Raw genomic sequence first — 62199 nt, 5'->3', positions numbered from 1 at the left:
AAATAAAACCTCAGATTTTTTAACTTATGTTATAAAGAAATAAAAGTTAAAAATCTCATTGCATCATTAATTTGACATTACATTATACAATATTACACAATCATTCACAAAGCTTAAAAAATCAAAAATTTTTAAATTAAATTTGTTTTTTGAAATAATACTGAGTCAGTTCTCTGAATTGCATATATGTAAACAAAATAGTTTTTAACCTGGCTTCCACTTACCTAGAGCCGGCAAAATAGCATATTTTCTATTTTGCTGGTGCCGGCAAAATAGCCACTGCCTATAAATAAAACACATGCATATTATAATAAATAAGCAACATGCATAAATCAAAGCAAACAAGCTAAACACATATTTAACTGTAGCTGGCAAAGAGACAAAAGCACTATTAAATAAATTAAAATAAGAGCAAACAATAAAAAGAACCGACTGAAGGCTAGAAGACTTCAGCTTTGGGACAGCAAAGTTATAGTCTACATCAGCTACAGAAGCACGGTGGTTATCTGAGGATTTATATGTTGAAATAAAATGTTTGAAATGTCCAAAAAGTGAGAGGGTCCGTGCATGGTTATAGACAGGGAGTTCCACAACTTTGCTGCCTCAAAGCTAAAGCTCTTTTTGCCATACCTTGTAGTTCTCGGTCGTTGTAAATCAACTGTTTGTGAGCCTAATTTAAGTCGTGTTTATTTGTACAAACACAGGTGTCAACTTTTCAAGAACTATAAGTATTTTGTTTGAAAATCTGAACTTTTACCAGTTATGCAACATTGAGATGACAATAAATAATATTTAAAAACAATTTGAGAAATTTGACCTAAAATATTGTGTTGAAAAAAAATGATCTCAAAATATATCAGAATTGCGAGTAACAAAAAAGTGAAAGAAAGAACATATGTTTTTTTTTACCTTAAAGATTGGAGGCCAACAAAATAAGTCTATGAAACAATTGGCACAAGTAGAATTTTTATTAAAAACAGGATAAAACATCATAATCTTACGGTGGTGGTGTTTATAGAGCCCGTAAATTTAGATACGATCCATGTAAACTCTTTGATCCTTTAATTAAACTTGTTTTTAAAGGTTATCGATTTAACACCGTAGTTAAATCATTGTTTAATTGGTACTAACATTGATTGTGTTTTTGAAAAATTAAAACATAAATAAATATATGAAATTGCTATATATTTACAGCTATGAGTACTATATCCTATAGATATTGTTTACTTATATTTTGGCATTGCACAAGACCATGCGTTTCTTATACTGTTTATGACGTCTTTACGTTTAATCCGTTGGATGTGTGCTGATTGATAATTTAGTCAGAGAAAACATGATTTATTAATTATTTGAAATTGGCTCTGAACTGCGAGTTCTCTTATATTGGTGCTTTGTTTCTATTGTTTTTATGTTAGTTGTTTTTGTGTGCTTCCTACCGATCTGTTGAGTTAAGCCATTTGGAACTGTTTTTTAACAGTTTGTTCTTATGGTGTTCTGTTACACCACTGTCACAAGTTAAGGGAGGACTGAGCGCTTACAAACATGCTCAACATACTTTATGCATGTGTCTGTCCCAAGTGAAGAGCCTGTAATTCAGTGGTTGTCGTTGTTCATGTCTATCATATTTGTTTTTGTTTTTTTGGTACATTATACTGTAATTAAGTAGGTCGTTAGTTTTCTCGTCTGAATTGTCTCACAATTTTAATGTAGGGACCTTGTAACCGAGTACGGCAGAAAGTGATTTTCCCCCGATAACAGTACTGATTTTCCCCGATTGATTACTGATTTTTCCCGATTTTCCTATGTAAATAACATCAAAAGGGGAATTATATATGAATTAAAGAAAATCTGTGTCAATAATTATGCAACCTTCCTTTTCATTCATACATTTTTAACATTGACCTCCCATGGGCAATATGGATTTTGATGACCAATCCTAAAAATAGAAACTTTTCCGAAGCAAGGAAGTCATGGGAAGTGATTTTCTTATATTATTCAAATATCTAAATGTTATTTCTCTAATTGTAGAATACTTATTCAAATGTGCAAATTAAGTAAACTTAGCCTGCTGGGAGTACTTTTTTAAGGGGATTAGGTAAATACTAAAAAAATATGATTTCAATTTCTGATGCAGTGTACTGATTGTCCACTATCAGTGTACAGAATGTCCCAGAGAAGATGAAGTTAATTACAGATTTCCCCCGATTTTCTCTTATAGTATCGTAAGGAAAAAGGTTCATTCTGAGTTTAATTTTTAACTGTTACTTGCAAAAACATATCAACATAGCTTTAATAGCTTTCTAAAAATGTCATCTTTGAAGAAATAGTAGCTCACCATCAGAAGACACATTCATCTGAAAAACTTGTCATTTGGAGAAGACTTGAAGAGTGTGGTGAAAGATAACATACCATGCATTCATTCCAGAACTTCTAGACAAGATGAAAAAATTATAATTTGTAACTTATCAACAAATACACAACAAAAGATTATCAAAAAAGGCAAATCATCACAATCTCCAACCTTTTCAGACAATTTATCAAATTCACCAAACTATGAATCCAGAAATATACAAACAGTATGTTATGAACCCCAAGCAAGCAGAAACCTGTTTAAAGTTTCTGAACCAACCAATGAAATATCAATGAACAAAAAAATCTCTAATTCAATTTTATATATAAAATTGTAGAATTACAAGTTTACAGGAAAAATTTTCATATATTCCACTATTTTTATTAGCACATGCCTATGTGTACTGAAGATCCACATATTAGCTTTATTTTTGAAGAATTAGCTTTTTCAAAATCGGGGACAATATGTATAGGTATCAGGGAAAATCTGTAATCAACACAAGCTGATCGGGGACAATCTGTACACCAAAGCTCAAGTTTAATTGCTAGTTTTTTGTCCAAATTTCTACTTGCATTTTTCAGATTATTATATTTGAAAAAAATTTCATGAAAAAAAATCTAATTTATACTACCAGTTTTCTAAATGCAGACTAAAACAGATTTTTTTTACTCAAATCAGCTGCAACAGCATCAATACAAAGAATAAGGAAGGTCATGATGTAACTTCAAAGCAATCCCACCTCAGGATATCACTTACTAATGACTGCTGACCAGACAGAATAAATGATCTTTAACCAATTGATTAGTTTAAGCTACTTAAATTAAATAATAGAACTATAGTGTAAAATCGAGGAAAATCAGTACTATAATCGGGGGAAAATCACTTTCTGCGGTACTCGGCTATAGGTAGTGCTTTTACAGCTGACTATACTGTGTGGGTTTTTTCATTGATAAAGGCTGTACGGTGACCCATAATTGCTAATATCCACGTCCTTTTAACTCTGGTGGATCATGAGTTGTCTCATTGGCAATCATACCACAACTCCTTGTATATATATATATATATATATATATAGTACCAGTTTTTTACAACGTCATCATGTGTTTCAGACTTTAAATATACCGGAGGTAATTTTTTGCCGGGTTAGACGAAGGGGAAAAAAAGACCGAGAGGTTATAAACTTTCGAAAAAAAGGACCTAAATATCATCCTCTTTCGAAAATAAACTGTCACCAGATAATTAAAGGCACTCTTTAATCCTATTGTAAAAATATTGGCGTAAACGGAATAAACCTTCACTTGGTTTTGATCTCAATTAATGAAGAAAATTGTTGATATTCGGATATCACATTTCAAAATAATTTAACAATTAATAGACGAGTTATTAATAGTACGTCCAGTCCACTTCTAGGGTAAGATAAAAGTTAAAAATACTCGGAATGCGTTTTGTGTTCGTACCACCCGAGTCAAATAAATGAAAAGCATACCATTGCCAAATCTCAGCTCAAGGTCTCCTCTAAACATTTAAAGGCTCTATATATCAATACTATGTATTGGCTACACAAAAAAAGAACCGTCATCGTTTCATCTCAGCATTAGTAAATTTTCTGCAACTTATATATCTGTCCTTTAAAATGTATCAAAATAAGCAGATGTGATATTATTGCCAATGAGAAAAATATCCACCCGAGAGACCAAAGGACGTGGACGTAAGCAACCATGGGTCACCATACGACCTTCAATAATGAGCAAACACATACCATATAATTCAACAATGAGCAAACACATACCATATAATAATCTATAAAAAGCCCCTAAATGACAAAAAGTGAAACAGTTCAAACGAAAAAGCCAACGACCTCATTTATGCTCAAACAACAATACTATAATTAAGGAACTTATTATAAACTTTTGTAATAAAGAATATGAAAATAACGGAATTAACTTTTTTTGGATTCTAACCATTTAAATACAGTTGTATATATTTCACTCATGCTGATGCTGTTTCTTTAGTTAGAAATTTTTGGTATATATTCAAACAACAAACCAACAATACATGGTAACCAAAGTAAGTATATTATGGTATCACCAATGCATAGGCACCACAGTATAAGAAAGCCTCAAATTTGACCCGAGTTTAAGAAGATTTTTGATTTTAAATCGAAAGGGACGACAACTTATCTAACACCAATATCAAACTCTATCGGTCGTCCGACTGTCTGCATCACTCTGTCAGCTCTTGATAAAATTGCATATCACGTAAAATACGTTGACCCGACCTTAATAACTTTGACCCGGACATATCACTGACGTCATAATGAATGAACCGACGTTGAAATGTTAGTTTGACTCGAACTTATCTTCCGGTTTGATGGTAAACAAAGAAAACGCTTGTTTCTATTATGAAAAATACGTAAATACAACCCGATAAATCGATTATCTGGTTGTCTGCGTATTGATATTGAATATATCAGCTGCTCGATACAATATGAAGCCTTTTTGAACTCGTTTGCTGCGCTCATTCAACAAAAAGCTTAATATTGTGACTCGAAGCTGATATTTTACAATATCAATATGCAGACAACCTGACAATCGGTACATCAATAGTCTACACATATAGTGAAAGTTCTCCCCAAACGTCAAAAGACTGCGATACGAGATATTGAGCGACTGAGCAGGTTATATAGACACAGGGAAGTACGATAAGACAGCTTATCTGACACCAATATCAAAGTACCAATAGTATACGTATAGTATTACCAGGAAAGACAAGCTGTCATGATTAAAAGAAGATGTAAATTGCTTTTGATAAACGGAAGCGATCATAACAGCCCTATAAAAGAAACTTGAATCTCCGGAAATGAAAAGATTTTGTATAAAGTTTCAATGAAAATAAGGCAGGCTAATTTTATTTGCTTTCCTGTATGAATTATCTCACAGGACAGTCATACATAAAATTTTTATATAAACACATGATACCGATTTTATTCTGCAAGGTAAGTGTTTCTGCAATAACCTTCGCCTGGTATGCCCAAATGCCAGATGCATGGGTAGCCATAGTATAAAAAACATCAAAACAGAATTGATGACAACCTTGCCTTTGCAACCTTAGTTCCAGAAGAAATGCGTGCTTTTGAAATAATCTGAAAGTTTAAAACTTAAATCAACGCTAAATCATTTTAATAACCGCTGAGTGGTTACAGGTGTGGACTGACAGTTCATCGGCAATAACACCGATTAAGAAGTAGTAATATAATCATATATACATGTATATTTAAACCCGCTGCAATTGTTTGCACCTGTCCTAAGTCAGGAATCTGATGTTCAGTAGTTGTCGTTTGTTGATGTGGTTCATAAGTGTTTCTCGTTTCTCGTTTTTTATATAGATTAGACCGTTGGTTTTCCCGTTTGAATGGTTTTACACTAGTAATTTTTGGGGCCCTTTATAGCTTGCTGTTCGGTGTGAGCCAAGGCTCCGTGTTGAAGACCGTACTTTGACCTATAATGGTTTACTTTTATAAATTTTGACTTGGATGGAGAGTTGTCTCATTGGCACTTATACCACATCTTCTTATATCTATATACATTTTCAGTGATTCCAAAGCTTAAAAGGTGTAAAAATATATGTCATCAGGACTTCTTAGTATCATCTTTGGTAATTCAAGATGTATAGATATGCAGCAACGTCTGGTAAGCATAGAGACATGAACTCCATTACATTGTGAAGAGAGAATGCTAAGCTGTATGTACGTAGTTCTTTAAGGGATTCGAAGGCAATCTATAGATAACAAGGCAAACAATCTACTCAGTCCAATTTTCCCAGCCTTCATCCCTATTAACTTACTTTGCACACTTCCTAAATGATTTTTTGTTTAATGTGTTAAATATTCATGAAATACTTGCCACTGGATGATAAGTAAACTAATTTTGGTTAGATTTACAAAAGAAGCTTAATCTTGGGAAATGAAAAATATTTGAAGAATACATTTTTAATACCTTTTCAAAATCACTATTTCTTAATAACATCCTTGCACATTATGTATTTATTGACACACAAAGATAATGGAGATCCAAAAAAAAAAAATCTCTCACAGGTGAATTATTTGGAATCTGATGAATAAATTTTTTTTTTTCTAAAATAAATTATTTCTATTTTTTTTTATTACACGATGCAAGATACTGCAAAAGAATATAGACTTAAAAGAAAAGATAGATGACAGATGGACATTCCAAACAAAAGACCCAATTGTAAAATCATAGTGTTAACTTTAAATAACGTTACTTGAATTTTTACGGATTTTCAAGACATTGTTGAAGGTCGTTGGGTGACATTCACGCCATTTAAACTCTGGTGGATAGTTGCATCATTGTCAATCATATCACATCTCCTTATTAAAAAAAAATATATATATGTTTTCTAGTACACCATCCATTTCACATTACAATTACAAAGTGTTAGGTATCGAAACGTTAGAGTATTCCAGGATGTTATATAAAATTCATCATTTATAGAAAATGCAACCGACAATATTGATGATCTTTTTCTTTAACGTTTTCCTTTTCTTGCTTCGTGATCAGTCTACACACTCCTGTTTGTTTCTTTATACATTAACTTAACAAATTTGAAAGTGTGTTTTTCTCATGGGTTATCCCGTCGCCAGTTACTACGGACGCATGAAATTTATAACGTGTTGTTTTCATTTTTTTTTTTAACTTTTAACAGTATAAAAAACGGAGATTTGGTATTATTGCCAATGACATAAATATCACCAGAGACCAATGGACCAAGATGATGTCTTTTCCGTCAACTTTTTTACAACTCCATACATCTAGATATGTATTGCTCTTTTCATTGTCCTATATGAGTGATTTATTCCATTTTTATTGATACATGTTTCAGTTTGTTTACGAACTTCGTACACAGCATTTCATAATGTGTTATTTTCATTTTCCAGAATTATGCAGGGTGTAAATAATGCTATATATAGTTGGAACACACTATGCAATTAAATTTTACAATTCGCTTCCATGTCTTCTATTTCAATTTGTCCGTTGTCTTGCATAGAAATAATATTGTTTTTCTTTGTACATATTGGACCAAGACTTAGTTTATCTTCTTTCTATCAACATATCGACGCTAGCAATTCTAGGAAATGGAAATGTGACTTCCCAGGTCCAATTCCGGGATGACTAACAAGGAAAACATAGCATAATTGGCGGGAATGTCAAATCCACAATAAAACTTAGAAATATTTATACGGAAAAGACTAACTATCAAAATTTATGTAGAAAAATCCAGTGTCTATGCTGGGAATCGAACTCAAGACCTTTAGCATATAGACCCACGATTCATACCCCATACGAAAGATTTGATTCTACGCCCCCTCTTTCAAATATCCTAGAAAAGCCCCTGGAAGCAGGGGTATCCAGAAAACCCCGCTCGTCACACCCTGTGGTCAAAATCCATTGTTATTCGTAACAATAGATCTATTCAATTTACACTTGTTTCAGAAATAGAAACTATGAAGTATAACAATAGAACTGGGGTGTAAAATAACACTATTGACTATCATAAAGTTTTTAAATGAATTGGAAAGGAAATTAACTGTCCCAAAAGGAAGGAGATAAATACAATAAAACGGATTTCAGAATTTCAGCCAAACAATAAAAGAAAATTCAGCTCAGAAAAAAGCACCAAAGCACTGCGCAGGATATACAATTCCCGTACTACCATATGCATGACTATAAATGTCAAGGATAAAAAAGACAAAGACATTCTGACGGCCTCAAGTTTCTAACATATTTTGACAATGTATTGACATTTCAAACTTATTAAAAACAGTATCGCACACACATTTTCCATAGAAAAAAATAATTTAAACAACCATGTAAGCTATCATGAATGACACTTGTTGTTTTTGTGTACTTCTACTTTTACTGTTATACTTTGTTGTATACTACTTCCTTAAATAATATGTTGATAGATATAAGAAGATGTGGTATGAGTGCCAATGAGACAACTATCCATCCAAGTCAAAATTTATAAAAGTAAACCATTACAGGTCACAGTACGGTCTTCAACACGGAGCCTTGGCTCACGCCGAACAGTAAGCTATAAAGGACCCCAAAAATTACTAGTGTAAAACCATTCAAACGGGAAAACCAACGGTCTAATCTATATAAAAAACGAGAAACGAGAAACACTTATGAACCACATCAACAAACGACAACTACTGAACATCAGATTCCTGACTTAGGACAGGTGCAAACAAATGCAGCGGGTTTAAACGTTTTAATGGTACCAAACCTTCACCCTTTTTATGAAACAATAGTGTAACATCACAACATAGAAAGACACACTATAAAATATCAACTGAAATAGCTTAACTCAATCAAAGGACATATGAGTATACATCTTTTCGCTCGAAACTATAATCATTTCCCTTTAGAAACTTGATTAGCTATACAGAAGAAAGGCGGAAAATAGCAAAGGGAATTCCATTCAACTTATAAGTCCAAGAAAAACTGAAAACGTCTGTACACATTATGTTGGAAATCCCTGTTACAAATCCCCAAAATCAATGCAAATTTACAGTTATCTTCTAAGATATTGTCAATCACAAACTTTTCCAACCAATTTGTATGAAAAGATGACTAGAAGAATCGCTATTTTCTAAAATTTATTTAACTTGCTAACAAAGGTCTTATTGCAGTGTTTAGCCTTTATCATAATTAGATCGATTCTAAACAACCTCCCTAATGTAAAGACGAATATGTTCCAATCATCTTTGATACCTATAATTGTTAACACTCCATTTGCGACTAAATTTTTTTAGTTGCAAACACGTGTTGCAGAATCTCAATATTGTGCGTAGACTAACAATTCATATATTATCCGGTTGGACTAGTTATAACTGATAACATAAACACTATAACAATAACACCTTTCTAAAAGAGAGGCGAAAGATATACCAAAGGGACGTTCAAACTCATAAGTCTAAACATACTGACAACGTCATGGCAACGGAAAAAACGAGAAACGACCAAAAGACAAACAATACCATACAAAACACAACATAGAAAACTAAAGACAGAGCAACACAAACTCCACCAAAAACTGGTGGTGATCGCAGGTGTCTCAGAAGGGTAAGCAGATCCTACTAAAAATAGTGTGTAAGCTAAAATTTTAAAGAAAAAAAAAACGAAAATAATGATGATAAATAAATAATGTGATAAAAAATCGTTAGACATACTGATTTTATAGATTGTCAAGGTTTATGTCAGACAATGAACAAAACGTAAAATAAATATTGCATATACTCTTTCGAATGTATTAAAGTGTGAGGTTGTCGATAGGAATCAGAAATAAACACCTTAATGTCTCTATGAATATCCATCCTCGATCTTTCTTCAGATACTTAATTTTGCTTAATACATGTCTTACCACCAAGAAAAATATGGTATTGTCCCTACAGATGGCCAAAACGATACTTTTTTTGTGTAAATAACATTATATAAACTGCTTGATAAGGGAATTAGGCATTGACAAACCTGCATTAACTTCAACGACACATAATATATAGATATAAGAAGATGTGGTATAAGTGCCAACAAGAAATCTCTCCATCCAAGTCACAATTTGTCAAAGTAAACCATTATAGGTCAAAGTACGGCCTTCAACATGGAGCCTTGGCTCACACCGAACAGCAAGCTATAAAGGGCCCCCAAAATGACTAGTGTAAAACCAAACAGGAAAACCAACGGTCTAATCTATATAAAAAACGAGAAACGAGGTATGTTTATGTTCCTTTAAAATTCCAATCATAAGAAAATGAACTGGATCTTTCTTCACTCTTATTGATACTCAAAACTAATATCTAACTCTGTCAAATGTTCTACGAAACCTCTTTTCAAATTATTAACATCGTTTTACCAGCGATCAAACCCCAACTTCAGAGTAACTTTCAAATTTACTACACCAGGATAGGTGTGAATCCAATATGCACATAAACAACAACTCCAAAGAAAAGTTCGAGTACTTTCTACTACTTGGCGCCAAAACGTTTAAGCCTGATATCTATGATGAGTTTATCTATCTATCTATATCTATATATCTATATTCCTCTCCTCTTGCAAAGAATAGAAATATAATGCTTCTCTATACTTGATACAAGATTTCCATCTGTGTTACTCTTCTAGTCGACTTGTTCTTTTATTCATACGGTGCTAAACTTCATAAGTTGTATTGCATTTGACTAAAATGCTTTTATCATTATCATACATGGGGCGTCTAAAGAAAAACCCCAAAAAGTTATCATTTTCATTAACTTCACGATCCGTTATTTAATTGATGTCCTCTCTCTGAATAATGATAATTTATAAGTTTGGTGACTACATTGATCGCATATATCACATCAACTTGAAATAAAGGATACCACCGATACATATCTTGACTTAGGTCGTCTGCTCCATACCTTTACTTACGTCGCCTGTCTCGTATCTTTCTTACACCATCTGCTTCATATCGAAATTAAAAACTTACTCTTTAGAACAAAGATTTTCCCATTGTTAATTTATCATTTGTGTGTAACAAAACTCCAATAGTACCTGCATATGGAGTATATATCTCCTAGCTGATAGGATATTCCTGGGCTTGCGTTTCCTATTATGATTTCCTTGATACAGGGTTTGCTACGTACAACGAAACTTTTAATACAAGGATTCGTAAGGATAAAGGTTTAACTCATCCTTTCAAGTACGGAATATTACAGTTGTTTTTATTCGTTTCATTAGTTGATATAGTCGAGTGTTTGATTGTGTCCGGTCTTATGGACTCCCCTCTTTTTGAATTTACCTTGTAGCTCGGTATTTTTATAATACTTTTTTCAAATGTTTTACAGACAAAATTGATTTGCTTGAACGTTATTCAATTTCTGTGCCAAACTTGACAACGGATATGTTTCAGTTCTACCTGTCGTAGCCACAATCCAGTCTATTTTCTTCATTTATAACATAACCATTCTCCCGCCGGATGTTTTATGATCAAAACGACGGCTATTACTGGTTGAGCAGAAACTGCGAACCCTTTCAGATCACCTGAGTTGCTCAATATTTACTTTTCTGTGCAATGCATTGTTAACTGTTGTTTGTTTGTTTGTTTGGTTTTGTTTTTCTTTAGATTATGGTGTTGTCTGTGTATCTTTGACATCTGTTTTTTTTATATCTTCTCCTTATCTTATACGTTACTGAAAATTACTTTTTTCCAGCAGATACCCTTTTGACATAAATCCTTTTCTCCCATGTAAAAAAAAAGACGTTCCGATGTCCATTTTAAGTTAAAATTCGAATTTTCATTTAAAAAGTAATAAAGATGTCGACAGCTTATTAATAATTAAAGTTATATCTAAAGAAAAGTTTTTAAACTTATTTTTCGTTTACGGAAATGGATATTTGTTTCTGAATTAAACATTGTTGAAATGGCAAAAGTCAATACAATGACGAGTCATACTCTGTCAGGAACGTTAGAAACATTTGATTAAGAATTTCATACAAGAATATTTCAATGGGCTATAAAAAAGTCAAAGAATCGAAGATTGACAAAACACCATGACTAAATGGAAAATAACGAAAAGGAAAACAATGCAAATGATAGTTATAAAACCTTGCATAGTAAATTTACTCAAACTTGAGGAACATGAACCTCACTAAAAACTGCAGATGAAATCAGATGCACCGGAAGATATATCAGATGTTTGGGTGTAGTTGGGTAGTTTGTTGTATAAAATGATAAATATTTTTATTTGTTTGTTGTCGTCAAGAAAGGCTGAATGTATATTTAGTGTGAAAAACTATCATAGTAAATTTTAATTGCCTGGTTTTGTAACTTATTTGAATATAAAAAACGTTTCATTAATTGCATCGGTGTTAGATAAGTGGCTAGATCAAAATCAGATATATTTAAATACTATATGCGTACATATATCTGTAAATAGCTTTTAAGGATTTTGAACGTTGAATACGATTAATCTCTATAAAATAATTTTGGTATTTATCTTAACGTCTGAATTTTAAATCTGACTAAAGGTCATCATATTCAAAGTTGACCGGACATGTGTGCATTGAACTAAATGTTACTCGTCCGGATGTAGTACATTACAGTAATTTATTGTTTTTTTAATATTTAACATTATCTAGATGGTCGTGATATTTAAGTGACGGCAATTACGCTCTTCCAACCACCATTCAAACGATATACGATATAATGTGAAATTGGATTCAAGCCAGGACAAGAAGTTTCCTGTTAGATAGATGTTTTGTATTCGGATTTCATTTTTAAAAGAAAATTCTTCGGAGAGACACGTATCAATATACGAATGTCGACAAGACAATTTTTCTTATAATTGGAATTTAAAGGTAGGATATTATTATTTTGAAATATGTACATGTATATATGTACAAACTATAACGTAATTTTTACCTGTATGTAAAGGTATACAGGAAGTTATTTAATCTAAATACCTTCTTATTATTTATCTCCGTTTACATGGACTTTAACCACAATATAAGGTGATTTTCCATGCGTGATAATACAAACAAACAGAAGGAGCTATTGTTTTCAATATTTGCTAATAATGCTTATGTTAACAATAAGTTCTATCTTTAATTACATATTTTAAAGCTGTTTACGTATTTATTTCAACGATGTGTATTTCTCATAGGATAAACATAAGGGGACGACCATTTGATATTCTGGGGGGGGGGGGGGGGGGGGGGGGGGGCAGGAGGATTTGTTTTTGATCGGTTATTTATTTTTGTAAACTAAGAGGACAGATTATCTATTTTCTGCACTGTTGAAGCAAGATTTTTCATTTTCATTAAAGCAAGGGACTGATTATTTATTTTCACAACTATATTTATAATATTTGAAAACATACAATTTTTAAATTCATTTTTTATTATAAATAATACATGAATAGTCCAATCATTATGTACCATTTAATCAGAATTAATCATTCTGAAAAAAATTTGAAGGGTTTTGGAGCCGCTGAAGGCCCCATGTTGCTATAGAACTAATGATGCAAAATGTGTTTCCCATACCCTTTCTTAATCTGAAAATGAAAGTTCTGTTTTAATCATTTTTTGACAATATTTTGGTCTCAAAGCAACATGTATAGATTCAGTGTAAGACTTAAGTTTTTAGGAACAACATCAAAAGACAAATATAAAGCAAAAATTTAATTCACATAGTTAAGTATGTGGCTGCTGTTTTTTTTTAAACTCTTGATCAAGTTAATAACAAAATTACTAAATTACAAAAGGAATGCAACACTAACAGAATACAGAAGGGCAATCAATGAACAAAAGACAAATAAATAAGAAACATTGATCCCCAAAAAACAGGAGCTACGTCTGAGGGAGAACAGAACTTGCTTCTTACAAGACACTTGCCGTGAAAACAATTTGATATGAAGACAAGCTTTTGGTTTTGAAATTTCCTACATGAGGCATTTGCCTGAATGTAGTTACTGCCATATGTAATAAAAGTGAGTTAAGTGTTCCTGAGACAATATACCTCAAGTTAAATGAAACCCATTTTTCAGACATTTCAAGTTTTTTAAATAATATTTATACTTTTATTAATCAAAGATTTGGGAAGTGATTCCCGATTTTTTTTGAAAAAAAAGTTGAATTTTATGAAGAATCTGGTGCAATCTCATGCTCTCAAATAGACCTGCCGAGTTATTTATTTTTAATACATTGCAAGTCAGGTTATTTATTTTCAAACTACCACAGAACAAACCATTTATTTTTGTGATTATCAAGGCTGAGTTATTTATTTTCAAAATCCTCCTGCCCCCCCCCCCCCCCCCCCCCTCCAGAATATCAAATGGTCGTCCCCTAAGCGCCCCGGTAAAAAGTGTATTGAATCTTTAGCACATTTTAATGTATAATTAAAACAACAATACCCAACAGAGACCTTATCTTCAATCACCAAAGGTAAATATACATAGAAGGATATATTGTTGTTGTTTTGTATTGTTTCATAGCACGAAATAAATAAGAAATGATGATGCTCCTTCTTAATTTTCCGATTAAAAAGGTAAATGGACTCGAAAAGTGTCAGTTTTAATAATTTTTTGTGGACTACTAATTTTTAGTACTTTAATTAAAAACTATTAAATTCTTAGATAATGTGTCACATTTTTCATGAATATTGTTTCATTTCAAGTATAAAGAATTTATCCAAATCAATTTATTAACACTGGAGAAATTCGGATAATTGTTCATTTTGGAACCTATTCCCTATTTGACGTGTCGTGCTCAAATTAACCTGTTAAATGATTAAAAGCAAAAAAATCATTTTTGTTTGTTTTTGTTCTATTTAATTTGAAATGACTTATTTGACATGATCAATGTAGAGCAATATTCTGTCCTCTGTAAGTTTGTGGCTAACATTGAATTTATTATACATGTTACTAGTCTAATCATATATAAAAATCTAACAAAAATCTTTTTTAAAAGCTTTGTCTAAAGACGAAGGCCGACACACAATTAGTTTTCACATTGTCCTTCAGTACTGCCTTGAGAGGGATTAAGTTTACAGGGGTATATCAACTTTTATCATATAATTGCATGATATAGCAAAATTACGAGGACAAGACATAGAAACCATTTACTTATTCTGAAACCGAACAATTGAAAACATTCTCACAATGAAAACGTGTTCAGTCAGCCTTATGAAATAACAATAAAATAGTTTTATATGCGATGTATTAAAAAAGGGGGTATGGAAATTAACCCATCTCAATTGACAATTCTATGGGAATATATACATGTAGTTAAACTGGTACATCGCCCACCTATATGTGACCTTTATCATGTCAATTTTCATAAATTTCTACTTGTTTAACTGTTTAAGATATTGTCATGTCTTATGACACGATGGGACACTTGTATAAGTGGTTATTAAGATGTTACATCTGATATAGACGACCCAGATCATTAAATGAAATATTATTAATACTTGACCGGTAATTTTCTTTGAATCATAATTGAGTGTTAAGTAATATTTTAACTAATATTTGATCACAATTGTAAGTTCTAAAGCCTAAATCTTGTTAAAGGATTTAACGGTTTAAATGTTAATGAATACAAGGACAGAATAATTATTTAAAGAAGACTAACATTTTCGGATTAGTTGATTGCGGATTTGAGACTAAGGACAGGTTCCATTATATTTCACCAACACGTGGTCTGGAAAGTTAAAACACATTCAAACATGGACTCTGTATTATTACCAAGTTAATGACATAGGTAAGAAATCATTTTGAAATTTTAGAAAGTTATCTAGCATTTAAAAAAGTTGCCATGATTTAAGGTGTTAATTGATATGCAAAGATTTAATTCATTGAATCAATAAGAACAGCCAAACATTAAATAAACGCATTAATCAAAGTTTGGTGACTATGTATAGCAGGATTTGCTTACCATGTCGACGATCCCAGTCTCGCTGCTTTTGGAGTTCATGCGATTCCCTCAGGTTTTTTTTAACTCGATTTGTCTCTTCCTATTTGATATACGAGATATAAACATAGATAAACTACTGTCGCCTTAATTGATCCCATCTATCCAATTGAATGGGGAATAAAGGATATCGCAGACATAGTTTATCTGCTTCATTTCTTGACTTACATCTACAAAATTGACAATGATATTCGGTTGAGAGATTAACTTTAGAACGAAAGATATGATTGAAAGATTCGCATTTTGAATTTTTTTTTTACTTGACATTTAAGCAGCCACTGCGTGTGATGTGTTTTTCGCCACGTTTTCACGATATTCCAGGTCTTTAGTTTGCTATCATAGCTTCCTTGATAGAGGATTGCAGATTACACGGAGGATATACACGTAGAAACAAGGGTTTCAAATGGTACAGATGAAGTCTTCCCTTAAAGCGTTTACGGACGCCATTTATGGAATATCTATGTCACATATGTGTTGCAGTTGTCGTAGCCACAATTCCATTCTATTTTGTTCAATTGTGACATTTTTGAAATTCAATCGATCAGATAAAACTTGACATGAACAAAACGACGGGTGCATAGAACTAGTTGAACAGGAACTGATTATCCTTTAGAAGCACATGATTTTAACCCCGTTTTTTGTTGGTGTGGACTGATTTATCCATGAACTACAACAATATTTAAAAAATAACTAAAAATGTTCATTTTTTTCCCACTTTTTAAAATAAAGCGTACAACTGTGACGTCTAAATAAAGGCAACAGTAGTATACCGCTGTTCAATAGTCATATTTCGATTAAGCAAAAACAAATCCGGGTAACAAACTAAAACCGATGTCTGAACAACCAGGAGGTTCACAAAAAAATCATATAATTTGTGAAGCTTTAAATATATATTACAGACATTTTTCTTAGCTTGTTGTCTGTATTTTAAGAATACAAAATTTTGCTTTACTATGGGCTTTTTACTTTTAAAAAAATGTTTTCAAGACTTCTAAAATCTTCAATACTACTATCGTTAATGAAATGGGTTAAACTAAGTTATTTTACAATACAAAATCGTATACAGTAGTTTGACAAACGAACGGTTTAATGATTTTATGGATATACAATTTTGTAGTTTGTTTTGAAATATGTACTGAATGAAAATTAGAAAACTTTCAATTGAGTTAGCATTTTAAATGAATATATTTTTATTAGATTTAATATTAATATTATTTATTTCTTTTTGGTACCCATGTCGATATGCGAACAGTGGTCAAGCAGATATATATCTTCACCTTTTATTTATCTGTTGACATTAGTAATCTGCTATGACGTTGCTATTTGACGTTTGAGAAAACATTTAACACATGAGAGAATAATAGAAGATTCATGCAATCGATTAAAAATCAATATTGATTTAGAATTCAAAATCAAACACTGACTTATATATACAGGGCATCCAAACAGTTTAGTGGATTTTAAACCGGTGATTGCACTTGAAAAATTTCTGACGTGCGCTATTTAACGTTTTACAATTTACTCAGAAAACTTATTGTAGCAAAAGGTGAAATGTTATCACTATATCATCATTTTCTTGTAAATTTAAGGAACTGGATACTCGGTCATATTATATCAGTATATCTTTGTTAAGAAAACACGACTCTCTTACCGTGTTAAATGAATATAGGAAGTTAAACTGTTTGTACTAATCTTAAGAATGATAAATATGTCACTTTGTCACGGGACGTGTATCTAAAACTTCCCTCTTTTGCAGGTCTTGCTTGTTAAAGGAAATATAACATGAATAGAATCAATAGAAACAGAGGAATATAGAAAAATGAATTACAGTTTTACTCAAAATAGGACTATAACAGTCATGCCTTACAACAGCAATCACAGTGAAAACTATTCCAATTTGGACACAACGGACTTGCTGCGTCGACTGAACGATGGAAAAGTTGTTGTGTTGCTTCCGGTTATTATTCTAGTCTTTTTAATGATGATAATAGGAATTATTGGAAATACTATAGTTTGCATTGTTTATATATTCAAAATCAAGCGAGCTCCGTCTCATTATTTCATACTATATTTGGCTATACTCGATCTAGTGTCATGTTCCATTGGGATGCCATCGGAACTGGCCGATCTGTTTCAACCATTTGTGTTCCCATCTGCAGCTGCATGCAAATTTTTGAGATTTGTTTTAAGCTTTACGATAATCTCATCTTGCATCATACTCATTTGCGTAGCTTTTGACAGATACTATAAAGTGTGTAAGCCTTTAAAAAGTTTTCCAATGGCTAAAGTTCAGAAACTATGTCTATTTTCATTTTTCATTGGAGCAGTTTTTTCGTGGCCAGCACTAGTTATATACGGTTTAAGAAATGCCTTGACCTCTGTGCCAAATTTGTATGGACAAGAGTGTTCAACTTCAGACACAATGAAAGGAAAGCCATGGCCCCTTATTTATTACGGCACATTAATTGGAGCATTTACTATAACGTTTGCCATTTTCGTGACGTTGTACGTGCTGATAGGGCGTGAGATTAACCGACGGCGGACTATGTTTGTCGGCAGCAGAATAAACAATGATAGAATAAAATCTTTAGTCAGCGAGGAAGAATCTACAACATTTTCTGATGACGACAGTAAATTTCACAAAAATAAAGTACGTAAATCTAGTAGTTTCAGTCAGTTAAAGGAACATATAGTATACTACTTCCGGGCAGAGAGCGAACCAGGAAAAGGAGATGATAGTAACAACGTATCAAGCAATGGCGGTACAGTAAAGCGAAGACGGAAATCTTCAAGGAGATATCTGAGAACTACATATATATTTTTGGCAGTTTTTATAGCTTTTTTGGTTAGCTTTGTTCCATATCTTGTTGTAAATATTTTACGTTTTTCTAAAGTTGCATTTGTAGACATGAATTCAGGACCCGATGAAATTATTTACAATTTGTGTGTAAGGTCTTATTTTATCAGCAATTTTATCAATCCGATCATATATAGCCTGATGAACAACACATTTAGAAAAGAAAGTAAAAAACTATTAAGAAAGTGTAGATTGAATTGATGCAATCTGAATTTGTAGTTATGGAAAAGTTTTGTCATGAAATGTACAAAAAGGTTAGCATTTAGCAGTATTTCTTTATGGTGCTTTTAAACAAAAATCTTTTCTTAATAAAATAAAATTGTAAAATATAGAGTTATTTTATTTACCAACCAAAAAATCGTTCGAAATCAAATTTTACCAGCAAACAACAGCGAATTGGAATACGTCGTAAATAATACATCATATTTAAAATAAACAGTTGAAAGAAAAATATATACCTTTCTTTGCCCACGAATTTGCGAAAAAAAGATATTGAGACCTTCTAAAACCCATAAAGTATTTCCACAAAAGAGACCCGGAAAATACCAAAGGAATATTCAAGCTCATAATGTGGAAACACACTGACAATTAACGCACTGGCAAAAAACGAAAAACAACAAAAACAAACAATTCATTCACAAAATAAAGCATGAAAAACTAAAGAATTCCATAACGGTCAACCAACAAGTGATGGCGTCTGTAAAGTTTCGAAGGGATGACTTCAACTTCACCACTTTGAACCCTTGGTTTAATAGCTTCCTGGTAAGCAGCAATCTTCTATAAAGGAAATCATTTTAGGAAATGCATGTTTAGTCTACAGAAAACTCACCAGTGACGCTCGAATAAAAAAAAAAAAATAAACCAGATAAAATTCGAAGTCGAAGTTGATGACCAAAATATCCAAAGGGTTTTGTCAAATACAGCTAATGTAATCTATTCCTGGGATATAAAACATTAGTATTTCGAAAAATTAAAAGTTTTGTAAACAATTACTTAATAGTTTTGACCATTCATGTGAACACAAAGGTGCTGACTAAGTTTTTAAAAATTTACGTTACGGGGCTTTCAAATCATTGATTTGGTTGAAAACATTATAATTGAAAGGGAAAATTAACACAATTACCATTCCTGCAAAATGCTGCATTTCAATTATGAAGGACAACTTCCTTCAATCAATTATAACAAAAGTTTGGATGTAATTATCTAACTGACATAATAAAATTCAGTCAGGAACTATATTGTTTTTTTTTCTATTCATGCTATTGTTAATATCTCAAATCAAAGGAAATGCACAAAAATCCTCATGAAAACACTTTATATATCAATATAGGGAAATTGTTCGAATTAAAAATGATCAGTTGTATCAATCGGGAAAATTTTAGATATAGAAAGTCAAGTTTGTTATTAGTTACTCAATGATTTACTATTGTTCCGATGCCTTGCTTGCAGTCAGTTTCAGTCGGTATAGACCGTTTTCAAATAGTCCACCATGCATTGTAATATCATAACTATCGAACTTTAACCATCATTATTTCAGTTTTTGTATAATTGAATTATTTGGACCGTCTGAATATATTGAAGATAAAATGTACGAAACCTTGAATTGAGACTACCATTTTGATCACCATTTTCAACATAAACCTTCCAGTTTTGTTATTTGTTTTTTTTTTAAACACAATGATTCCCTTTTGTTCAGTCCATTTCAACATGTTCAATCCCTTTTCAAAATATGTAGTGTTTTGCTGGTATTAAAAAAGTAAAATAACAAAAATACCGAACTGCAAGGAAAATTCAAAACGGAAAGTCTGTTCTCAAATGGCAAAATCAAAAGCTCAAACACATCAAACGAATGGAAAAAAGAACTATCATATTTTCTGTTGAAACTACAAAACTGAGTATAATCTAGGTATTTGAATGTAAAGCAGAAAAAATGTATGAAACTTTGAACTGCAAAGACAGGTTGATTAGAACATGCACAAAACTCAACAGGAAAAATGAAACTGCCTCATTTCTATTTGAAGACTTTAATTACAGCCAAAACTAGAATTAAAATTGTTTGATGTTGCTTACCTACCCACCTAAATTAGTAAAGAGCAGCCTACCGAAAAAAATTTATGACACAAACTGTCTTAAATTTTTTTTAAAGATTTTTTCCTGTTCTTCCGTTGTTTTTTTGTCTCAAACGGGTAACTGATGCTGTAGGCCAAATAAAAAAATAAAAAAAAAAAAACCTACCTTCCTACCCAACCTTAAAAAGCATGGGTAGGCAACATCAAACAAATACTTTCTTAAGGGTGTCTTAGGTAGTTTTTTTTCTTTTAACATGCTTTGAATACTCTATAAGTTAACGTGCAAAATTAAAAAAAAGTATAGAATAAAAACAGGAGGACAATTCTGTTTGTGTTATTTACTCACCACACAAAAAGAGTATGTCTGCAAATGCACAGCTATAGTTTTGGTTTATGTCACCGCATCGTTAATAGTCGTTTATAACATGCATGTAAATTTTGTATTTTATTAAACTAACGTTTTAAAAACACCTTTATAAAAATGACATATCATCGCTTCTGTTCATTAGAGACGCGGAAGCTACCAAGGGATAGTCAAACTCCTAAGTCGAAAACAAAGCGAAAATACCATTGCAAAAAACGAATAACGACCAAAAGACAAACAAAAGTTTACAAAATACAACATAGAAAATTTGAAGATTGAGAAACGCGAACCCTACAAAAAACTGAGGTACTCAGGGTTACCAGATCCTTGACTACATGTGGCACCCGTCGTGTTACTCATATAAGTATAAACCCGGTGATAAGTCTAATTCGGTAGTCATATTCGAGGAAAAGAAGACGAGAATGTGATAAAGACAGTTGGAACTCTGGATCGGTGTTGCTCTTAGTCTTACTTTGCTCTTGTTTTCCATACAAATGTCTCTGAGCGTTAAGACTTAAAATATATCTAGAAAAGCATATCGAAGGAAATTCATTCTGAGCGTGTCTATGAATATGGATCACTGGGAAAACCTTATTACTAGTATAACCCTTTCATGGTCTGGTGTATGAAAGTAAATATTGATCCAGACGCCAGTTTGTCCATGTTAGCTTACGGTTTCTAGGTGGAGATTTTAGAAGGAAATATATCACAAAAACTATAAACCAATTTCCAACATTATTTTGCTTATTCAGTTCAAACAAGACATATTGATTTCTGATTAGTTAGAGGAAGTATTTTGCTGATATGTATTTTTGGTACTTTCCCGTAAAGATATTTCATTTTACGCTTGTTTACCTGTGCGTCCTTCATACTTTGAGTGATTACAGTCAAATTTGACCTTTACTGGAAATTTGTGGAAATTGTTTCGGATTATTTATATAACCTCATTAATTCTTCCGAGAGTTTTTAAGAATTCTGTGATTTTTTTATGGGACACGTCATATATGTGAAATAAAAAAAACCTTGCACGTCCGGAGTTTTCATCGGTTTTAACTGGTGTTTAAACGCGTCTTAATTTAAGTATATTTGCTGTAATTTGAAATTTGAGGTTAATTCTTTACGATATAATATTTAAAAAAAAAAGAGGATTTTTTCAACTTAAATAATTAAAAAAAAATGCAGAAAAGTTGACAAATGTCAATGGGGGAAGGCATTGAATATCTTTTTGCCGACAGCAAACAGAGCATCAGCGAGAAAATTACTCGATTCACACAAAATGATTTTCATTATCATTGTTATCCTTGATATTTCAATCCCTGATATTTTACTTAATAGGATGATTACAATAATGATAAAATTCGACGTAAATTGCTGAGAATAAGTATCCGTTTGACACGCATCATTTTTTGATAATGTGTACTAGTATACAAAACATCAAAACATTTAATAAGTAAATCAACTATCTTGATGAGCCCCTTTGTTGTCTAAATTTTGTACTGCTTTTTAAAAATTTTGTAATGATATTATTTAAAAAATTATGCCAATATTTGTAAAGTTTCATTTCCGATAAAAGACTATAATTTGTTGACTAAGATCTGCCGCTTTTCCAAAGGAAATTTGTCTCAATCTTTCCATTTTAGACACCCTAAAGTTTCACAACATCATATAAAGGATCTTCAATTTAATGGAACATTTTCTTTACCCTTACATTACAGTGTCAAAATTGGAAAAAAAAAATAATACACGTCTCAATTTCATGAATAATGCTGAGGAAAAAACAATGTCTCTGCAATTCTTATTGATTACATTTGATTGTGTTTTATACCCCATTGTGTTATTTTGACTGAGTGTGGATCGCATCGCAGGTGGGTGATGCAAACATGGCGATAGACGCCTTTCCTGTTGGAGTTCAAATCATTCCATTGGTTGTTGTATTTATGGTTACTTTTTAATCGACAGGATATTAGTTAAGTTTTTGGATTCAGTTTTCGAGATAGACGGTATTTGAATGGCTATAAATTGCTCATACCTACTGACCGACTTGTTTCTGTACTCATATGAAACCATATTTATATAAAACCTTCTGAAAGAAAATCAAAAAGTATTATCTCGCGAAGTCCTTTAATTTCACTTTTAGATATATTGATGATATTCTGTCATAATAAACAAACATTTCATTGAGTGCTTTCATCTCATATAATATCATAGTGAACTTGAGATTAAAGAAAATATAACCGAAATTATAAGTGCAGAATCATATCTTGATCTTTTCCTTTATATGGTCACAGATGAACGACTTCAAACTAGAATCTATTAAAAACGTGATGAGTTCATCCTTTCAATTGTGAACTTGCTATTTATCAGCAGTAAAATATCCTCTGTCCTAATGTATGGTGTTAACATATCTCCTTTAATACGCTATGCTAATGTATTTGCACACTATATGGACTTCATGAACAGGTGGTGTACTCCTAATACGGAGACTTTTCTAACAGACTTATGAGGATGAACGACGGAAATCGACACGCCATACGTTTTACAGTTGCCATCACGAATTAGGTGATCGATACAGTATATATTTGTATTGACACACTAGCGACTTGCTTTGATGTCTTAGGTCTTAAGATACCAGGTAAGCCGTTCGATTTGTTAATTTTCCTTTTCGTGGTTGTTACATTTTGACTTAGCGTTGAATCGAATGCCGGTTGATACATACATAAGGAGACGTTTAAAAACTTTTACGGACACCATCACAAGTTGGTTGACTGTTATGGAATACTAGTATCTGTTTCAGAGATGACGATGGATATGTTCCAAATATCACTGAATTAGACTTATCAAAGAGTTCGTACTTACATGAGAAAAACGTCGGTTGCCGCATGTAAAGCAAAATATGCTAACCCTTCCGGAGCACATGATATTATCCCCGGTTTTTGGTGAGGTTGGTGCTACTCAGTCTTTAGTTTACTATGTTGTATACTATTGTTTGGCTTTAGGTCGGTTTTTCGTTTGGTGTTGTCCGTTTGTCATCGACTTATGATGAGTTTGAGTATCCCTATGGTATCTTTCGCCTCTCTTTTAGCATCTCGACACACTTGGTCCTCGCTCCGTTTGGATTTGATGTGTTTGTTCAGCTTTCTTTTTACCTTGATTTATATCTGTAAATGGATTTTTGATATTTGAACATCGGTAAACGTTTGTTACCTCTAATTGTCTTTGATGTATATGTTTTGAATGGATTTATGAAATTCAAACAACGAGAAACTACTATTGCTAGGTTATGGGGAGGGTTGAGCGCTCACAAACATGTTTAACCCCGGCACATTCTATATGTGCCTGTCCCAAGTCAGGAGCCTGTAGTACAGTGGTTGTCGTTGGTTCATGTCTGTCATATTTGTTTTTCGTTAATTGTTTTGTTGTAAATTAGGCCGTTAGTTTTCTTAATTGAATTGTTTCCATATTTTTCATGTCGGGGCCTTTGATAGCCAACTATATATACGGTATGGGTTTTTCTCATTGTTGAAGGCCGTACGGTCGCCTATAATTGCTAACATCCACTTTCTTTGAACTTTGGCGGATAGTTTCCATTGGAAATCATACCTCATCTCCTTATTTTTATATTATAACATTTGCAATTATTCTATTTATACTTTTGGAAACAAAATTACTCGATGATATTTTGTTTGTGCGAAAACTTGGGTTCTATCTCCATCCACCAATACAGGCTTCATACCAATTTTGCTAGTCTTCATGCCACTGTTGTGTATAGATCACTGATATTCAAATATATATTGCCTTCAATACTTCTGGTTCTGACGGTTCCAGAACAAATTTAGAAAATTGCTATAAATACGTCAAAAAGATTAAAATTGATATCGATTCCGATCATTAGAGTGATGGTCTCCAAAGGGAATACTATTAGTATATTTTGGTAGTCGGTGTTTCTGCATTGACATTATTTATACATTTCCATACATTGAAATTTATTCCCAGTTGGGTTTTGAGTCTAAAGTTATTTTCATCTTTAATAATAGCTGTGAAAAATAAACCTTGTAATGAATATTTTTCAGTAGTATGTCGACTTATTAGAGCCCGTTTTTTTTCAAAAGGAATCTTTACACAGTAACTTTTCACATCTTTGTTTTATCATAAAAAAGTCATCAAAGATCCATCCGGTCTACGTTTCATAAAAAATCTTCCAACTAAAAGTGATTGTATGATATATTAAGAATACTTACAATCAATTTTAGTCAAAAGATTTTTTTCTGAAACACAGGCCAGGCTAGTAATTTTACACACCAGATGAGCGTTTCCTCTAGGTAAGAATGATAGTAATCAGTGGCGTTGGAATCGAACAGCTGGCAAATCCAAATGAATAATTAAATTGAAGAGCCTTGAAAACCAAACATTACAAAAAGACCATCTAGGATTTAAGGGGTAGAAAAACCCAAGTGATTGGACGTATTTTATTTTGCCTTATTACGAGTTTTATTAACAGTAGATGTACAGAAATTTATAGAATTAATGATATACCATGTCAACACTGAACTTTTTTAAAATTATCAGTCGGTTTTCAATGATCTTCTGTTTTATCAATTTTTTTCAGATGTTTTGATTCGCATGGTACCGATGGGTCTTATGTTGTCGAAACACATTTCTGGCATAACCAATACTAAGCCTAATATTTTTGATGAGTTTTAAAACTACTCGGCCTCAAACTCCCCGGCAGTTCCAGCTCCGATCCGCATACTACTCTACGCTAAAGTTCCGTCAAATATGGCTATGGCCATCAGGGATAGAAAAATCAGGGATAGGAAAAATCCTAGTGTTTCAATTGCATTAAAATTTAATATTTTTGGAACAGTAAGAATTTACAGAAGATGGCCGTATCATTTATATTATTTAATACCACAATATTTTATCAACTGAAGAGTGGTTCCAGAAAAATGGTATAGACAACAAAACTGACTTGATGAGACAGTTTGATCATTTTCTAGAATATTGTTATTAATGTCCTATTTTAACCTTTTGATAGCTCAGGGTTCAAAACATGACGGTTTAGTACAATCAAATATAAAACTTTCCACCAAATACCATAAGCAATCCATGTGATCTAATATGAATTATTAGAACAAAAAACCATACGGTTGTCTATGATTGCTTTCATCCACTTCATTTGAACTTTGGTGGGTACTTGTCTCATTGGCAATCATACCATATCTCCTTATTTTCATAATGACATATTTCAAATATGTAAAAAAAATAACAACTGTATGCACACAATCATGCCAAACTTTTGAATTTAAGCAAAAAAGTCCGTTCATCATTATCCATACTTTTGAACAAACCTTACTGATATATTTCCTTAACTGCATACTAGTGAGGTTAAAGACATCCAAAATAAACCATTTGTCACTAACTATACAAAGCGTCGGGTGTTCTAATAATTGTTTTTGTTTACACTGGAGTATACACTATTTGTCAAAAAAACATGTCACTATCATAAATAATTGAGTTGGTTAGTTAGTTAGTTAAAGAGATTTTAGTCGAGAGATTTTTTTTTAAAGTACTTCAATGTACCCATCTTACTGCTATATGATATAACATTCGACGACTTTTTTTCTGGTTTTTTTCCGGTCTGACAAGTTGTACAGTACATTTTCTTTTATATAAAAGTCAAAGTTCAAGAGAAGTTAACCACAAGAGCGATAGGCACTGCTTACCATACTATAACAACTGAGTTTATCAACAGTTTTTGGCGGAGTTTGTGTTGCTCAATCTCTTTATTGTGATGCTGTAGTTTTTTTAATTGACTTATTTCCCTCAGTTTCTCACTTTATTAATTCGTAGGTACAGAATGATCAATTTGTTCTAAGTATTTACTAATGATAAGGTTTCTGAAAATGTTTCAGATGCAGTTTCTATCATTACATACATGTATGAACCATTTGTCATCGTCTTAACGCCCTGGTGTCTTTTTTCGTTCCATCTATTTGTCAATAAACCTTGTAAGGACAACTCCTTACATCACTTCAAAGCTTTTACTGAAAGTTCAATTTAGTGTACTATATGAAGATATACATGATAGAGTAGTATAAAAAATTGCGAAAATTTAAGTGTAGTTAAGTACATGTAGTCATATTTTATAAGTGTTTTCTTCGTATTAAATTGTATATATATCATAAACGTTTGGAATCGATTTCACAGAGTACAAGGGTTCAGTTTCTCTAAGATGATCTAATGCATTTGAATGAAATACAATACGGATTTTTAAGATGCACCTTAGCAAATATAATTTTGTCAAATCAGCTTTTTCTGTAAAGAAATTCCATATTTCCATCATGGATAGCTTTCCATGTTAAAATTCAAAAGTACACATAACTGCCCTGTTAAAAGGAAGTTAAAAACACTGATTCAAAAGATAATACGTTCTTTTGTAATATTAACAAACAAAACTGAGATTGAAATTTACTGATAAAAAGTACAAATGACTGCAATCAGTGCATATATATAAACCGCGTGAAGGACATTTTGTTGTCTTCATATATACGAACCCAATATTTTCCCCATATCAGATCAAATCTGAGATTTATTGTTCAGTATTCAAAATTGTTCGATCCATAAGTTTAAACAAATCATCACGTAATACATTATAATTAGATAAAAAACTTACAGGGCAATTCAACAGATGCCTGGCAAAAGTTTTCGGGAGGGAAGAACCAGTTTAAGGGCCAAAATTCCTATTGGTTTTGCCAAAAATTTCTGAGGTTATCTATTCCTGTAGTAGAAAATCCTTAGGATTTCGAAAAAAATAAAGTTTTGTAAACAGCAACAAGAAAGCTATTGAACAAATTGTTCTTAATAAATACGTTGAAGCCATGTCTTCGTATGTTTGTCATCATCTGGGGGCCAAAATGTTTTTTGACTGTTATGTATTATATGTTTCACAGACGTCAACGGATACGTTCAATTTGTCGTCGACAACAATCCCGTCCTCCTTTCCTCGAATATAAAATTACCAATTGAGACTTATAGATTTTTTTATCAACACAACAGATGCTAGTGAAATAGATTCTGCTTACCCTTCCGGAGCACCTGAGTCCACCTAGGTTTTGGTCGGTTTAGTCAATGTCTTAGTTATTTGTTGGTCTTTTCGTCTTTTTTATATTGTGGATAAGCACGACTTGTTGAATGCATGGAGGACGCTTACCCAGTTGATGCAACCGGTATCGCTCCTTCTTGGGCTCATGTGATTTCCTCAGTTTTTATTTTTCCTTAACGTCTATCTTTTAAATGGATTTTTTATTTAAACATCGGTAAAAGAGGGACGAAAGATACCAGAGCGACAGTCAAACTCACAGATCGAAAACAAACAGACAACGCCATGCCCAAAAATAAAAAGACAACGCCATGCCCAAAAATAAAAAGACAAACAGACAAATAATAGTACAGATGACACAACATAGAAAAATAAAGACTAAGCAACACGAACCATAAACTACTGTTGCTTCCATTTTGGCCATGGTGTTGTCTGAATTTCCTTCGACCGGCGGTTTTTGATTGCACCTTCGGTATCTTCTTATATTTGTATTTTCATCCGTGATTGTTGAAGGTCGGGATGGAGGTCCTAATTTCTGTATTCTTTATTTTTTTAAGACATATTTCCCAACTCAATATATTTTTGCCCATTATTTTTTATTTTTTATTTTAACCCAATGATATTCTCTAGTCCTCATCTTTTTACCCTTTTCCTAATCTTTATTTCATTTACCCATCACCTGAGTGAATTTTTTAATCATCGAGTTTGTACATCTATGACAAACACGACTGGTAACACATATAGAACAGGAACTGTTACCCTTCTGGAGCACCTGAGGTCAACCCCGGTTTGTGGTGAGGTCCGTGTTGCTCAATCTATTTTTGAATTGTTCGTCTTTTCGTATATCTTGGTATCTTCCGCCTATTTTATCTCTATTCTGTCAACTCTATCCAGACCATCATGAATATGATTGCTACTGGATATGACATTAGTATCATATATGACGTGTAATGAAGATAAAGCAAAAAATATCGACCCTCTCTATACCCATCTGATCTCACACTGTTTGGAAGCTACGCGATTCTGTCTGTTTTCACACTAACGGTTGTTGGTTTATACCTTCACTTTTGTTACTTCTACTGAGATCGATAAAAAAAACTCCATATTATCAGCTAACTAACACAGAGGTAGGTATATTGTGATCAGGCAAATTCAAAATTATTACGATTTTGACTTTTCTTTATAAGCCTTTTCATATAGTCCCACTGTCTTTATACGTCTTTTGCATTCCGGTCTTTTGACTTTGAACCTTCCTAATGAGTATTATCCCGACGAGAGCTTCCAATACAGCAGATTTTTTTAAATTTAGATTTACCCTTACTGGGTCCATAAATTAACTCATCATAGATACCAAGATTGAAATTTTGTACGCCAGACGCGCGTTTCGTCTACAAAAGATTCATCAGAAACGCTCGAATTAAAAAAAAGTTTAAAAGGCCAAATAGAGTACGAAGTTTAAGAACATTGAGGACCCAAAATTCCTAAAAGTTTTGCCAAATACTGCGAAAGTAATCTATTTCTGGGGTAGAAAATCCTTAGTATTTCGAATGATTCAAAGTTTTGTAAACAGATAATTCACACCACTGTTGATGTACTGTTGGTCTGTTGGCTATCATCTGACGTTTTTTTTTACTTTGGCTTTTCAAACTTTTGGACTGGGTGTACATGATGAAGTTTATTCCAGAAAAACGTATTGTCCGCAAAATTATTCGTGTTATGCATATATATTAAATTGTTGTAGTTTCTGTTCATTCAAACAAAATTTTCAAATCTTTCGATTGAAACTGACTTAAGGTAAACGAACTTTTTATGTTCAATGTCATTTTCATCAATTTCGGCATTATCAGGACGGCCAGGTTTTATTGGTGGAAGAAGCCGGGGTGCCTTGAGAGAACCACTGACCTTCGGCAGGAAAACTGGTAATCTATGTCATTGGCTAGAGGTAAAGGGGGAGGGTTGAGATCTCACAAAACATGTTTAACCTCGCCGCATTTTTGCGCCTGTCCCAAGTCAGGAGCCTCTGGCTTTTGTTAGTCTTGTATGTTTTTTTAAATTTTAGTTCATTCATATGTTTTGGAGTTTAGTGTGACATCCATTTTCATTAAACTAGTACACATTTTTGTTTAGGGGCCAGCTGAAGCCCGACTCCGGGTGCGGGATTTTCTCGCTGTGTTGAAGATCCATTGGTGGCCTTCGGCTGTTTTCTGCTCTTTGGTAGGGTTGTTGTCTCTTTGACACATTCCTCATTTCCATTCTCAATTTTAAGAGTGGAGTTAAATGCAATTGCCAGGGTTAATAATACAGGAACAGTAAGTGGGTTATGTCAGAGATTGTGTGTGAGATTTTACATACAACTTGAACATGTTTAACCCTTACTGAATATAAAAAAGATAATAAAGCAATTCTTTGACAGTTATACTTACTATGGTATTATATATTATAAAATAAAAACTCTCAAATTAGGTAAACATTTGTTTTAAAAGACGGTAAATCAATGGAAAACTTTCTTTAAAACATAATTTCTCGACACCAAGTCCAAATATTTTTCTTAAAAGATAGATAATTATTACCAGGCAATTTTTCATCAGTCAATGTACCTTTAACTGCATGGTGGGAAAAAAAAACTCGACAAAACGTCGAAACCATAAACCGTCGTTCTTCTACGTTTTTCACTACCAGTACATTATGATTTATATTGTGAATTAAAAGCGAAATTGATAACCCATCGCTTTTACGTGTATTCTATACAAATGCGTATTTCAATCAATCATATTCAAAAGTAAAAGACATAAATCATTTTTGTTCGATTTTTTGTTCAAGTTGAACATTACGAAGTTTGTATGCAAAATCTATATAAGTTACTCATTTACTGTTACTCGACCTTAATATAGTGCTAAATATTCCTACTGTTCGGAGATAAATCATTGATATTGTAAAGACACAAATGAACTGATTTTAAAGAAAAACGTATTGTTTATCACTATAGTTTATGAAATAATGTATCAAAACCGAAATACAAAAAAAAACTAAACAAGGTCACAGGAAAACATTGTGGACAACCGAAAAAAATATACATTCACAGAAAAACGACACCTACAGGGAGTACTTCCATAGTCTTTAAGATATATATTTTCAGTACAATTTAGGAGTTGTAAGTGATTTGCAACGCAGGGGCAAGAAAATATTCGTGTCGTGCATGCGACAAGATGATTCACTGCTAACAATGATTATGTAAATACTAAGTATTTTCAATTTTCGGATTCTCTTCATAATAAACAAGTGGTTGATGAACTTAGAGTGTGGTTTCCCGAATTTGAAGTGTCCACTCATTTATTATCTTTATCTCGGATGCGTCATATTGAAATTATCACTAAATGAATCTGAAACAGTTTTCTGTCTTCCCTCCCTTTCTAAAAATAGGTTTCTTGTTTCTTGAAAATAGGGGAAACAAAACAAAATACAGAAGGAAAAATTAAAATGCCGAAAATTCATACGCAATACCACACACACAAATCCCATAATGTCAAATAATAATAAGGAATACGGAAAACAAAATAAAACTAAACAATTGATTAATTGATTGATTGTCTTTTGCTTATTGTCCAGTGGCAAATATTTCTTGCATATTTCGAACGAACAAAAAGTAACAAGAGATCTTACAGAGTGGGTCGACCGGGATAAAGGTTGGAACTTTGGACAGCAAAATTGAAAATGAGGGCATTTTGGACTGAAGCAAACATTTTGACTTGCAACAGGCTCATAAGGACAGATGTAAGTTGTACCACAAAATGCAGAGAGCATAGCACTTTGCCTATAAGAGGCATCGTAATAAACCACCAAATTCCAGCCCGACGTGGTTAAGTACACTTCAGACGGAGGAACTAGAGCTGCACCAGAGTACACTGTAAAAACGGCGTTTAGAATTGAAACACATCTACAACATGTTTAGATCTAAACGTGTTTAGGAAAGCGTTTAGGATCTAAACGGATATTCACGTAAACACATTGAAACCTAAACATGTTTAGAATTTAAACGTGTTGCAGTTTTATTATCTGTGAATGTTATCAGTAAGCTAAACATTAAATAGCATCTAAACACTTCTGAAACACTTTCTTAAACACCTAAACACATTATACCACTTCATTACTGATTTCACCTTTTTACTCTATGTTCCTACATATTCCAACGTATTCTGTGACACTATCTCGGTTTTATTGAAATGAAAATTATGGAACAGATAATTATATTTACAAATCAGTCCCAAGTATGAGTCAAATTTGAATATATATGTTCCTGGTATGAGCTACTTATGAGAACAATTCATATCATCTTCCCCAAATGAGTTCCGCGGCCCTTTTTTGTGTTGTAAGATTATAGATTTACTATCAATTAAAATTTCTTTATGTTAAGCAATTACTTTCTTTTACTGAATCTTGATAGTATTTATAAGGAAGATATGAGTGAATATTTTCTCTAATTTCCGGAGTCGTTGTCCGACTATGATCTGATTTTATTTAACGAACAGAGTTATCATCCTTGGTAATTTGATACAGACGCCTTCAGACCCGCCAAAGACAAACAAAATTTAAAACAATGGATCCCATCGACCAAGCAAATATATCTATGGACGATGCAACAGATACAGAAGATCTTGTTAGACTATTGACGGAATCAAAAGCCAGCTTAACAATTATTACAGCAGCGGAAGGTAAGCAAATCCAGATTTCGTAAAAAGGGGGTGGGGCACAAAACAGGCTTAGTTAGGAATATGTGCATTAAACTGTTAACCTATATGTATCTCTTTAAGGTGTCCGGACCCCCTTCCCCTCATTGTTCTGACTCTGATATTGTTGAAAGGAGCAAACATTTAATTCGGGGAAAGGGGGGGGGGGGTCTTGACTCTTGTATCCTCGTCTCGTGGGTTTTCGTGCTATTAAGAATGCATTGTGACGTCGCTGTAAGACTTCAAAGCAAAAAAATAAAATAGCCTTTCAAGACGTCATAATTATTTGGACTAGACAAAACTAGTACCGTTGTAGTTCACTGAATTTTCAGAAGTAACAGTCAGTCTATTATGTCTATGCACACATTTTAATGTATGTATCTTTGATTTTGTTAGTGAAACATCATTGAGTTTTTATTTACATACTGTATAGGTAACAGTATTCGTCCCTGTACATAAAATCATAGTTTCATGTATTTTAACTTTGCAAGAAATAAGATCCCAATGGCCCATAGTGCAACATCTTTTACACATATAAACACTGAAATTATAGTTACACTACATTTGTCAAAGAGAAACTAAGAATACCAAAAGAACATTCAAAATCATAAGTTGAAAATAAACCGACAAGTTATAAATATATTTTATTTAAACCTGTAAATAAATTTAATAATTTGTTTGTATGTATTTATAGGACTGTGACACAGTAGTGGGAATGAAATCCCTAGAATATAGATCAAATTGAAGAAAAGATCAGATATAAAACAACAAAGAAAGAAAAGGATGACTTAATTTCAAAAGCAGATGTAAGTAAAAATATATAAGTATATTATTAAGTAGCCAATAGAACTATAATACATTGTAATATGATTGAAAAATGAAGGTTAATTCATACTCTAGTATTTATCCTGTTGAAAATAGAAAAATTGGTAATTCTAAAAAAAATATATTATAAATAAGAGAAAAGGCTGTAGCTCTCAGAAATCGAGGATTTTGTTTTAAAAATATAAAAAAACTTGCATGCTATATTATTCCCTTTTATTTATTTGTCTATTGATGTGTACATGGTTTAAAGTGTTGTCTTTTTAACTACAATTTGTATTTTTCTTTTGCAAGAATCTTTTGAGAACCTTGTTTAATGTATTTTGATATAAGAATAAGTGACTGTTGCACTACAAATGTACATGTACTTGAAGGTTTCCTTTTTTTCGTTTCAGTTTACAAAAGTTCACCTGACAACCAAAAAGAAATGCTCACCAAGAGCCTTTATCATTCAAAAGAAGATTGTTCCGTAATGAACAATTCCTGTATGATAGGGGATGGACTGACAATTTCTGTTTTGTTGAGGATAAAATTCATGTGATTTTACATTTTCCTGTTAATGACTATATAGCTATCTATGGCAAATTCTTTTTATTAAATCTATTAACACTTATGAAATTGGTGATGAAAATGTTAAAATTTTTCAAGGGAAAATAATGTAAAGTTGTTATTGTCTCTCATAAATCTGTACATTTATATCAAGATTTATAATTGTATTTTTTGTTTGCTTTAAGTGAGACTTTTAAATAAAATATTGAAATAATTTGAATAGATTGTATGTTATCCTCAAGTCTGGAATAAAAAAAAAATAGAAGAACCAAACTCCTTATTGTATTTAAAAAGGTAAAGGTCCATAAAACCTGACAAAATCAAACACTTGACTACATAACCAACAGACCAATTGAAAAAAAACCCTGTTATATTCCTTACTTGGTACAGGCATTTTCCTTTAAAAATAATGGTGGGTTAAACTTGGTCTTATGGTTTACAGACTTTTCTTAGGCCTCCAGGAAGAATAAAAATTAAAAATGTGTAACCCTATTATTATTACTGCATTTTTCTAGCTTTAGTATTCTGTATTGACGAGGACAAATGATGGTAAAAATAATTGCAAGGACATTTAAGCAGATTTTTACACTTGAATTGTATATTCTACAATATTATACAATGCACTATTAGTATCCAATCTGTAGTGCTGTACCACCAGTAGTTCCTGTAAAATCATAGTACTAGTAGCCTAACAGTTCTACGGTCTAAACAGCATACATTTCTAAACATCTGACATCTAAACACTTGTTGAAATCTAAACACTTGTTAAAATCTAAACATGTTTAGATGCTAAACGTGTTTCAAAACGTACACAGAAAAAGTGTTTAGATTTGTGTTTAGAATCTAAACACTGTTTTTACAGTGTACAGTTTGGGTTAATAATAAACGAATGAATGAATGATATATGCATATCTAAATGTATAAAAAAATAAAAGGATTCAGAAACTCCGAAGTTCGCTTTAATAACGCATGTGTCTAAGATAATAGATAGATTTTTTGTGTACCTCGAAAATAAAGACTGGAAGAAAAGCAATCTTTACAATCGATTGTTTTTTTAATAAATTTGTTGACCCTATTTAAAGTTTTTCAAACACCTCCCAACATGTCATCAAAAGGTTTTATTCAGGGTTTTTTCATGAGACCTTGCTGACATCCGGGCTTCTTCGTTAAAAGCTTAGATTCTAGGCTTAACGTCTGGACTTCTTTGCACACATTTTACGATGAACTAAACGAAGAGTTCTAATTTTTACCATAATTCATTTGGCTCGTTCTTGGTTGATTGTGCTATAAATAATAATGTTTTGGTTGGATCTAGGCTAACTGTGCAATTAACAGAATTTCTTCGGTTAAACTCTTACTTGGTATTGTCCTTTTGTTTATGGAAACTTAGTTTATTTTTTTGACAATTTTTACTTGGGAATAGGGGCAAAAAATCCTATGATGACTTTGACGGTAGAACACCCAAAATGCCAACCAAGAGTTCTCGTTAAAATAGGATTTACTATGACATGTGTGAGAACAACATCATATCTCTGTTTATAGCCATGGTCTTCCCAACAAAAAGAAATGAAATACATTTAGCGGCCATTTAATTTTATTTACTAGTAATCGGATCAAAGAAAGAATAAAAATCCATATTATATAGTAACATAAACGGGCGTATACATGTGAACAAATATATATATGGAAGCACACAATGATCTACAAGCATGCAAGGAAATACTTTTGACTTAATCTCCCTCTCACATGTGGAGCAGGATCTGCTAACCCTTTCGGAGCATATGAGATCAACCCCGATTTTTAGTATGGTTTGTGTTGCTTAGTCTTTAGTTTTCATGTTGTGTTTTAGACTTATGTTTGTCTTTGGGTCATTTTTCGTTTTATTGCCAGGGCGTTGTCAGTGTGTCTTCGACTTATCGGAAGTTTGAAAATGTCTTTTGTATCTTCAGCTCTATTTGATAATTGCTTACAGGGAAACATGCATATGGAAAAATTTTCTAACAGGGAACTAGAAAGAAAAGAAATCCCATAAATATCGGAATGGGAAACAGGTGCAGAGGAAGTAAATAACTTATCGGAAGTTTGAATATGCCTTTTGTATCAACACAAGACAAAGAAATATTATTACACAAGTCAACACACGGACCCGTTTATACTCTGAATATTTCATCCCAGCAACAACAAAACTATGGAACACTCTTAACTTCTTAACTTAAACATAAAAATGTTTACCCAAAATAGTAAGGCCCCAACGTATTATTATATAGGATATCGTTTTGGTCAAATTCTTCATGCTCGCTTAAGAATGGATTCAAGTTCATTGAATTCTCACCTATTCCTTCGTAATTTAGTAGACTCTCCAAATTGTCGTTGTGGTGATGTAGAAACAAATTCTCACTTCCTGTTATCTTGTCCCATATACACTGATTTAAGACATGAACTATTAGATTCTGTTTCAGTTCTTCCTGTCCAAGTTGACACAAAAACTTTGCTTTTTGGATCAACGGTACTTTCAGATGACCCAAATAGTCTTTTATTTAGTTTGGTGCAGAAATATATTATAAAAAGTAAACGTTTTAACCCTTGATGTTAATGCTTCATTATTCAATAGGAGCCCAAGCATCTCACACTGTATACATTACAAAAAATCATGTTTACTTTTTTTTTCTTCTTCTCTTAAGTATTTTCCACCTTTTTCATTTTCATATTCATATATTTATTAAAGAGCATGCCAGTAATTATATTTATGTATTGTATTTTTTTTTGTAAAAGGAGACAGATTTGTAAAAGCAAATTGCTTGTTTCTGAATCCTTAATATTTATTTCATTTGTATAATATCGTTTAATGTTGATTTATCTGAATAAATATTGTTTAAACTAAATAACTGCTCGGCATGTAGAGAACAAGTGGTTCGAAATCAAAATCCAAGAACAATACCACGGAATAGAAAATAAGGAAGAAAATTTGAAATGACAAAATAATTTGTTTTACCTTTCAACTACACAAAAATATATGAAAACTGAAGTTCGCTTATAAGTAAGGTCACATTAATTCAATTCACAACGAACATTAGAAGATTTGATATCTCTGCACGGATGTCTCTCCTAAAAGCTTTGGTTGCATTCGAATAAACACAACTATTAAATAGATATAAGAAGATGTGGTATGAGTGCCATGATGAGACAACTCTCCATCCAAGTCAAAACCTACAAAACTAAACCATTAGAGGTTAAAGTGCGGTCTTCAACACGGAGCCTTGGCTCACACCGAACAGCAAGCTATAAAGGGCCCCAAAAATTACTAATGTAAAACCATTCAAAAGGGAAAACCAACGGTCTTATCTATATAAAAAACGAGAAACAAGAAACACTTATGAACCACATCAACAAACGACAACTACTGAACATCAGATTCCTGATTAGAAACTATATAAAGTATTTTTCAGTTGATTCTCAATATGAAAAATCATGAAAATTGAATTTAAAACATTGTAAATAATAAGCTCGAATTAAATGACACGACCAGTGTAAAATTGGAGGACAGATAAGATTCCGTGTCTTTGAAATATGATCACCTATTTATGTGTAAACCTCTATTATATTTTTTCCTGAAGAAAACAAATTGTACAACGGTTCACTTTGGGTTACCTCATTGCAATTGCATCGCAGTATCAAGATTTCGACAACAGATTAATAACTTTTATTATTTTCTTCTGTTTTAGTTTCATCAATTCTGCAGTTATGTATTTTTGATTGGTATTATTTACAAAAAAGAGCACGTACTAGTTACTTAAACAGTTTAGTCCAAAAATAGGACTTGTTTTGATTATTGAAATAAGAGATTTGTAAAAAATTTTAATACCATTTCATGAAATTACATGACTATAATGATACCACTTGTCGAAGTGTGATATCATAAATTCAGGAAAACAACACTTTGTAAAGATCATGCAACCACTTAATACATGATGTGAAATTAGATAATAAATCCGTGCATGATAATTAACGAAGGCGAGCTTTTAATTTCTAAAAATAAGCAATTAATAATTTCGAAATAACTAAATTTAATATGAACAAAAACAAATATGAGAAAATCACATATGTATACCATAGCAATCTATTGCCCAACGGTTTCTTATGAAAGAACTATAAACACATCATTGCAGCCATGTTTTATTTCACCATTTTTATTCTCTCATTTGAGTACATTATAGCTCTGGTCCATTAAACAGATGCGATCATTTTACGCTGGAAAACGTCTATCCATGTATCAGAGTAGATACAAATGATTTGCAAGCAATAGCTTGCCTGTAAGAAGTCCATTAATTTAATCATTTCAGAGAACCAAAAATCGTGACTATATCCTCTCATAAAACATTCAGCAGTATATAGTTATCGCATCAGGAACCTTCCAGTTATATTTTGTTTCAGTTAGTTTAGTGGTTCTCTAGAGGATATTATGACAACGGAAGCCATATTTTCATTCGTCGATCAATCATGTTTGTTGTCCGATTGGAGCTGCAGTAATCTAACATAGTGCAAAATCCTCATTGCATTCATCGGATTGTTCTGGTCTTCTCAGCTGCTTAAGTTCGTTAAAAAAATAAAAAATGATAACTTCGATGAGATAACTTCTACACACGGGTAGCTATAATAACTACACCCAAAGGATTGACTGTGCTATACTTTCATGATCTCTGTACTTCTTCCTTTCATCGGGAAACCCCTAACAAAAAGGGGTAAAGTACATTTGGTTGTTAGGTATGTGTATATACGCAGCTACGTCCGGGCAGAACGGGGAAGTTGAATTCGATGCCTCGTATAAAGTTAATGTCACGCTCTCTCGTTATTCAATCATTTTTGTTTTATATTTTTCATTTTGTATTGTGTTCTTCAGATTACAATTAAAAAATTCCATTGTCAGCGCACGTTACCCGTCACATGTGTGCCTGTATCAAGTCAACCTGTCTTGATCACGTGCACTGATCACGTGTTGTTCACTATTGGTTGTCTTTTTTTGTACGTCTATTTTTTCCGGAAGAGTCAAGTGTTGTTGTTATTTGTTCCGTCCAATATTTTTAGTTATTTTCTTTATCCTTTTTAATTATTATCTGATTTACCTTAAAATATGTCCCTTTAATTATTTCTTATACAATGCGTTTAGAAAAATCGATGAAAGATCATTATCTGATGACAGATGAGCATATGCATGTAGTTTTTCAATTTGATCTAAAAACAACTTGACCGAGTTTATTTCGCCCATACGCGTCTGACAGATATTCTATTAAACTTGATTGTATGTCGAACATGTGTTAACGGAAAACGAAAACTCGTTTAACGATACCTTTGAACGAGTAGCTTAGAATGCAATATGGAACTTTCAATCGTATCTTTAAACGCAGTATATTAATTAAATTAGAATTTTAAGAATAATAATTTATAATATTGTTTGTCCATATATGTCGGTGTGTTGATTGTTCTTCCTATATTTTTATCTGTTCGTGCCACTTCTTTGTTAACTCTAGTGGGTTTTCTCGTTCATCCGCAAATTTTCAATTCTGTCTACACTTACCGAAATTAGAGATTATTTTCTACCAGATTTGTGTCTTTCTTATTTATACAATATAGGCGTTCATTTCTTTTTAACAATAATATACTAAAATTTTGCCTTTTCGAGGAAAGTTTCAAGCTGTCGACATTTGAATAAGCGTCATTCAGGTATCATCTCAGAAGAGTAAATAGAGTTATCTTTCCTCTTACATTCTGATCATTCAATATCACACGCAGAGACGAAGCAGGTCATTGGTTGGGATTTTCAATATTTGATATCAAAGAAATTTTCTTAATCAAAATAATTTCATTACAGATTAAAATAACCAAACATCATGCAGTACGTAGATCACAAAATGGTTTTTCTAAAATAATTTGATGTTCGCAATGTCCGAAACTCGATCATTCATTCCGTTTTGTCCCAAAAGCCTTCAGATGCTAAGGTAAATTCACACTGTCCATCTTTAATGATGATTTTTATGATAAAAAATTAAACTCTTTTGATTTTTGATTCAAGTCTTTTTCTACGTATTGATTTCAAACCGTTATTTAATTCAGTAATCTAGTCTTGTATAAAAAAGAAAGTCCGATTTCTCCCGCTTTTATGTCACGCCAGAACCATTTTCAAGGAGTATCTCGATCTCTACGAAAATTCCCATTCAGATTCTAATAACCAAAGGTTACTATTCTGAAGTAGATAGTACATGCTTAAAAGAAAGGTTTAAATAGCTTAAATTTTTTTTTTAGTATTAACGAAAAATAATAATAAAGATAATCATAAACGAAATTCTTTTGAAGGTAAAAAAGTATGCATTTTTCTTTTCTCATTTTCGATCCGGATATTCTTCGATGAAAAATTCTACAAAACATGAAAAAATTTGCAAGATTAATTCAAAATAGTATTCAAAAACAATATTAAGTACTGATAATATTTTGCTATTTAGAACTTTTATCATTCAAATTCAACAACTTTCAATTTAAACAATTTGAGACAAAAACAGGGAAAATTCCTTGTTTGTTTAGCAACGTTGATATAAAAAAAACCTTAGTCGTCCAACAGTTTTAATAGAGTTCCGGTTTCTGATAAATATAAAAATCATTGTTTGTGAACGGGTTTCTTGTCTGTGCTTTTTCATTTTTGACCACGATTTTACAATGCAGCCCTTACATTTGATCGACAGATGTAGGTCACGCCTTGGTACTTTCTGTTTCTCCTTTTCCGGTGAACCACTTCCACTTGAAGTTGCAGTGGTAGGTCTGTGTGATTTATCTATGTATGTAATTAGTTAATATGTACTAATCATAGCATTGACCACATGCGATATCAGTTTTTGTCTTATAATGTGTATAGAGACACCATAATTGTTAAAAAGCAATAAAAATGTCTTATTTCAGACAGTTACTAGCTTCCGTAGACCAGATCTTCGTATCTGATAATACAAAACAAATGATTATCTAAGTTCTTTATCTTTTAAAGAGTAGATTATAATAAAGATGATATTTATCAAAGTATATAATGTTTGACATGATTAAGACAAAAGGAAAACTAATATGAAAGCAGTTATTAAACAATACAGGAAGACATTGTTTTGCCATAAAATTTGTTATGAGCATACACCAGGCCTATCTAGAGACGATTGAAAAAATAAGTAAAAAGTAGGCGTGGTATGATTGCCAATGAGACAACTATAGTTGGCTATAAAAGGTCCTGACATGACAAAATGTGAAACAATTTAAAAAAAAAACAACAAAAAAACAAAAAAACTTATGACAAAAACAAATATGACAGACAGCAACCAACGACAACTGCTGAATTACAGACTCTTAACTTTGGCCAGGCATATACATACTTGCTTTAAATACAACTTTCTTCATTTAATACTTTATGTTTTATGCCGTTACTTGAACCACACAGAAATGCTTTTGTCAAAATTTAAAAAAAAGGAGGAGGATAGTAATATCAAAGAACAAATTAGATAACATGATCACCGTTTAAGTTCAGGTGAACTAACGTTTTCTGAATGTTGTCAATTCCTGTTCGATTTGCGTCACCCGCTGTGTGTTTTCAAGCTTTGAAATACAGTATCTTCCTGGACTTTGCATTGAAGCCGTTTGGTAATTTAAAAAAATCTGAATTAATTCAGCCCTCTTCAAATAATATGGTCTTATTGTATACCTATATACAGCACCTACAGAAAATTATCTATTCTCGCACATAGTAAAATAAAAATACCAAAAAAGAAGTCTGAATGCCGGACTGCAACTGTTCTTAGTATTTACAAGAACTCCAGGTTGATGATAAATTTTTAATAAACATGATCATTTTACTTTTGAATAGAATTAAACTACCTGATATTGACTGTGTTTCAACTATTTGTGCTATAATTTTCATATTGTAGCACTTGGATGAATGTCGAATTTAATACACAGTAGACTCGACAGGGGTTTGCCGATGTTCATAACTAGTAAATTTATTTTGAATATTCAAACCATGAGACAAAATAGAGGGAATCGCATTCACTTAAAATGGCAGTTATCGATTTTCAAATATCATGTATGACAGGAAAATTTGCAAAAGATACATTTATATAAAAGATCTATAGTTTTTTTTCTTAAGTTGCAAAAGTGTATAAGAAGACGTAGTTTTTAAGCATTGCATACATTTTAATGCAGTATAAAATACCATGTTACAAACACAGAATTCGTTTACTTTTCGACTTCCGTTTGAATAAATTTTATGTCGCATTCTCATGACCTCGATAATATCATATCAGAAACAGCCAGCCAAGAAAACATCTGACAATTCGAATTAAAAAGAACAAGCAACAAAATAGAGTAAGTTGGCACAAAGCCAAAGTAGAAATATTAACACAGAATTTCAAATGAAAATCAATATCAAAAATGCTTTGTGGTTAATATTATTTCATTAAAATGTCTCAGGATGATAAAATTATTTATTTTTCTCTTTCAAAGAAGGTAGATGAGTGATAGATCTTTCTGCTTTATTTACTTCTGTTTAACACTTGCAAGCTCCACTAGTATCAACGAAGTAGAACATTACCTATGGTCCGTGTAGGAAACAACTTATCGCTTTGATCACGAATTCTGTGTTACACATTATATACACTGACTTTTGCATAAGTCTTCATTTCAGCAAAATTTTCTTTTAGATAATGAAATGTTGTTTTTTTTTAAATAATTAATTCATATGATATGAAAATATGAATTAATTTCATATAAAATAATATAAAAATAAGGAGATGTGGTATGATTGCAAATGAGACTACTATCCACCTAAGTTCAAATGAAGTGGATGTAAGCAATTATAGGCAACCGTACGGCCTTCAACAATGAGAAAAACCCATACCGTATCGTCGGCTATAAAAGTTTATTTAAAGGATTGATAAGTTTACTCGGATCGTATTTAAATTTCCGGGCTCGGTAAACAACATCACCTTAAAATTCAGGATGTGCTATTCAGTCTGAAATAAGTTTTTTACAGGTACAGCCAACTTGCAAACCAAATCTTTGTACCTATGGAAGAATTTAGTAAAGGTTTTAAGTAATTTGTGGTAACGAAATCCCTGACTTAATAATTTACCCAGTAATACATAGATTACGCTCCTTGAAATCCAAAACGTCACTACAGACACGGGAATAGAGAACGAGTTGTGATATATAAACACCGTAAGAAGGTGCAAGAGGAACATCTGCGTCCAAAAAATGAAAATTAACAATAGGGAAGGAAAAATTATCCCTTTTGTCGTAATTTTTTGTGTAGAGTACCTGGTGTAAAACCGAAATGTCTAAATCTAGGAAAAGACATTTATTGCTGCTAGTATTTGATTTATTTAAGGTAAGTTCCTTTGAGTAAATTTCGGCAGTATTTTCAGAGAATTCTTGATTATTTAACGAAAAAATATCATCAAGATGACGGTAAGTGTTGTTGAATTTATCAATTAAATGGAATTTAGGCGGGTCTGTACTGAATTTGGCCATAAATTGTGATTCATAACAGAACAGGAACAAGTCTGCTGTTAAAGGGGCACAATTAGTGCCCATAGGAATACCTTCAATTTGTCGTGATAAACATAATTGCCGAAACTTACATAAATGTTGTCAAGGAGAAAATTTATGGCTTTAGTCAACTCATCACACCTCCACTATGTATATCTAGCATATTAACCTTTCTCGTTTGAGAAAAAAGGTTTTATATGAGTTGCAGCAAATAAATTTGCAATCAGATTTATTGAACGACCATTTAATTAAATAGGAAAACTTTTGTTTGATAAGATTGTGTGGAAGTGTAGTGTAAAGAGTTGAAAAGCGAACCAAACTAAAATTAAGAGCAAATTGGTTGCAAAAGAACAAGTGTCAATTGAAATCAGGTATGTAATAGCTTATAATTTGTCATACAAAAACGTATTGACAAAAATACCGAACTCCAAGGTCAATGGAAAAGGGGGGAAATCCATTCAAACCTACAAAACCAAACGCTCGACTATATCAATGAAGTACAGAAAACAATTGCCAAATTGGCACATACATTTTCAGACGATCAGGCTTCTAACCAGCTAACCAGAAACGATTTGTATACCCACGTCGAAGACAGGACGTACAAATGTATACCGTTGTCTGTCTTTAAAATGAATATAACACTCTAAGGTGCATTGATGTGCGTTTTGGATTAAACTACAGCAGGAATACTCAGAGCCAAACATTTTAAAGCAAGTGTTTTAGTTAAAGGTTTTTTTATTTCATGATATAAAAAATATCTTCTAGTAGAATTAATACACTTCATTTGTTTACAAAAGAAATGTGCATATAAAAATACTTTGTACAGTTCTATTTTCGATGCATTTGTGTTTTCTTAGGAATGGGCGACTCTTGCCTAAGCGGAACATAGTCACTAACAATCTTTGAAGTACCCTTACTTTGTGTCTTTGGTGTTGTCAGTTTTTCTTCGACTAAAGAGTGTCGAATGTCCTCTTCGTATCTTCTGCCTCTTTTATCATAAGAAATATTAATCTAGATAAATAAAAAGTAAAATAACAAAAATACCGAACTCGAAGGAAAATTCAAATCGGAAAGTCCCTTGTCAAATGGCAAAATCAAAAGCTCAAACACATCAAACGAATTGAAAACAACTTGGTACAGGCATTTCCTTATGTAGAAAATGGTGGATTAAACCTGGTTTTATAGCTAGCTAAACCTCTCACTTGTATGACAGTTGCATAAAATTCCATTATATTAACAACAATGTGTGAACAAAACAAACCGACATAGTAGGTAAAAATGTCAAAAATAGGGGTACAGCAGTCAACTTGTTAAGATGCACATATAACGCAAGTTATTATTGTGGAAACATATATGATAAGATTCCACTCATATAACTGATTCCTTGTTTTTCATTTGACATTTGGTCGAAGCATATGTCATGCTTCACTGGTGATATATCAATAATAAATTTCCTATAAAAAATTAATTTTGAGATGACCTTAATTCAATATTTTATGTGGGGCAGAATCTGCTTATCCTTTCCGGAGCACATGAGATCACCGCCGGATTTTGGAGGTGTTTGTGTTGCATAGTCTTTAGTTTTCGAAGTTGTGATTTGTAGATTGTTATTTCTCTTTTGGTCGTTTTTCGTTTATTGCCATGGCGTTGCCAGTTTGTCTTCGACTTATGACTTTGAACACCCTTTTGATATTTTCAGCCTCTCTTTTAGTTTTTACGACTGTTAGACAAAAGTTACCAAGACAATCTTTGGTAATTCAAAGTACAAATAAATTGTTACTAACAAAATTTCTTTGACATTCTAATTATATTACAAAGTAAGACTAACCTGAATGCTTTCAATATAACAATAAATAGTAATATACTGCAATGTCTCTAATAATTAAAAAAATCAGTTTTCAAATAACATGTTTATTCATTTTTTTGGCAAAGGGAAACAACTCCTTAGTAGTTGACCACATGTCTACAACTTACGAACTTAACAACCTGCTCCTTCCATCAGGTTAACCTTGATAGAGAGTACTGCAACCTTCGATATCACAGGCGCCAACATGTATTTTTGGGGTAAAAAGGCGATGCTTTCAAAATTTGCACACAGCTTCAGGTTCGTAATTTCAACAATAAAATGCATGCATATAATTTTATATTTTATAAATATTTAATCATAATTGATACGTAGTCTTTATTTCCTCATATGACTAAGAGTTTTTGAATTCAAGAAATATCAAAATAAAAACAAAATGCAAGCAGTCACACGAACATGTGGCGGGGTTTAACTAGTCGATACAAAATCCTTGTTTTAGTCAAAATTCTAGACATTTTTGATCGACAACACATTTGTTGAGTTTGTGCTAATTACGCACCTCTACCGGTCAGCTCGTTTGTGAAATCACATGAAGCAGACATCATACAAAACCTTCTCCAAGACAGAAAGAAGAGCATCTTGCAAAGTTCTATAGTTTCATTTTCAGATATATTGCTGATGTTCTGCCACTCAATTACTTACATTTCCATGAGTGCTTGTATCTTATATAACCTTGTAAACCTGAAATTAAGGAAACTACAGAAAGTAGAAGGTCTGTTTCATAATTTGATATTTTCTTCGATATTGACACAGATGGATGTATTTAAACTAGAATCTTTCACATAAATGGTGATTTCAACTTTCCAATTGTCAACTGTCTATTTCTTAGCAATAATATACCCTTTGCTCCATCGTATGGCGTTTACATATCTCAGTTAATAAGTTACTCTCGTGCCATATACACGATATTCGGACTTCATTAACAGGGATGTGCTTCTTACACAAAAACTGCTCTTACAGAGTTATAAAGAAGAATGACTGAAATCGACACTACGGTCATCATCACGAATTGGTTGACAGATACGATGAATCGGTGTCTCAACTCACTGGCGACATGTTTTCGCGATCTTAGATTTTTTGAATCAGGAATAAATGAGCACTCAGGTAATCCCACATACAAAAACATATCATTTGACAAGGATGAGATTTTGGCGAATCATAAGTCCTTCATGGCTTCAATGAACATTACATTGAACAACAAATCGGAGGGCTTACCTTGTTAGTATTGGATACCTAAGCTTCACAAAATTCCGTACAAACAACGGTACATTGCCGGCTCACCTGCATCTAAAGAATTGTCCATTAGATTAACAAAAATTCTGTCCGCAGTGAAATAGGGTCTTCAGAAATACTGTGAAACTGTTTACTCGCGTAGTGGTATTAACCATATGTGGATTCTCAAAAACTCTAAAGAACTTCTGGATAATTTTAAATCTCGATCTTTTTCTATCAAAACTTTTGATTTTTCAACCCTGTATACCACCAGTCCCCATGAGAAATTGAAAAATCGTCTAAAAAAAATAATCCACAATGCTTTTCAGCATAAAAATGGTAGCATACGCTATAAATTTATTACTTTGGAATACCATACGGCATATTTTGTTAATAGTGAACAAAAAGGTAAAGCATGCTACACAGAGGAACAAGTGATCAGTATGCTGGAGTTTCTTTTTGACAACATATTTGTTGAATTTAGAGGTAGACTTTTTCAACAAATTGTTCCTATGGGAACGAACTGTGCGCCTCTTCTTGCCGACCTCTTTTTATTTTCATATGAGTCGGAGTTCCTTCAGACACTTGTCAAAAACAAGAAGATCAAAGAAGCCAGGTCATTTAATTTCACATTCAGATATATTGATGATGTTCTTTCCATTAACAATCCAAACTTTTCTGATTGGGTTCCATTAATATATCCCCTTGAACTAGAAATTAAAGAAACAACAGACACGGCTTCCTCCGCCTCATTTTTAGACTTATACCTCGAATTTGACATACACGGTCATCTCAGTACCAGAATCTATGACAAACGAGACGATTTTAATTTTGAAATTATCAATTTCCCCCACCTTAGTAGCAATATACCAACTTCACCTGCATATGGGATATACATTTCCCAACTTATTCGGTATTCAAGAGCTTGCAGCTGCTACTCAGACTTTGTAAAACGTCACCAGTGTCTGAACAGAAAGTTGATGAACCAGGTGTATGCCAAAGAACGTCTCGTCCTTTTTCTAAAAAAGTTCATCGGAAGATACCACGACCTTGTTGATAAATATTCCGTATCAACTTCACAAATTTTACACGATGGTCTTGAAGTATAGATTCTATGTCTGACGTTTTTTATCATCTTAATAACGTGTTATAGTATTCTTTTATTTGTCTTTTTGAATATTACTTTTACTGTTTAGTCTATTTTTTGGTGATATCCATTTGACGTGGCTCTGTACTTATACATCCCGTTATTGTGCTATGGTAAATTTGTGTATTCTTGTCTTTTATTTTTGCTAATGTGCTTTGTCTATATGCCTTTTTGTGTTTCTTTGATACATATGACATTGATCTGTACTTATACATCCCGTCATTGTGTTATTGTGCTATGGGAAAATTTGGTATTCTTGTCTTTCATTTTTGCTACTGTGCTTTGTCTATATGCCTTTTTGTGTTTCTTTGATACATATGACGTGGCTCTGTACTTGTACATCCCGTCATTGTGTTATGGTAATTTTTGTATTCTTGTCTTTCATTTTTGCTAATGTGCTTTGCCTATATGCTTTTTGTGTTTCTTTGTTACATAATTATTTGTTTTTATATTGATTAAGATTATAACACAATGTTGACTGCTGTTCCCCAATTTTTGACATTTTTGTGTCTATTTGTTTTGTTCACTCATCGTTGTCAATATAATGGAATTTTATGCGACTGTCATACAAATGAAAGGTTAAGCTAGCTATAAAACCAAGATCAATCCACCATTTTCTACATAAGAAAATGCCTGTACCAATTCAGGAATATGACAGTTGTAATCCATTCGTTTGATGTGTTTGAGCTTTTGATTTTGTCATTTAATTAGGGACTTTCCGTTTTTAATTTTCCTCGGAGTTCAGTATTTTTGTGATTTTACTTTTTACTAACATGCGGCAATATATTTAATGTCCCCATTCAGAAAGAATGAGAATGTATACATCCACATCCAAACAAATTCCCCTCTATAGCATGGGTTTCGCCATACAAGGCCGTATTTGGTTGTGATGTTCAGTATTTTTGTGATTTTTATTTTTTTTCGATACCAGTATAGTCGTCTGATCTGTTATTTAACCGTTTGTGTCCTATTCCCAATTGTGTCGTGTCTGTCTGTCTGTGTAAATTTGTATGGCGGATGATGCATACATATCATGAGACGCTTACCCCGTCGACGCACCTGGTCTCGCTCCTTTTGGAGTCAATACAAATCAAGGCAGCAAACAAAACTATTGGAATTGCATTAACTCCAACAGGAGTGAGACCAGGTGCGTCGACGGGGTAGCCGTCTCATGTCGCCTTAATTTTTGCCATTTAAACCCCCCTTTTATTCTCAACTTGTGGACAAACAACACATTCGTTAAATAACATACAATTAAACCAGTATAGGAAAAGCTCTCAACTTTAAAATTACAGAAAAATATAGATTACAAAAACATAAAAACAAAAACAAAGCAATATTATCCCGTATCACCGGCTTGAAGTGTTCAACTGCTGGTATGAAATTATACTGTCCTACAATGTAGCATCGGATGATACAATATTACATGCATTACACAGAACAAACTGTGCAGAAGATCAAAACAGAAAAATAAATGTTTAGTATTACTTGAAACTATATATAAGGGAGTTTATAATTAGTTCCTCGCTTCAATAAAGACGATTTCTGTTTTAAGTGTATGGTATCAATGTATGTTGATCTAATCGGCGATTTAATAGTACTTAATCCCAAAATGACATGTTTTACTTGAAATGGTAAGTTGTAATAGTTATCTCCCTTTTCTGAAAACCAAATCTAGAGAAATCAAGGCTGTTTGAAATCTGCATGTTAAATACTTCAAAATTCCTTTTTACACACATGTACTTCGATATAATTATTTTATCTTAGATGTTTGTATCTTTGAACAATGGCAAGTCGAGTTAATCCACCATATGCCTATTTTGACGTTTTTATTGCTTTCATATCCTTCAAAGAGCATGTTTCTATCCTTGAAGGTTAACTCGATACCTTAACGTGGGCGTGGATCTCGTAACACGTTTAATTGCAGAGTATCTGTTTTGAAAGCGGTTCTGTTTTTTCATTGGATATCATTAATTTTAATGTTGATTTCAACGTTAATTACTTTATTTTTAGACATAAAATAAATGCTCCTGATGACCTCACCGATATTCTGCATGTTTTTGACTGCACCAGCAATGCATGTTCGCATGTTTCATTGGAAATATTTCTAAAAAGGTGTGTTAATGAGCTTTTTTTCATTTGTTGGGTCATCAATCAGAGAAAAGAGGAAATAAACCAACAAAAGCAACTATAAACTCTAAACGAACCATCATTCTGTGGTTTACGGATACAGATTTTTACTGTAATGTTACATAGCTATAACCGTTTTCTACAATACAAATATTGGAAAAAAAGATGAGAAGATATTGCTCCTTAAATTCGAAACCCAAAATTGTAATTCCAATAAACAACTTCCTTCAGATTTTCTCATGAAATTTGTCTGGTATGTATATCAATATTTATAATTTTTTTATACAAATATTCGAATAAAAAATTGAGAAAATATTGCCCCTTGTCTTCGAAGGTCAAAATTGGTATTAATCTTTATTAAACAATTTCCTTAGAAAATATAAAGTTCATTATTGAATTTTTCAAAAAATTATCAGGACTGTGAAAAGGTTGATGAATTTTACTGTTTTCACTTATCAAGGGGCCAAATAAACGGTCCTTATAATTCCTCCTCGTTTCATCCAAAACACGTGCTTCCGGGATAACCTTCATCATGTATGATTGCCACCAAAAGTTTGAAAAGACGAAATCCACACATACTATTTTGGCTTAAAACACAACAAATTTCTTAACAAATGGGATTTACCATGGTTTTACTGGTTCGATGGTCTCGTGATGCCGTGCTCAATTATTTCTTTTTGAAATTGCATGTTAAAAATACGACTAAGGGTGTCGGTTCAATACAACATGGATTATAATTATATCATATTTTTAAAAAATGGACAATTAGGTTAAAATATTTGAAAACTGATTAATATTTACTTCGATCACTCAATGACTAGTTTTGATCTGGACACTCTAGAAAACCATAAAATCTTTCTTTGGATGAAATTTTTTGCGAATAATTTAATTTGGGGAAAGTTCATTGATAAAAAAAATACATTGCATGCATTTTAATTTTTGGTAGCATGTATACCCCATTGCCATTTATACCATATTTTCTTGATTTTTTAGTAGCCAAACCATCATGTTTTCATCTGACACTGACTCTACAATCAAATGCTGCAGTTACATTAATTTTCAGAAATAACTAAATATGGCAAATCAAAATTAAGAACGACAGGAATACAAACAGCGGCCCTTTTTACAAAATATCTTACGTGAAAAAATAAGTCATGTATAACTTACGATCAATGTTTGTCGTTAGATTTTTGTTTGTGAAAAAAACCGCATCTCTATCAATCTTAGCTATCGCAATACACAAAAACATTATAAGTTAAATAATATACCCCATCTCCTTATTTTTTATATAGTATGCAAGAAAAATTTAGCTATCTAACGAAACTTATAGACTTTTGGCTAGTTGTCATTGACATTTGAAAATTTGTTTAGATAAATATAGACTAATGCAAATTCAATATATTTCTTTGAATTTGTAACGTTTTTTGGTAAGTTGGAAAGTTTGAAGAAAAAGGGAATATATACTTCGACGTTTGCGTTCTATATTATGCATTTTAACGATAAAACAACTTTTGTTTTGAATGGGATTAGTTTAAAGTATTAAAAATAAGTTTCATGGTGCATGCGTTGATGTAAAATAACTTAAGTATTTGTAAATAGTACGAATGTTTACTTTTTTGCATTTGTAGTGCGTTATATCATTTCGATGATGGAATTTTCTTATCTAAAAGCTACGCGAAACAGAAAACCCTGCAACTGTATTCTGAGCGAAATTAAGGCGAAGAATTCACTGATTTCAATTAATCTGGATTGTCTATGCCAATGACACTGCAGGATTTCAAGAATTAATCTTCTCGTCACAAATCACTTAAACAAAAAAAAATAGAAAAAATTACTATGGAACTAGTAAATTTACTGACCGTTTAATTTGTAGTCGTTCTAGTAAAAAGTAAAATAACAAAAATACCGAACTCCAAGGAAAATTCAAAACGGAAAGTCCTTTATTAAATGGCAAAAGTAAAAGTTAACCGATAGAGGGTACTTTTACTATACTAACTAGGAAATAAACTTAAAAGACTAGTTGTTTGATTAGAAAGACGAATGAATTAACAAATGCACTAGTTATAATTTCTCTGTTACTAAGTTAGCTATTTTATTTACAAGTTTTTTTTTCATTGAATATTACTTGAAATAAAAACTTCAAATCATTTCTGTACTGATCAGTACTTCAAGACATTCACTTTTTTATCAACATGATATTTTATTTATAAATTTCAATGTTTTTATCAATCATTTATGTTGATCATATATGTGTACACTGTTTAATTACTGTTCATACTGAACACAAATATTTGTCCATATTCATATCGCCCGTTTTGCTCTATGCTTCTTAAGTAAGTTGCTTTTCTTACATGAAACGATTTCCTCATCTGTTCTTGGTAATTACAGTAATATGATTTAAAAAAAAAATTCATTGATATCAGTTCGAAATCAATTTACCTTTTTTTATACGACTAGCTAAAATTAACCACAATAGCTTCTATTTAAGAAAAATAAAAATAAAAATATTTTCACATGGAGTTGTCTGTCCCCTTTTAAAATGTTTTAGATGTTTACCCCATTTCTTTGTTTTTATAGTCAGTGGAAGTAGTTTATGAATATACAATACACCATTGCTATTTTCGGTTTTACAGTTTGACCAAGGGATATGGATAATGGAAATCTAGGAATGCATAATACATCCAAGGTATATTGCTTTAATTTAAGTTTAAAATCTATAAACATGAATAAATACAAGAAACTTTTAGCAGTATGAAATAAAAGTCATGTTCCTGACTTGGTGCATCCACTTTCCTTTTTTATTTATTAACAAACTGAGGTTTTATATCAGTCAAGTAAATTTGATCTTAGCTGAATTTGAGTATTCGTTTTATATAAAAATAAGAAATTGTGGTATGATTGCCAATGAGACAACTATCCACCAAAGTTCCAATGAAGTGGATGTAAGCAATTATAGGCAATCGTACGGCCTTCAACAATGAGAAAAATCCATACCGTATGATCGGCTATAACAGGCCCCGACATAAAAAATATGAAACAATTCAATTGAAAAAACTAACGGCCTAATTTATAACAAAACAGTTTACGAAAAACAAATATGACAGACATGAACCAACGACAACCACTGAACTACAGGCTCCTGACTTGGGACAGGCACATAAAGAATGTGGCGGGGTTCAACATGTTAGTGAGAGCTCAATCCTTTCCCTAACCTGGGAGAGTTGTGTAACAGTACAACATAAGAACAAACTATAAAAATCAGTTGAAAAAGGCTTAAGGATGTTCGCTACTCTGTTTCAAAATAACAAGCTTTTTAAAAGACTGTTCTAAAATGATAGTATATAAATAAAGGAACTGAAAAAAATGAAAAAATGAAGGGTCCGTGTGCTTGTTTTCGAGATATAAGCCATTGAAAATTTGGCGGGATATAATTCTCTCTAGACTTTTCATACATTTAACATTGGCACTCTTTTTCTTTTAAAAATTATGAAAATATAACAAGGATTTTATAGGATTTTCAAATTTGGCTTTTTAAATTATGTGTAATAAAATTATGAAAAGAAAAGTAGAGGTTAACGGGCAAAATTTTTTAAGGCATTCAAATGGATAAAATCAGAGGATTCCGAAAATCTGACAAAAATTCCAAACCTGACAAGCGAACATCCTTAACTCATCAGATGGATACAAATAGAAATACATCTAACAAAAACACAAAATGTCGTACCATTTGGTTATATAGCTCCTTACGTTTATACTTATTTATAGCTTTCAATCACTGTAGATTCGGAAATTATTTCGTGCATTTATTATTGCGATTTTGTCACTTTAGACTAAAATGCGATTTTAATTTTTGCGATATTGAAAAAAATACCTGATTAATTCATATAAAAAATTTCAAAATGCGAGTTTAAATTTTTGCAATTATAATCCTGTCGCATTTTTCGCAATAATAAAAACATCGCAATTAAATTCTGAATTTACAGTTTTTAGGTTTGAGCGTTCCTGATGAAGGTCAATCCATAAAAGCTCTTCGGACGCAAGACATTTATATAGGGTTATTCTCATTTACTAGCATTTAGTCGATACAACTGCTAGTGGACTGTTAGTGACTGAGGGCATCATCAGCTCAATGGTCAGTAATTCGGTACTGACATGATTTTTAACGTTGTTCCGTTGTTTTCCTCTTATAGTTGATGTGTTTTCCTCAGTTTTGGTTTGTGACCCGGATTTGTTTTCGCTTAATCGATTTTGACTTTTGAACAGCGGTATACTACTGTTGCCTTTCTTAAACATATATTTCTTAAGTTGCCCTTTGATAAATTAGCAAATTTCACTAGGAAAATAAGGTCCCATCGGCCGAAGGCAAAAATTACCTGAGTTGAATTTGGCTATTCCTTTTAGATCCTTTTTGGTCATATACTTCCTAACGTTTTCTGACGCACGAAATTTATTTTTATTTCAATGGAAATGGTTTTTTATGCCATATTTATCACTTTATCCCCGCTAAGGTATAACGATGAGAGTCCATCGAACATGTTCATCATACTAATATATGGTAGTATAAATCGATACAAGGATTAATAATGTTTGCCATAATAATTGATTCAGAATTGTTATATTTTATATAAACTGTACCTTTATAAAAACTCTTTAAGTTATGCGCATCATAGTTTTATAACATCATTTTCATGAAAATTGTTTGGACGAGTATTGTGAAAATAATTGTAGAAAGGTAGAGATTGCATGTTAGTTACGTAAGCGCGTCACTGTTTGTGATTTCCTATGGTGTCTGTCGTTGGTGGAATATGTTCGTTGTTGTTCTGCGGTTTGCATGTTGTGTCTACTATTATATTAAGTGTTTGTGCTATATTTCTGTCACGTAGTGTTGTCATTTTAGCGATAATTTTTAACATTGTCATAAAACGAGAGGTTTGGCTATCCATTAAATCATCTTCAACCCACCATTTTTTCTTAAAATGTCTTGTACCAAGTCGGGAATATGGCAGTTGTTATAAAATAGTTCGTTTCTATGTATGTTGGCGTTTGTGTTTTTTTGCACTTCAGTGTTCCTGTTGTTCCTTTGTTTTCCTCTTATAGTTGATGTGTTTGCCTCGGTTTTAGTTTGTAACCCGGATTTGTTACCACTCAATCGATTTATGACTTTTGAACACCGGTATACTACTGTTGCCTTTATTTATTAGTAATGTCGACAAAAATTAATCAAAATGTTTCGTTACTTTTTATTCATTCGTTAATTCTTTATCTTTTTTAAACAATTTGGTTGTATATTTTTCCTTAACATTCCCTTTGTGAAAGCTGTACTATTACGAATATTAAATTTGCAATAATCTTGAAAAATATTTAAGGCAAAACATCATTGTTTCCTTGATAAAATGGGTATTTCTATCGAGTTTCTGTAATTTATTTTTTTCTCGTGTGATAATATTATTTCATATTCCCTTTTTTTCAAAATGTAAAACTTATGTCAGAAATACTGTATTATGCAGTTCCACAGTTCCACTAACTATATAAACAAACTAATTGTGGAAACTACAAAACATATTTTTCTAAAAAGGGACAGATAATTTCATCGAAAAATAGAATTTTTGAAATAACATTGGATTTATTGCTTTTATTTTAAGCATTTTCATACTTGGTATCGTTTATAAAAAAATGTAAATTCTAAATCACTGCTGATGGGAACCGATATTCATCCCGGTGTCGACTAATGTCACCATTAATTGGAAAGGAACACAAGTTTTCTAGGCTATTATTTCCATATGAAACTTTTTCAAAGGGTTAAATGTCACTGTGATAAGTAATTGGATCATGACAATTATTTTCCTTTTGTTCAATCGAATATTATTTTAGAAGTTTTTCGGATTATCTAGAGATTTGAAGTTTTTGGGTTTTGATATTACCATGGAGTTAAGAATATTTTATATTTTTCTATTCAATTTCAAAGAAGGACATTTGATTCCTTACAGTCAACATCATGCTATTTGAAACTAATGTCAATCTGTAGCCTTCAGAAAAAACACCAATTTGTATCCTTTAGAAAAAAAAAAACGTTTAATACATTTTGAATTCTAATATACAAGAAACTTTTAGCAGTATGAAATAAAAGTATGTGTCTGACTTGGTAAATCCACTTTTCTTTTTATTTACTAACAAACTGAGGTTCCATATCAGTCAAGTTGATATTAGCTGAATTTGTGTATTCTTTTTATGTACCTTTTGGTTATGTAGCTCCTAACATTTCTACGTATCTATACATCCCTAGCGTTCAATTATTTGGGTTTGCGGTCATAAAAGTTTCGAGCACGATTATTGTACTCAGACTCAGAAATCAACCAATCAGAATACTGGATTTAGTGTTTCGAGCACAAATCTTGTACTCCAAGTACTGAGTACAGTTTTATGACCGAGGACCCAGATGAAGGTAAATCTAGAAAAGCTCTTGAGACGCACGATACTTATGTAGTGTTATTTTCATTTACTAGCTCTTGGTCGATACAACTGTTAGTGGACTGTTAGTCTCTGAGGGCATCATCAGCTCAAATTTAATTGAACAATTACATATGATATAGCAAAACGTCTATTAAGATAGAAGAGTGAATGGAGAATATTTGCTACTCTCATTGTTTTAAATGGAGTCTCAGATTTAAATTGAAAATAATTAGAATTATTTCACAAATTTCGTTTATTTTCAGAATAGAATAATTGTCAAATCCGGAATCTTTTACAAATTTGCACATTTCTATAAAATGAATAAACTACCGAAGCTAACAATGAAAAGGGATCGCTTCCATATAATAATAATAATAATAAAAATAATCTTAAAGAAACATTTCTCTACTGTAAAACAAATTCTAGTATACTAGTTCCAAAAATTAAGAGATTAATAACTACATTTCATACTTATTTTTTTAATGAAAAAAAAACCCAACTTATTTTTCTAAACATATATGAAAGTTTTTGAACATGACGAGTTTCCTTTTTCTGTTGTTAATTTCCAATTCTTGATGGTGATGAAACTGAAGTTCTTTTATCTGGAATATATATATATCTAAGTTTGTTCGATATGCACGTTGATCAGCACGTTTGCTCAATTTTATCAAAAATATATTGATTTATTAAGGCAAAATGATTTCAGTTGGAGGAATTAAAAAATGAGTTGTATTTCATAACTAGCAATTTTGGCAATAAATATTTACAAAGCAAACAAGTATAATGATTGTCCTTCAAATCATTCTGTTTGGTTTAAAGTTTGGCCTATTAACATTTCTAACACTGACTTTCATGTTTCATTTATGTGTGTTTGTATTCTACACAAGAATTTATTAATGATATTGCTCAATGCCATGTTTTATGCACTGTTTACAATATAGTGGTGCAAAATGTAATTATATACTTCAAAAAGGAGTGTATAGAGACAGACATGATATCTTGACAAACAGTCGGTACCTTGAGAGGGCTTTTAGTAAATTCAGGCGACAGTAGTTTACCGATGTTCAAATCACGTAATTCGATTAAAAAGAAACAAATCAAGGAAACAAATAAAAATTGAGGGAATCACATATACTTCATAAGAAGGTAGACCGATAAAAACACACCATTGATACCAGGCTTATAGTTTAGTACGCCAGACACGCTTTTTGTCTTCATGTGACTCATCAGTTCCGCTCTAACCAAAACAGTTAGAAGGCCACCACAAATACGAATCTTAAGAGCATTGCATACAAAAAAATCTAAAAGGTGTGCCATATCTACATAAGATAACATATTCCCCAAAGAAGGTCCTTAATGTTTCAAATGATTGTAAAATTTTATAAACAGGAAATGTAGGCTGGTGATACACTCGGGAACGAAACGTCAACCATCAGTGGCATCGACTAAGTGGTTGTAAAAACTCGTCAAATATACCAGGCTTATAATCTAGTACGCCATGCAAATAAAGTCCAAATCAAATACGAAATTGAAGGTCCTTCAGTACCAAAACTTCAAAAAAAGTTGTGCCATGTAACCGCAGCCATTCTGTGATACAGTACTAATTTACACTGTTTTACTTGTATTTGCAATTGAGGATGAGTATTCCAAAAGTATGTTTCACTCAGCTACCATGTAAATGTAATTTCCCTATGTAAGAAACGTGGTCAGTAGGTTTATTTTCTTATATTCAAGTTTTTTGTATATATAGACACTGGTTACAGACGATGTGTTGAGTTTAAAAGTCATTTTTCATGTTTTGGGGCTAATGTTTCATTGATATTTACAACACCTGATATAAATATGTGTGCGTTTTGCAATGTTTCAGTATTGACATTATTATTCAACATAAATTTTGTTTTTGTTTTGTACTTTTTTTAAATTATCTGTTGATGAATTCATGGGTTGGGACATTCCTGGAGAAGGTAAATCCAGAAAAGCCCTTCAAACGCAGCATATGTATGAGAAGAGAGAGGCGAAAGATATCAAAGTGACATTCAAACTCAAAAGTCGAAACTAAACTGACAACGCCTTGGCTAGAAAATAAAAGACCAACAAACAAACAACAGTACACAAAACACAACATAGAAAACTAAAGATTGAGCTACAAAACCCAACCGAAATCTAGGGATGATCTCATGTGCTCCGGGAGGATAAGTACATCCTGCACTCGTCGTGTTGCTCATGTAAGTATAAAGTGTTATGTTCTTTTTTCTAGTACTGAGTCAATATCTCTGCTGGTGGCCTGTATGTCTGTTTGTTTTGCTCACACATCGTTGTCTATATAATGGAATTCTATGCGACTGACATACAAGTAAGAGGTTTAGCTAGCTACAAAACCAGGTTTAATCTACCGTTTTCTACATAAGGAAATGCCTGTACCAAGTCAGGAATATGACAGTTGTTTTCCATTCGTTTGAAGTGTTTGAGCTTTTGAATTAGCCATTTGATAAGGGACTTTCCGTTTTGAATTTTCCTTCGAGTTCGGTATTTTTGTTATTTGACTTTTTAATCACCGAGTGTATCATCAGCTCAGTAGTCAGTGTTTTGGTATGACATTACTCTTAAATTCTCCGTTGATAAATTTATAGATTATCAAGAAACTAAGGTTTCAACTCCCTCAGGCAAAATTTACCATAGATTGGTTTGTCTGATCTTTTTATGTTCATTTCAGTTAAATAGTTCTTGACGTACTTAAACATCTTTGCCATTCATAATTTTTGTGTTTGTGCGTACCTTATTAAGGTAGCAACCCACCTGAGAAGTGCGGTTTTGCATTTTAGCTCCGGTGAATATTTCAAATATGAAAGTCAATGTGCAATAAAATTTATTTTTAGACAGGTGAAGAATTATATAGCCTTCAAAATGGGTGTATATAAACATCAATATTGTTTTTGTTTTAAATAATTTGTTGGCTATTATTTGTTTGATAATTCGTATTTTCGTACTGGTCATAGGTCTAGAAATACTTTAATGTTTATACTAAGTATATGCAAATTTACAAAAATATGAGACGAAAAGAATGTGATTTAATTTGATCTCTTGATGGATATTTTAAACGGTTTCAGAAAAGGTATCACTCCTAGTTATTGAAATCTTTCTTTTAGCCAAATTATGGGGAAATGTGGGACATCTTAACATTCGTTTTCGCTATATTTTAAAGCAAACAAAAAACCTCAATAAAAACTGCAGATTGTTGCAATGGATACATCAAAAAGAAAATGTATTTCACTATATTAACTACACTACTCTATGGAAGATACTGTTTACATGAATATGCAAATATATGACACAAACAGTAAGCTTAACCTGTAAAATAGCAGGGAAATGAGGATGGCAAAATTATTATTTATTTTGTTTTTCTAACTCTACATTGCTACCTTTTGGCCTCAGGCATCACTGAAGAGACAGTTATCGTCGAAATGCGCATTTGGTGCAAATAAATTGGTACCGTTAATGTTATTATAACCACTGGGTCGATATCGCTGCTGGTGGAATGTTAGTCCCCGAGGGTATCACCAGTCCAGTAGCCAGTACTTTGGTACTGGCATGAAAATACGGATATTGTGTAATTAAAATTTCCTGTTACAAAATTTTATAAATTATTAAAAAAAAAAAGGAAAATATCTCCCTCATGCAAAGCTCTGATTCCTTGCCAGGCTTTGGCTATACTTTTTGTTTCCTTTTTGGTTTATAAGCTCTTCATGTTTTTTTAATAAGTTTTGGATTTTCAAAAGTTTTAGTCTCGAGCATCACTAAAGAGACAATTATTGTCGAAATGTGCATCTGATGAAAATGAATTGGTACCGTTAATGTTATCAGGTAAATTGAGAAAAGCAATTGGACGCAGCAAATTTACAAAATGTTATATATATATATATATATATATATATTTTAGAAATTATCAAAAAATGATTGTCCAAATCCCTCAGGGAAAGTTGAACTGAGGCGGAATTTGTTTTTTTTAAGGTCTTTTGATCATATAATCAAGTATCTATACATCAATGGCTTTGCTTTTACTTGTTATTTTCACTTTTTAAAGTTGGTGTATATATTGAAAGAGTTAGTTTTTCTCTCAATATATCAGGTCTCAATAAAAGAGATGTGAAAGATACCAAAGGGATATTCAAAATCAGAAGTCAAAGGCAAACTTACAACGCCATGGTAAAAAAAACGAAAAAGACGAAAAGAAAAACAGCAGTCTTAAAAACACAACACAGAAAACTAAAGAATGAGCAACACGAACCCCATAAAAACCGGAGGCGATCTCTAGTGCTCCTGAACAAAAACCCACTTGTTTTTCTACGATACTTGAGGGAGTTGAAAATAAGTTTAAAGATATCGAACGAGTTATTGAATTAAGGTGAATTGAAAGACAAGGAAAATATTGTCAAATAACAGTATAATAATGGTGACAGTAAGCAGATATATTTAGGTTTGGAGATTGGTCCTCAATTAAAACAATATCAATAACTTTGATGAAATACAATATTTAAAAATACACCCTTGCTTAAATGTTCTATCTTTACATGCAGTTCCTGCTTTGCTTGGTCAAAAAATTTGTTTTTCACAAAATGCCAATTATCTTAAACAATATTTCATATGATGATGTTGTATTGCCTTCATATTTAAAAAAAAGGAAGAGGAAAAAGCGTATATATTTTAGGGATAAAAGTATAAAACCGACTTCAATACGAACGAGACGCCCTCATGTTTCCGGGACAACCTTCACTATCTACGCTCGAGATAAAAAAATTGAACTTCAATGATAGAAAAAAAAAGAATGGCCTAAAACGGAAAAGCCAAATTTTGTATAGGTCGATCTAGAAGTTCGTGTATAAGATAGCTGCACAAAATAAAACAAGACACATTCTAAAAAAAAATAATAACACGCCTACGATGCATTAGGGAGTTGAAAATAAGTTTAAAGATATTGAATGAGTTATTAAGTTGACGTAGATTGAAAGACAGGCAAACATTATCAAATGGCGGTCAAATAATAGTATAATATTGGTAACAAATGCTATATGGGATGAACATTTAGTTTAATCATGTCTTTCGGGTGATACTGCATATATAATTAGGGAATTCAAACAGCACCCCAAACAAAACGGAAAGATGCTTAAAGGATAAAACAAAAGTATAGCAGAAAGCCAAATCGAATGATAAGTCATAAAAAGAAAGAGATTTTGACTGCTACAAATGAGACATATTCATAGCGTACTATAACAAAAAAAAATGTATTAACAAAAATACCCAACTCCAAGGTTAATTCACAAAGGGGGATTCTATAAAACCTGACAATATAACCAATAAAACAAATGGAAAACAACTGTCATATTCCTGGCTTGGTACAGGCAAATGCGGACAGCTAACATTTCAAAGTAATCAATGAGAAATAATGAATTGAAAGACAAGTAAGATCTGAAATGT

General features: G+C 32.1%; 1 protein-coding gene and 2 long non-coding RNA genes across 4 annotated transcripts in view; all 3 read left to right on the top strand.

Moving 5' to 3' along the window:
* Positions 1-12346: 12346 nt before the first annotated feature.
* Positions 12347-19061, top strand: LOC127698889 (alpha-2A adrenergic receptor-like). Of its 2 annotated transcripts, none has more exons than XM_052202613.1 (2): positions 12347-12762; positions 17630-19061. In XM_052202613.1, the coding sequence occupies exon 2, from the start codon at positions 17693-17695 to the stop codon at positions 18929-18931; it is 1239 nt and encodes a 412-aa protein (XP_052058573.1). In that variant the 5' UTR covers positions 12347-12762; positions 17630-17692; the 3' UTR covers positions 18932-19061. The 2 variants fall into 2 exon arrangements, with proteins under 2 accessions (XP_052058573.1, XP_052058574.1); XM_052202614.1 differs by lacking the exon at positions 12347-12762 and adding an exon at positions 15258-15663.
* Positions 19062-32550: 13489 nt separating this feature from the next.
* Positions 32551-34571, top strand: LOC127698916 (uncharacterized). The gene is made up of 3 exons (XR_007980974.1): positions 32551-32971; positions 33681-33792; positions 34204-34571. It is a non-coding gene; the product is annotated as an uncharacterized LOC127698916 (long non-coding RNA).
* An 18295-nt stretch (positions 34572-52866) lies between these two features.
* Positions 52867-62199, top strand: part of LOC127698924 (uncharacterized) — an 18897-nt gene continuing 9564 nt past the window's right edge. The window contains exon 1 of the long non-coding RNA XR_007980983.1: positions 52867-52963. This is a non-coding gene — a long non-coding RNA (uncharacterized LOC127698924). The remainder of the gene's footprint in view (positions 52964-62199) is intronic.

The sequence above is a fragment of the Mytilus californianus genome, unplaced genomic scaffold (genome assembly GCF_021869535.1).
Source record: "Mytilus californianus isolate M0D057914Y unplaced genomic scaffold, xbMytCali1.0.p SCAF_4, whole genome shotgun sequence".
Classification (NCBI taxonomy): domain Eukaryota; kingdom Metazoa; phylum Mollusca; class Bivalvia; order Mytilida; family Mytilidae; genus Mytilus; species Mytilus californianus.
This window is presented reverse-complemented; position numbering and strand designations above follow the sequence as displayed.

Excerpts from the sequence above, each read along its gene's own strand:
- LOC127698889 (XM_052202613.1), top strand. The coding sequence starts at position 17,693 with ATGAATTACAGTTTTACTCAAAATAGGACTATAACAGTCATGCCTTAC.